Genomic DNA, 72,089 nt, shown 5'->3' with positions numbered 1-72,089 from the left:
ATCCGATGTCCATTTTCATCTGTCTTTTTATCGTTACGCTACTAATAACGAGATCTTCGATTCTTGTTTAGGTTGTGTCGGCTAAAAATCAATCAATCTAAAATTCGAATTCCGGGCTGTACACCGCTAATCCGAAACTTCGAAAAATCATAACTTCTTCATACGAAGTCAGATTTGGGCGTTCTTTTTTATCGATGTTCTTAGTTTAATATATTCTACGACTTTTGTTTAGAGCACTAAGGCTAAATCTCTCTCTATCATAAATTTACTATTTACGCTTCCTCTCTCTATCATAAATTTACTATTTACGCTTCCCGGCGCCGTGCCGGTTCCGACGCGAAACTTCAACGGGTCATAACTTCTTCGTTATAACTCGGATTTCGGTGTTCTTTATATGTACGGAAACCTTGTGACATATTCTACAACTTGGTTAAGATTATTTATTCTAAATAATCTTTTTGTCGAAAACTTGTTTTTGACCCCTATTGCCTTTAAATTGACTAGCCCGGATCTGCGGGCGTTACATTATACATTGATTGGATCCTACTAGTCTTTCTTCTCCACATGAACAAGTTAAATAAGTATTTACAACTTCGACCTCCTATGTCCACCTCCACCTTCATTTTCATTTTGAGAGTTTGATATCCCATTTTCACTACTATAACTTTTTGTTGTGGAGTTGCTTTCATTCCATTTTTTTGATTTTGTTGTTTAACTTCATGGATTGTATTAGAAACCAGCTTAGATGCCACTTTTGCACTTACATACTGTAACAAATAGATGACTTCAATGGCTATCGACAAGGACACACTATTAAGAAAAGCACATGTCATATGTATGTTGATGGATATAGAAAGAACCAAACATCTGAAGAAGCAAACAGATTTGTGTACAAAATGATTTGTGCAGCAAATGATGAAATGAATATCAAGTTATGGCGGTTTACTTGTTTCAAAGAGTGAATATCAGAAAATTACATAACCTCACAACAGATGATCGATGGAACTTAGGCTTAAAAGTTTATATATATATATATATATATATATATATATATATATGTATATATATATATATATATATAGAGAGAGAGAGAGAGAGAGAGCGAGAGAGGTAGGTTCCGATGAGATTAAAAATAAAAGAGATCTTGAGATTCAACCTCAGCCACATATTTCAAGTTTGCCGCTCCAACCCTCTGGTGTAGCGGCGCGGGAGGCCAGTTATAATCATAAATGATTATATAGCGTTTCTCGTTCCTTTCTCCTCTGCCACCATCCCCACCACCACAACCGCCACCTCCACCACCGCTACCACCACCTCTAACACCAGCCGACCCCACCATTGTCACCTCCATCACTTATACCAACGCCAACTCTATCATCACCTCCTTTTTTGTCACCAACTATCATAATCATATATGATTGCTCAGTCTGTGAATATACATATATGTACAATCATTTATGGTTACACATACAATGATGTTGTCGGTACACTAGAGTGTTAGAATGACAAATGAGAAATATATGGCTCAGGTTGAATCTTAAGATCTTTATTTTTTTTTTTTTAATCTCAAGTGAACCGTCCCCAATATATATATATATATATATATATATATATATATATATATATATATATATATATATATATATAGAGAGAGAGAGAGAGCGAGCTAGGTTCAAATGTGGATAGTTTTATTCTGTGAGAATGACAAAGAAAATTTGTTGTTTAATAATGTGAATATGTTCAATTTTACATATGTATTGTCATTATCACGTATTCTCACCAATTAAATCGTCTATAAGGTTACTTTTTTATTATTATTCTCGTTATGTCAGAATTTTGTCAGAATGTTTATTTAGTCGTATTCTGTCAAAATGAAAATGAGTGAAAAATGATGCGTGAAAATAAAAATGAATGATAATTAATGAGAATACAAGGTAATGACAATAATTGTGTGACGCTTAACGTATTCACATTACTAAAGAGCTTACACTTTTAGTAATTCTCATAGAATAGCATTGTCCACACGTCCGCATAATAGTTGTCCATCCACATTATAACCTAGCCCTATATATATATATATATATATATATATATATATATATATATATATATATATATATATATATATATTGTTAGGTTTTATACAAACAATCCTGTGTGTGCATGCAACCCTAGTTTGGATCTATGTTTTCACTATAAGACATACAACTTTATGAACACAAAATAAACCCTAGCATGATTCTATAATTTTCGAAATTTACATAGAAGTGTAGAAAAACATACCTTTGTTGTTATATAGCAATAACAACTAGTTTCCTTGATCTCTTGAACTCTCTAGAACTCTTGAAAGCAAGCACCACAATTGTAGTGCCTCTAATGGCTCACAAATACCTTGAAGCAAGAAGGCAACTAAGAGAGAGAAGGGAATGATGCTAATTTCGGCCCTAGGGTTCCCTTGGAATCAAGTGGCCTTAAATTGAAGCATAGGGTATGTATTTATACTATAGGGTGCTAGGGTTTCAGTCAAAACCCTAATGGACGGCTTAGCCACCAAGCAGCCCAAGAAACCTTATGGAATGAGGCCTTGGACGAAAATATGATGATCCTTCATCATAATTTCGTTCCCCCTTAGTCCATTAGGTTTCCTAGCCCAAAACTCAACTATCACACAATTGACAGTTTATACCCCTTTATTTAATTTGTCTCTTTTAGTCACCAAATTAATTCCTAATTAATTTATGACTAATACTAATCAAATAAATATGATTTCTCCTTTAATATATTATTCTTATAATATATTAATAAATCATAATATCTCCTCTCTCATATCAAATTACCTTGTCAAGTTGCTTTGGTGAAGGCAACCCAAAAGGACCATGCACACTCGGGTCAAGTATATACCAAATATGGTTACTGACTTAGACATTAATCCAACAGTCTCCCACTTGGATAAGTCTAGTAACTATATCTCACGTATTACTTCCGTACCCGATAGCAATCGTAGCTTTCAATAGCCGCTGTCAACTCTGACCAATAACTTGTCCTTTAGATAAGGGATCGTATAATCCTTTGTTCTAGATATCATGCTAACAATACTTATTGTCTAGCATTTTTATTTCTTGATCTCTGATTTGTTCGACATAGAACTCAGTTGAACACATCAACTTCATCTTGACCGGGCCCGGCACATAAGTCAAACCAAATCATCAAGTGGCCGAGATATCGCTTTTATCCTCCTAGAATAAAAGGAACAGAAAAACGTCGACTAATATGCCTTTATCATTTACCAGTTAAACCATACACAATAATGCGTTTTATGACATCAAGTTACTGATGCGTTTTCGCATTATCAATGTATAATCAACTAGCAAACAATAACCATATCTCTAGGTTTAAAGATTATATGATATTATCATCTTGCGATCACTTGTGATGACATTCATGAAGTAATACCAGCAAGTGTGGGTCTGTTCCAATGCTCAATACTAATTTCATAAGCACTCATAAACTTTGTAGCAAACCTTTGCTATGTCTAAAACTTTTCAGACAATCTACAAACAAATTTATGACAATCTTTCTTCATATCTACTTCCAACATATGAGCGATTGTGGACTGTTCGAATAATCTCATTATTCAGGAAGTCAAAACATGCAAAAATCGGAAAAATAGATAAATAATCAACACATGATAGAAACTTTCTTATAAATAACACACTTTTATTTAATCATCAATTGTTGAGTATGACATTATCTATTACAAGTTTCCTACCTATCTAATCTGAACTAATATCGTCCTTCAGCCCTACGCTCCTAGCGTGCTGAAAATGCTTGACCCTACTCAGTCCCTTTGTAAGGGGATCTGCTGGGTTATCTTCTGACGATACCCTCTTCACAACGAGGAGTCCCTCTTCTACCCGATGTCTAATAAAATGGTATTTCCTGTCGATATGTCGAGATCTGCCATGATCCCTTGGTTCCTTGGTTAAGGCAACCGCTCCTTCATTATCACAGAAAATTTCCATGGGCTCCTTTATGGATGGCACAACTCCAAGGTCTCCAATGAAGTTCTTCAACCATATAGCCTCCTTTGACGCTTCGCTCGCCGCAATATACTCTGATTCGCACGTTGAATCAGCTACGGTCTCTTGTTTGGAACTTTTCCAAGTCACTGCTCCTCCATTTAGGGTAAAGACCCAGCCCGACTGCGATCGGAAGTTATCCCGATCCGTCTGAAAACTAGCATCACTGTAACCTCGTACCCTTAAGTCATCACTCCCACCGAGGACTAGAAACCATTCCTTGGTCCTCCGAAGGTACTTAAGAATATTCTTAACTGCAATCCAATGTGCTCTACCAGGATTCCCCTGATATCTGCTGACCATGCTTAAAGCGAAGGCCACATCAGGGCGAGTACAAGTCATAGCATACATGATAGAGCCTACTGCGGAAGCGTAAGGTACTCGGCTCATATCAGCTATCTCTGTCTCTGTACTCGGGCTCTGAGTCTTACTCAGCTTGGTATTGCTTTGGATTGGCAACTCCCCTTTCTTGGAATTTTCCATACTAAAACGCTTTAGCACCTTTTCCAAGTATGTATCCTGACTGAGTCCTATCAGTCTCTTTTCCCTGTTTCTTACTATTCTTATTCCCAGAATATAAGCAGCTTCTCCGAGGTCCTTCATAGCGAAACATTTCCCAAGCCAGGACTTGACCTCCTGCAAGGTTGGGACATCGTTTCCTATGAGTAGTATGTCGTCGACATACAATACGAGAAAGCTTATTATACTCCCACTGGCTTTGACATACACACAAGATTCATCTTCGCTTCGCAGATAGCCAAACTCTTTAACCTTCTCATCAAAACAAAGATTCCATCTGCGAGATGCTTGTTTCAATCCATAAATAGATCTCTCAAGCTTGCATACTCTATTCGGATGCTTCACATCGACAAAACCCTCTGGCTGATTCATGTAGACATCCTCAGCCAAATTTCCGTTAAGGAAAGCGGTCTTTACGTCCATCTGCCATATTTCATAATCATGAAACGCAGCTATGGCAAGCATCACCCTAATAGACTTTATCTTCGCAACTGGTGAGAAGGTCTCATCATAGTCAACTCCGGGAGTTTGAGTAAAGCCCTTCGCAACCAATCGCGCTTTATAAGTATGCACTTTCCCATCCATGTCCGTCTTCTTCTTGAAGATCCACTTGCACCCGACTGTCTTACGACCTGGTACATTATCAACCAAATTCCAAACTTGGTTGTCGTACATGGACTGAATCTCGCTGTCCATAGCCTCTTTCCATTTTGCAGACTCTGGGCCTGCCATGGCTTCCTTATAGTTGCTAGGTTCATCCAAATTTACTAGTGTACTATCACTAATAAACATATCCCCTTCAGTAGTAATATGAAAACCATAAAACTGGGGTGGAACACTAGCCCTAGAGGAACGTCGAAGAGGTAAGGACACGTCAACAGGTTCAACAGGAGTTTCCTCCTCAAGTTGAGTGCCAGTGTCAGAGGTTCCTTCATCGCTTTGATCTTGAATTTCTTCAAGTTCAATTTGCCTCCCACTGTCTTCTTGGCCTATTAATTCCTTTTCTCGGAAAACTCCTCTTCTAGCAAGGAAGACAACATTGTCACTCGGTCTATAGAAAAGGTAGCCAAAAGACTTCTGTGGATAGCCGATGAAATAACACTTCTCACTACGAGGTTCAAGTTTGTCGTGAGTCTCTCGTCGTACGAAAGCCTCACAACCCCAAACCTTAATATGTGCCAACGAGGGAGCCTTCCCTGTCCACATCTCGTGAGGAGTCTTGGAAACCTTCTTAGTGGGAACTAAGTTAAGTATATGGGCGGCAGTCTCTAAGGCATACCCCCAGAAAGCTATTGGTAACGAAGTCCGACTCATCATAGAACGAACCATGTCCAACAAGGTCCGATTACGTCTCTCAGCCACACCGTTCAATTGTGGCGTTCTTGGAGGCGTCAATTGCGAAACGATTCCACATTCTTTTAGATAGTCGTGAAACTCAAGACTTAGGTACTCTCCTCCTCGGTCTGACCGAAGCATCTTGATTTTCCTGCCCAGCTGATTCTCCACTTCACTCTTAAACTCTTTGAACTTTTCAAAGGTTTCCGACTTTTGCTTGATCAAGTAGATATATCCATATCTGCTATAATCATCTGTAAAAGTCACGTAGAAGCGGCAAGCATCCCTTGTGGTGGATCTAAAGGGCCCACACACATCAGTGTGTATGAGATCCAATAAACCCTCACCCCTTTCACAAGTGCCAGTAAAGGGTGACTTGGTCATCTTCCCAAGTAAACAAGATTCACACGTATCATCGTCCCTAAGGTCGAATGACTCCAACACTCCATCCTTTTGGAGTTGGGCTATGCGTTTCTTGTTGACATGGCCAAGGCGACAGTGCCACAAGCATGCTTTGTCTAGACTAGTAGACGAATCAATATTCAAAACATTATTTCCGAAATTATCAACAATCATCACAGATTCATAAATCCCATTACAAGGTAATGCATTGAAATAAAAGACACCATTCAAATAAACATTAATAGAACCATTACTATTATCAAAAGAATATTTGAAACCTTGTCTAAACAACCCGTGAAAAGAAATAATGTTTCTTGCCATATCTGGCGAGTAACAGCAATTCTCTAAATCTATTCCTAACCCATTTCTCAACACTAAAGAATAAACACCGACTTTGGTCACAGGCGATGATCTTCTGTTTCCCATAATCAGGTTCATCTTCCCATGCTCCATTTCCCTACTTCTTTTTAGGCCCTGCAAATCAGAACAAATGTGGTAACCACATCCTGTATCAAGAACCCATGAAGTAGCAAATGATGAGTTATTAGATTTAATAGAATACATACCTGCAAATGTGGGCTTGATCTTCCCATCTTTTATGTCCTGCAGATATTGTGGGCAACTTCGCTTCCAGTGGCCCTTTTGGTGGCAATAGAAGCACTCTGCTTCTTTAGGATCGGAAGAGGGTCTAGCGGGGCCTACTTTGGTCCCACTTGAGGACGAACCATCACGGGGTTTCCCCTTATGGTGGCTCTTACATGGAGCCTTCCTCTTTTTACCCTTTCCTTGACCTATCGCCATCACAGGAGCGGCCACAGCAGGGGACGGTGCAACGGATTTGTCTTTGAGGTTGCTCTCAACAGTCCTCAAGAGTCCTTGGAGCTTGCTCAAGGAGACCTCCTCTTTATTCATATGGTAGGTCATCCTAAACTGATTGTAGCAGGAGGGCAAGGAGTGGAGGATTATGTCGATAGCCAAATCCTCATCAAACTTAACATTAAGTTTGAGAAGACGATCAACATACCTCTGCATTTTCTGCAAATGAGAGGTTAGGGATTCTCCACTCCCCATCTTAGCGGTGATCATGTTAGTAATGATCTCATAGCGCTCTTGCCTCGCGCTCTGGTGATACCTTTCCAGCAAATCCTGATGCATTTCATATGGATACATGTCCTCATAGGACTTTTGGAGTTCGGGATTCATGGTGGCCAGCATGATGCAGTGAACTTTCGTGGCATCACGCTCGTGGGCCTCAAAGGCGGCCAATTCCTCAGGAGTAGCAACATCTGGGATGATCTTCTCAAGCTTTTCATCGAGGACATATTCTTTGTCCTCGTAGCGTGTGATCATGCGGATATACCTCATCCACTCGGTGAAGTTTGAACCATCAAATGTCACTTTCTGACACAAGTTCATCAACGAGAATGACCCAGAAGCGTTGTTGTTGTTGTTGTTTGTTGACATCTGAAAAGGAACAAATTTTGATTAGAAATGAATCCCTAATTAAACACCCAAATGAGTAATTAGGGCTAGGATCCAACAACATTATTTACAACTTAGAAAGGGATGCCGTACTCTAAAAGTAAATAATTTGAAGGTAAGTGAATGACGATTCACTAATTCTCACCATGAAAAACGAAAAAGCAATTTAGGTTTTAAATGTATTGAAAACTCCTAGATCTTTGAGATTCATCGAACTTTTCAATGGCATGTTTAAATCTCGATATGCATTTCAAATTTGCGATTGGTATGCCGAGGATCGCAAACAAATTTGTGAATAACCATGCGAATCAACGCGGTGCACTCAATGTCTTTATCACCTAATCAATGTGCCGGTGAACCACACACGCTCCATTGATCTATGACAAAACTCGAGTCACCCTTCGCTACCAATGTCATCCCCAAATTGATGTGCCGGTTAACCACACGTGCTCCATCAACGTTTGACAAGGGTACGAAGTGTAAATCCATGGATTAGCATCATTTTCACATTTTACCCTAAAGTAACTAAGAGTGGGAATTTGTAAAACAATGTAGTTACTTTAATATTTCCATTATACTTTTAATGAGGAATTAAGTGCCCTATCCTATCCGTTCGGCTAACGACCCTCCACCAGTCAAGCAAGCGGTAGATGTGAGTGTACATCCATTAAGCGCCATTTTATAGGCAGCAACCTTATACCCACCTTATAGACCGGCTTCGTGAATGAGGCCTACTAGCGATAAGACTAGCTTATTCTTATACATATATAATAATTAATCTTATAATATCATAATTGTATAAGGGTGTATTTTAAAACATTTCAAAAATACTAGTATCTTAATGTGTATTTAAAATTTTTCGGAATTAAGGCTATTTAATTTAAAATTTTAAACACCAAAAATCTTTGATTTAATAATTATCAAAATCAAACAATTAATTTGAAATATTAAATCTTTAGGGATTATCATAAAATTAAACTATTAATTTATTTAATCCTTTTTATTTTTAAATTTATGGAAAGGATAATACAAGATCTTCAATTATCTAGTTTAAACAATTAAATTGATAATCACAAAGATAGTATTATCCATATCCCTAAAATCTTGGGATCTTATCTTGGGGACAAGGGATTTTCGAAATCCCTAGGGTTTCATAACCCTAATTTCGAAATTTGGAGGCTAGGCAAAAAGGTTTCAAGAACCCTATCAAAAACCGCCAACTAGGGTTTGGCAACCCTAATTTGCGAAAATCACCAAGCCTTAGGGTTTACTTGCCATAAACCCTAATTTGTCAAGTTCATAATATGCATCAAATCCAATTGAAAACAAAAAACCAATGGCTCTGATACCACTGTTAGGTTTTATACAAACAATCCTGTGTGTGCATGCAACCCTAGTTTGGATCTATGTTTTCACTATAAGACATACAAATTTATGAACACAAAATAAACCCTAGCATGCTTCTATAATTTTCGAAATTTACATAGAAGTGTAGAAAAACATACCTTTGTTGTTATATAGCAATAACAACTAGTTTCCTTGATCTCTTGAACTCTCTAGAACTCTTGAAAGCAAGCACCACAATTGTAGTGCCTCTAATGGCTCACAAACACCTTGAAGCAAGAAGGCAACTAAGAGAGAGAAGGGAATGATGCTAATTTCGGCCCTAGGGTTCCCTTGGAATCAAGTGGCCTTAAATTGAAGCATAGGGTATGTATTTATACTATAAGGTGCTAGGGTTTCAGTCAAAACCCTAATGGACGGCTTAGCCACCAAGCAGCCCAAGAAACCTTATGGAATGAGGCCTTGGACGAAAATATGATGATCCTTCATCATAATTTCGTTCCCCCTTAGTCCATTAGGTTTCCTAGCCCAAAACTCAACTATCACACAATTGACAGTTTATACCCCTTTATTTAATTTGTCTCTTTTAGTTACCAAATTAATTCCTAATTAATTTATGACTAATACTAATCAAATAAATATGATTTCTCCTTTAATATATTATTCTTATAATATATTAATAAATCATAATATCTCCTCTCTCATATCAAATTACCTTGTCAAGTTGCTTTGGTGAAGGCAACCCAAAAGGACCATGCACACTCGGGTCAAGTATATACCAAATATGGTTACTGACTTAGACATTAATCCAACATATATATATATATATATATATATATATATATATATATATATATATATATATATATATATAGAGAGAGAGAGAGAGAGAGAAAGAAAGAGGAAAGCAAGGAATATGTTTGAAGCCATCATAGACAACATATTTGGCAGAGTTCTTAGCAAGTATGGTGGCGAAAAGGCCGATCTGTGCTCTGGTTTCACCATCTAGCAAGTATTGATGCAGCTTCTAAATACCATCCACTCTAACCACCTGATCAACTTTTGTGACGGCTGTAGAAGTGCGATTGTAGGCTGCGATGCCTGCACGTTTCACAGTCGATAGATCCAAACCTAATACTTTAACTTCGTCTCCAGTCTCCATTTTCCTCTCTTTGGTTTTCTGTTTGTAGGAGTAGGAGGAGGGTAAGAAATTTTTCTCTATGCAACAAAAACAAAATATGATTTAATTTAATTTTGTATATATTACAATTAAATCTAATAAATGTAAAAATACTATTATTACTGTTAATAAAGATATTTGATCTGATTTGATATTTTTTGGCTGGTTTAAACGTCCAATCAAGAAAAAAAATTGGATTTATTTGAAACGTTACACCTAACTTATTTTTTCACGTTTTATAATGTAGTTTATAAGATGTCTTTAAAAAATATCTTTTTCTACTAGTTTTTCTGGAGTTTTCGAAAATTTTGCAAATAAGAGTTATATATCCACCGATGTTTTTGATATATCCATATAATTTTTAAGTATATTGACAATTTTGCCCCTACCCCCTTCTCTTTGATTGGTCTTTAGTTTCTCTCACCCCACCAAAAGAACCAACAAAACTCTAACTTACGTTTCCATTTCTTAGTCCAACTCATCGATTTACCCATCCTCTTTTTACCCCTCTTGTCGCTAATCACTACAACATCATTGTCAAAACCCTTGTACCATCAAGAATACACATTAAGTAGACGAAAACACTCTAACCAAGAACCATAAAGTTGCCGAAGGAAAAACAAGTTCTATGAAGAAAGCGATGTTTACCAGAAGAACACATTCACAGCCTCTAATTACCATATACCATGAACAATTGCTAGAGTTTGGTGGTTAGATCTGCAACTCTCATCCTCTATCTTAATCGCCATATCTGGTGGTGGGCTCAACTAAGTTTCAGTGACCATATCAAAGCTATTTTCTGTTTCAAGGCTATTTTCATATGCAAAATAACACCATTACATGTCACATATCGAAAGCAGTTGCAGATGGGTGCAATTAAGCAAAAATGCACAATTACAAAGCACAATCACAAAGCTTTCTGACAATTTCTTTCTCTATGTAAAATTTTGAAGGACGAAGGATCCCTTTGATCAATGCTCGTTCGGGAGAACCCACTTTCATTTTGGCACACACAATGATTTTCTCGCTAGAGTTTTGCTGGCTTCTTTGACTTTCTTGCTGGAATGTGAAGTCTGTGTGTTTCTTGAAGTGGGCTTTGCCAGTTTTGTTAGTATCTTGTTATTAAGGGGGTGTTTGGATACGAAAAAAAAGAGGGTGCTTATTGCTTACTAGGTGTGAGACCCGTATAATATACGCGTTGATTAAAAAAGATTGTATAACAAATTATAAATAATAAATATTTTTCAAAATAAACTTTTGAAATAAGGAATGAAAAACATATTAATTGCAATTTATTATTACATTTAATACTACATATATAAGTATATGTATTATGTGACCCTAATTTTACAAATTAAAAAAATCTAGTGGATATTATTTATTTCAAAAATATTACAAAATGACAAGTTTCAAAACTCATGAGGGATTCACATGTGGCAAAATGGATCTTCATTTTTTTTATAGTTGATTCCCACTACAACAAGCTAAGTTTAAGTGTTTGGATAGAAATCCTTAAAAAGCAGCTTATTGTGGTAGGAATAAGCTAAATAAGCTGATTTTAATAAGCATCTCCCCCTTGTTTATTGCTTATTGTTTATTCCCACCACAAACACTTTTGCAAAAACAACTTATTCCCATCGTAATAAGCTAATAAGCTATAAACTAATTTATCCAAACACCCTCTAAGAGCTCTCTAAAGTGACAAATGAAAATACACATGAAATCGGTTACCTTTTATTGGTTGAAGGAATGACCGATCAAAGAGGAGGGGGAAGGGAGATAAGTAGGTAGGGGTAAAATTTTCAATTTATTTAAAATTTTTGTGGATGTATCAAAAACATCTAGGGATATATCACCTCCCTTTCCAAATGTGTCCCTTCATAGTTTATAAAAAACATACTTCTTTAAATGTTTTTTGATATCATTATATATTTCAGTTAGTTTTACCAAACATTAATTTTTTATCAGGTAAATTTCCAGCTAGCAGCTATCTTTTCATACAACAATTAACTTTTCAGCTATCAACTAGCTTTTCAACTCATACGTCTATGTTTGGCATACTAGTTGAAAAGCTAATTGTTAAATAAAAAGCTAGTTGATAGCTGGAAATCTGGTTAATAAAAAAAATAACATTTGATAAAACTAGCTAAAAAGCTAGATAAAAAATATGAAATGACATAAAATGACATTTAAAAGAATGTGTTTTTATAATTAATTAAAGGGTATATTTAACTTTTTTTTTAAAAAAGCTAGTCTAAGTAGCTTTTTAGAAAGCTAGCTTATAAGCTACTTTTTGGCTTGCCAAACATGACAACTTAAAAAAGCTCAAAAAATAAGCTAGCTTTTTAGCTTGTTGTAGCGCACCAAACACAACCTAAGCTATGTTTGGCGAACTAGTTGAAAAGCTAGCTGAAATATATAAAATAACATAAAAGATATTTAGAAGAATATGTTTTCTATAATTAATTAAAGGATATACTTGAAAGATTTTTAAAAAGCTCATGAAAAGCTAGTCTAAGCAACTTTTTAAAAAACTAGTTTAAAAGTTACTTTTTGGCTTGCCAAACATGTCAATTTAAAAAATCTCGAAAAATAAGCTAATCTATTAACTATATGTGGCGCAACAAACACAACATTACTAGGTTAATAAGGGTAATTCTATACGTACCCCAAACTATTTTGCGTACCTCCCTTGTGACTGGAATAAATAATGTATACCCCATGATTTGGCAATTTATGTGAGTGAGGGGGTACATATAGTAGCACTCGTTAATAAACTTTTTTCTTTGTACACAAAACATCATTATGCATAATTTTTTCCACATATTACCATTCAATATTAAAATTTGATGCAAAAATAACAATTTTTGCACACATTACCATTGTTAGTTTGTTGTTTAAGTGCATTGTACTTTAAATTATTTTCTTATAAAGCATTATACTTTGGCATCCACTGAATTTTAACACTGTACTTTAACTCTTTGTCTTAATTTGTCTTGTACTCATAAAGTTTGTTTTGTCGATAATTCTTCTTTCTTTCTTTCTCTCTCTCTCTCTCTCCCTCTCTCTCTCATACACAAACACAACATGCATGCATCCTTAAATATATTGACTATATAATGTTATGTTATTTATGTGAAAAAAACATGTAATATATATATACTAAAAAAAGGAAAGAAAAATATTTTCACACTTCAAACATATACTAAAAAATTTCTATTACTAGTGAATATAAATTACATTGTATTCATCATTACATCAAAAAAACGATACATGCGTTAACAAATAGGCATTAAATACATAAAGTATATGATTGTGATTGATAACAAAAGCTCTCATGAGTGTTCCTTTGTGAGTGTGTATGTGTAACAGTTTATCTTCTTATGTTTTTGAAACTACATGCGTTTTGAAAATATGTCAACATAAAGTTGGTGAGCTCACAAGTTTTGGTGCAAAGTACCTTTATAACCAAAAAGTAGGTTTCTGAGGTATATAAGTGCTTAACTGACTTATAAAAAGAAAAAGATACTTGTAAACCCTACAAGTATATGTTCATTATGTGTAAGTGTTTACCTAACTTACTGATACTTATAAACCTAACAAGTATGTGTTCACTGTGTATAAGTTCTTACCTGACTTATGTATAATTGTACTTGTAAACCGTACAAGTGTGTAATCATTGTGTATAAGTGTAGACCTAACTTATGGGTAATAGTACTTGTAAACTGCACAAGTCTGTAATAGCTCATTATAAGGCCTATTTCAACTTATTTTGAGTACTTATAGAGTGCAATCATGTTATAATGAGACCTTATAACCGAGCTATATGATGTGTTCCTGTCATTTTTTGGCACCAATGTTGTGTGCCCCACGCTATCATGGTATGCCGTAAAAAGTTAGCATGACGCTTCATCGATGTCGTAACTGGTGGAAAGTTATCACCCGTTGTGACTCGTCCCTCAATGTTGTAGCTTGCAACCACATGTGGGGTGTCAACCCATATAGATCTATACATAACATTCCTCGCTCGCTTATGATTAACGGTTATAGGTCAGAGATCTTTGCTAAAGATTTACCCTTAGTTGTTGAATAAGTATCGTGTAAATTCCCCGAATTTACATAATTCTAAAAGTGTCTATGTGTGTGCGTCTAAAATATTAAACAATAAAATCACTAGACAGAAAGTTCGATTGTGCGTAATAACCATCTAAAGTTTCTAACAACAATTTGGCAGCATAACGGCTGTAAATCAAGTAAATCCAACATTTAACTAATGTAAAACCAAAAATACTATATATATATATATATATATATATATATATATATATATATATATATAACTAGGTTCAAATATTCTAACTAATTATTATGTGGATGTAGAAATCACTGTAAGCCAATCATTTTAAAATCTAAATAAGGTAAATTTTTAATGTTTTCTATTAATTAATTTTAGTAATTAAGTAAATATTTCATTAAACAGTTTAATTTAGGTAAGATAGTTTAAGAATTAATTAAATAAGGTAAAATTTTAATGTCATCTATTAATTAATTTTAGTAATCAAATCTATTTTTTCAATAATTATATATGGAAGAATGTTATTTAGACTATTATTCTGTACAAATATGTATGAATCTATATTTGCATTACAATGTTTGAATATATAAGGATAATGTTATATTTCAACTGAAGGTTCAAGAATATTGTTTTTCTACAAGAAGTTACTTTAATCAAAATATGTACTATAGCAGAATATATTTTGACATTTTCATAGAATATCATTCAATCAGAATTGCATTCCAAAGAATAACACAAGTAAAATTAAAAATTATGTAGAATTAAAAATGAATTAATTTAAAAAAAATCAGAATTCAAAATTAAAAGAATCAATATCCCTTAAAATATGAAATTTTCATTAATTAAATATGTGTTTCCTAATTTAAACATGTGTCTCCTAATTTAAAGATAGGTAAATCATTAGTTAAAATAACTAAAACCACTGGTTTACATTCATCCCTACTTCCACACAATAATTAATGGGAATACAATAACCTAAGCATATATATATATATATATATATATATATATATATATATATATATATATATATATATATAGAGTCTCAAAATAGGTGTCTATCATTTTAAATAACTATTTGTTTAACAAACGGATAAATAAATTTTTTGTAATTATATAAACGATAATCAATTATTTTAAAGTTTATATAAAAATATATAACAAATGTTTTGCAAGTATTCTCTCCCAAAAACATTTAAAAAGTTTAAAAGAGGGGTCATAACACTCTTTTTCGTTGTGTGCTTTAACTAGATCAGGAATCGGATTTATGATTGGAAATGACACGAACAACACTTTGTTTAACAAAATGTTTCAAGTGGGTTGTAGATCGGGTCAAAGCAATTCTAAAAACATAAAAATGTTCGTCGGGAACTGCCCGAAAAACTTTTCAGTCGCCGAAATCTTTGTCGGAATCCTCGTCGGCAGTGGGTTTCCAACGACTTTTGGGTGCGACAAAGGAGATGAGAAGAAGGGGGTCATTTGGTGCTGGAGGTAGTCGAAGGAATGAGCTAGGTGGTTGTACGGAGTATCGGTGGACGGAACACGGTGACGATCAGCGACATAGTGATGGAACCGAGAGAGAGGGACTGATCAGAGAGAGATAAGGGAGAGATGTGTGGAGAGAGGGTAGCCCTCTCTCTACCTATATATAGTAATTTTTGGATCATAACATCTTGAAAAATTTCTCCTATAAATGGTTGACAAGTGTCACTATTCTAATGGTGACATGTGTTGCTTTCTCGATGGACATGCAAATGTCCACGAAAAATGACATCTCACATTTTTGTTCGAAAACACTAGTTTGATGTCCTCATACTTGTAGTTCGTAATATGTGAGCATATTCACTGAACGAATAGTGTAGCAATGTAAAATTTTCTATTGATGTCGTTTTATAGTTTTTTTTCCGGTTGTTGTGATTCGACAGTTTTCGCGAAAGTACTATAACTTTGAGTTACGGAAATTTCAAAAGTGTAATCAAATACTAAAGTATTTTCTGATTTATAAAATGCGATCATTTTTACTGAACGAAATGCATGGCTATGCCAAAAAATCATTTGAAGACTCGTTTACGGGTACAGCTTGTGTTGTATTGTTCGTTTTTCTTTAAATGGTTATATCTTTTGTGTGTCGTCTTCGTTTTTGATGTTCTTTATATCCATGAATCTGTATTTCCGTGTCCTATATGTTTATTGTGTTATTTGTACATAAAAATAATTATACATAAATCTTTTTGTTAATGTACCAAGTCATTACTTATTTATAGTGAACAGTGTTTGTGTGCTAACAATCTATATCCATTGAAGACTTGAGTGGTATTCTGTATACATTTCCAAGTGTAAAAACATCAATTGCATTAAAAGAGTGGAATATATTACTTCAGGTCTATTACAATATGTGTTCATGGTGACTTAGACCGGTGAACCATGACCTAATTATAATAGTTGTTTCATTCTCCCCACATTAAAAGAATTCCATCTCAAAATTCAGCTTGTAGTCGGGGTATTGTTAAATAGTTAGGGGTACTTTTGCTATATTTGGTCCTCATGTTCCCAAGTAAATTATGGTCCTCATAGAGAGTTCCATCATAGCTTCACTATGGTAATGTAAATTTATTTTTGTAACACCCGTATCTGCCTGTATAATTCTTAATGTTTAATTTTTCCATTTATGGATTTTTGGGTGCCCTACACTGAGCATAGGATATCCTCCTTTGTTAGGCATAGGTAAAAGATTCCATGCATGGGTTTAATGCCCTACGTTGAGCATAGATAAATTTACGCTAAGCATAGGTGTGCAACATCAAATCCCTAATTGAGGGGTTGTAAGCCCTATTTTAGTGTGGTTCTTGTATGCATCTTTGAAGGGGGGGGTCCATTCGAGAAGCATTTGTGAGCTCGAAGTTTGTAGATCAAGAATTTTCACGTCATCAAGCATCTCCTCGAGGTATAAGGTTTTCATCTTGAGGTTCCTTTATGCTAGATCTAGTTATCCTTTGAGTTTTTTGCTTTTTGGTCGCATAACGTTGGTATTTATGCGTATGAACTGCTCAGACCTTATTAGTATCATTTCTAGATTATTATGAGCTTGTAATGTTATAAATAGGAACTTGGTCACTCCCATACATTCATGCATGAGCTCTTGAACATTAGAATGTTTTATGGACTTAAGGTTTGGCCTTGTGCTCTTTCTAGCCATGCAAAGGTGTAAAGTCAAATACTTTACCCCATAGGAAGTTCATTTGATCCAATTATGAGGATTGGAGCATTGGTTTTTGTGTATTAAAAGCTTAATAAGAAGTTGGTGAATCGGCGTATTACGTTGAGCGTAATCTTAACTATGCTTAGCGTAACCTGAAAGTTCCTCGTATTTTCATTTGAGGCTCTACAATGAGCGTACATCATGGTGTTACGTTGGGCATAACACTAGAAGGGTGATTTGTGACAAAATGGATTATTGGTCAAGTGGAGTGGGTCTTAGTCTTAGAAGGGTAAAATGGTCTTTTTGTTGGGTTTTGAGCATTCTAACACTCCTAAGTGTACATGCAACCCTAAATACCTTGGATCTATGTTTTCTCTATTATACATGCAAATATGAACTTTCCAAGGTATTCATCCTAACTAACATAATAACATGATTCATATGAATATATCAAGTTAGAATTACATACCTCTTTGATGTAGAAAGTCTTCATGAAGCTTGAGTGCCTAGTGCCCCAAGTGTGACACCTCAAATGGTTCACACAACACCAAATACACATGGAATGACTTGAGAGAAATTGGAACACTTCATAAAATCAGCTAGCCCTTTCTATCTCACACATAGTGGCCGATTTCTTGAGCCATGGGATTCTTTTATATGGTGGCTATTAGGGTTACACCATGTAACTCATAACTTTACCCATTCCTTATGCTCCATGGATTTTAACCTCCATGGAGTATCCATGGGTCATCCCATGGACTTAGTCCAACATAAGGAATCTTGGATCACAAGCTCACATATATAAGAATGGATGATTTACACAATCAACCCATATATTTAATTAGTCTTCTTTTGATCACTTAATTAATCCTAGATTAATTCTTGATCAATACTAATTAAATAATCTTATTACTATATTAGAACTTATAATATATTAACAAATCTTAAGTGTTATTTCTCTCATTATAGTTTATCCAAATGCATGATGCCATGCAACCCAAATGGACCATGTTGGGTCGGGTCAAGTCTCACCAATTATAGTTATAGACTTAGACATTAATCCAACACTTTTACCCCAAGAAGAGTATCTATAAACCAAGACCTTTGAGTATGGATTATTACCTTAATTTCTAATTAGAGTTTTATTGTGTATATGAATAGTGGGAGAAGTTCTAGTATCAGCTGCTCGAGTGCGAGATTTGTCTATCTTCAGATTGAGGTGAGTCTTCTCACTTATATATAAGACCATGCTAGTTGTCTTTGTGATAGTTGCATGGAATACCTCGGGGGTAGCCTATGGAATTTGTATGAAAGACTTTGAGGGTAGCCTGTGGCATTTATATGAAATATCATAGGGGTAGCCCATGACAGTTATATATAATACCATGGGGTAACCATGGCAATGCAAGGAAAGACCATAGAGGTAGCCTATAGAAATGGTATAAAAGACCATGGGGGTAGCCCATGGAAATATGTGTATCGTATGTGGTATTTTGGGGAACTCACTAAGCTTTAGGCTCATGGTGTTGTGGTTTGAACATTTTTAGGTACTTCCAGTTCCAAAGGGAAGGGTCCGGCTTGACTGCAAAAAACATTTCCCCCTGATGATTTTCCGCATCGATGATTATTATGGCACTATGATGATTATGATACATTTTTACTATGACGGGTTATTGAACAATTACCACCTTTTTTAAATTAATAAAAAATGAAAAGAAAATTATATTTGTTTTTGGAATGTTACAGTTTTAGTCGTTTGATCTCTCGATCCATGATTTCCACTGGTTCCTCAACGAAGTGGAGTTTGGTATTAAGTTAGATCTCATCAAGAGGAACAACAAGAGTGTCATCATACAAACACTTCTTGAGGTTAGACACATGAAGGATATCATTTACATTGTTTAGCTCTTAAGGTAGATTGAGTCGATATGCAATAGGACCAATTCTCACCAGAATTTTGAAAGAGCCTATGTATGTCGAGTTGAAATTACCTCGTTTTTTAAATCGTATGATTCCATTCCAAGGGGAGACTGTCAACATTATTTTGTCTTCGACCTGGAATTCGAGAGGCTTACATATCACATCAACATAACTCTGTTGACGGTCACATGCAACCTTAATTCAGTCCATGATTTGCATAATCTTTTATGTGGTCTCATGAATGATTTCTAGACCAGCGAGCAATGCATCTCTTGCATGTTCCCTGTCCAACATATTGGAGAACAAAATTTTCATTCGTAAAATGCCTCAAAGGACGCGGCTTTAATGTTCGTGTGATAATTGTTGTTGTAATTAATGGTAAATGAGTATCCCAAGCACTTCTGAAGTCTATCACATAAGCGTAGAGCATATCTTCAAATGTTTCGATATTCCTTTCACTCTAACCATCTGTTTGAGGATGGTAAGTTGTGCTCATATCCAGGTGTGTTACCAAGGATTTCTACAATGATTTCTGTAACACCATAAAATTCAAAACAAATTTTCACATTTTTAAACACATTTTACCAAACACATTTAACAAAAAAATCCCATTGTATCATAACTTTGGTTCACAAAATATTTCCCAACATCAAAATACATAAAAATCCATGCGTGTGTACGAATCATGCCGATGCCTTCCCGTGATCATCACTGGTACCTGAAACACATAACACATAACACTATAAGCATAAAGCTTAGTGAGTTCCCCAAAATACCATACATAACACATACTAGCCACTCGAGGCTATAACTCTGTGGGCCCGTGGGCCCTAACTCTGTGGACCCTCTGGTCTTAACTCTATGAACCTTTCGGTTCTAACTCTGATATACACATGATATAAACCACATAGAAACAATGCAATACAACACATCACATAATATCATACGATAACTCTAGCACGTAACTCTAATGACCACTCCAGGTAAAGTATAGTGAGAAGACTCACCTCAAATGTCTCGGTAAATCACTGACTCGGTAGAAATACAATCTAGCCTCCGCCTAAACACATAAAGTAATACTCTCATAAATATAACTCTCAGAACTAGACTCCACTCTCTCTAGGCACCCTTAGAAGGGTAAAAGACCATTTTAACCCTCCTTTGGCTCAAAGGCCCTCATTGTTGACCAAACCCTAAAAGTTAACCAAAGTCAACGGTCAACTTTGACCCGACTCGTCGCGTGCACTTGGGCAACCCAGCGAGTCCACTTAACTCTTTAGTCCCATTTAACACGTTGAGTCCCTCCCTTTACTCGACGAGTCCCCAGGTAAGAATCCCGGGGCCACCCCGACTCAACTCGCCGAGTCTCAAGAACAACTCAGCGATTACATGCCATGCACAAACTCCATTGACCTCCTGAGGTCAGATCTGTTCCTCTAATCCATAGATCTGGCCTTCCCAAGCATAATAATCACGTAAAGTGCAGACCTTGACACTCATATATCATCTAGATGGTTTCATTTGGTGATTTAGCCCCAAAAATGACATTCTAAGCTCATGATTCCCAAGATAATTCATAAAGCTCCAAGGGTTAAGGTCTCTAGACCTCTTTGAGTCCAGATCCAAAGCATAAACTCGACAAAGGACCAATTGCTCCACATAATCATCCTCAAAAGGGGTTAGAAAACCCTAACTCTAAGAATCAATACCAAGACTGAAGAAGGTCCAAATAAATACCTCAATTTGAAGTCTCTGGACTCTGAAATCACTAGAATCACACCTCCTTCAGTCCCCTCTTGCTCTTGATCACCTTCTTCTTGATAATCGAAAGATGAAAAGATCAAATATGGCTTCTCTTTCCTCCCAAACGATTTAGCTCACTTAAGGTGCTCTCAAAGGACTGGTAGCCGCAATGGGAGGCTATGAGTGCCCTTAAATACGCTCCAACCCCGAGGGATTTGGGTCTCATTAAACAGCGCGGACTTGCGGATTCCAAACGCGAACCCAAATGATAATCCACGACCCTACTCGGCGAGTCTAAGCATCAACTCGTCTAGTTCCTTCAAAAACTCCAAAAATAAAATATTAGAATAATATACTTGGGAATCCGGATGTTACAATTTCCAAAATCGCAAGGTGAATCTATTATCTCTCTCAGAGATGATAGAAATCGTTATCCCATGCAAATAGATGATTTCCTTGAGATAGGTCGTTGTCAGCTGTTCTATTTTGACGTTGTCTTTAAATGGTAGGAAGTGGGAAGACTTAGTCAATTTGTTGATTACTACCCAAATAGTGTTGTATCAACTAAATGTATTAGGTAGTTTCATTATGAAGACCACTGATATCTATTCCCACTTCTACTCGGGTATTTCTAGTTGTTGCTGCAAAATCGAGGGCTTTTGATATTCCTCTTTAACCTTGGAGTAAGTTATGCATTTTCCCACATAAGTGGCAGTATCACCTTTCATATTAGGCCATCAATATAGTGCCTTCAAATCTATTTACATTTCGTCACATCCCATATGGATAGAATACCTTAATATGTGAGCTTTGTCCAAGACTAAGCTTTTGATGTCATCGAACATGGGTGTCCAGATTCGGCTCTTAAAGTATTATGTTCCATCATTGCTAAGCTTGAATTGTTTATCCATTCTTTGTAAAGCTTCACTTGCGATGTTTTCTTCTTTTAGAGCCTTGATTTCAGCTTCTCAGATCTGGGTGGTAAGGTTGGAATGGATAGTCATCGTTAATGCCCATACTCGGTAGGGTTTTAAGCTTTCCTTCTTGCTTAAGGCATCTGCCACTACATTTTCTTTGCCATGACGATAATGAATTTCAAATTTGTAATCATTCATTAATTCAACCTTCGTTGCCTCATGTTGAGTTCTTTATGGTCGAGGATGTGCTGGACACTCTTGTAATCTGTAAAGATGGTACACTCCATACCGTACATGTAATGTCTCCAAATCTTTAAATCGAAAACTATAGCTCCTAGCTAAAGGTCATGTGTAGCGTACTTGTTCGCGTGTACATTGAGTCACCAGGAGGCATAGGTAATAACCTTGCCCTTTGCGTTAACACTCACCCTTGTCTTTGATGTGACACTTCACAGTACACGATAAAGTCCTTTTTCCTTCTGGAAGGTATAAGATTGGTGTGCTACACAAAATTTGTTTCGACTTATGGAATTCAACATCTTGTTTGTCTTGCCAGTTGAACTTCATGTTTTTTTGTGTTAATTTTGTGAGTGGTTTGGCTATCTTGGAGAAATTTTCAATAAATCTCTAATAGCAGCCAGTAAGACCTAAGAATTGGCACACTTTTATTAACGTCTTTGGTGCTTCCTAATTCTTAAACGCTTCAATAATAGAAGGGTCGACACGTATTCCTTTATTGTCGACCACATTCCCTAGGCAATGTACTTCTCTAATAAAAAATTCACACTTAGAGAATTTGGCATACATCTTTTCTTTTCGTAGAAGTTCCAAGATAACTTGTAAATGTTTATCGCGTTCCTCCTTGGCCTATAAATATATCAATATGTCATCGATAAATATGATCATGAAAGTATGGTTTGCAAACATTGTTTACATGATCCATGTGTTGGATTAGGTATCTAAGCTGATAACTAAATTAATATGATCTTTAATTATTAACAAAGTCCATTTGGGTTGCCATCTAACCTAATAATTGAATAGGGTAACTTTGAGAGAGAGAGAGAGAGAGAGAGAGTGAGAGAGAGAGAGAGAGAAAGAGAAACACCTGTCCTAGGTATCATTTAATTTATTTGATTTTAGGGTTTTGGGCTTGGACTCGGTGAGTTGGGGAGCTGCAACTCGTTAAGTAGAGATTATTTATGAGGATGCGGGATTTAGATCCTACTCGACTAGTAGGCGTTGTAAAGACTAACCCTAATTTTTTGGGGTTGCACCCTATTTAATGGACTTCATCCGCCACTTGTAGCCTCCCTTACCACTTCACTACCCAGAGGAGAAACCATAAGTCATTTTTTGCTGTTTCCTTGTGATTGAGAGGCTAAGAGAGAGTTTTTGGTGCTTTAGTTGAAGGAGTTTGAATATTGAAGAGCTTGGAGCAAGAAGGAGACTGTAGATCCAACACCTACAACGTTTGGGCACCCATTTTAAGGTAATAAGTTGTTACCTTGATCATTCTAGCATTATATCCTCTTCTTCTTGGGTTTTAGATCATTTCTAGTACATTTGTGAAGCATTTGGGGTGTTGAGTAAGATCTGGAGTTGCAACTTCAGATCTAGACTCCTCTAAGTCCTTAGAATTATAAAGTTGCTAAATTTATCAATCTTGGTCCTTTTCTTTGGCTAAAACCCCTCCCTTAGCTTGGTGTTGGCAACTAAGAGCTTGCATGCACATAAAATTTGCAACTTTACGTTGAAACCATGCCTTAGGAGGCTAGATCTATAATATGGTGCTTTGTAGTAGCTTAAAAACGTCTGAACACAAAAAAGGAATGAAGGAACTCGTCGAGTCCCTTAGCCAACTCGACGAGTCGAGTAGGGTTTACCTGTTTTCGAGATTTCGAGTGATTTCTATAAAGGATTGGGTTTTTCGGTCTGCATGGGTTTTTTGGTCTTCTAGACATTGAGGAACTCAAAAAGTTACACAGGTACTCGGCCAGTTGGAGGGTTACTTGGGTAACTCGACGAGTTGCTGGATGCACCCGACGAGTTGAGGTCAACATGGACTGTTGACCTTGACTTTGACCAGGATTTACCATGGTTGACTTTGAGGATATTTATGGTAATTCAGGATTATGAGAAGTTAATCACATGATGATTATAGGTAGTTGAGTTGAAGCAGCATGTAGGATTTATCTTATCTTAGCTTGTCAGTTCAACGTTCACGAGAGGTGAGTTTGTCACAATTAGGAATTTTTGTGCCTTGTAACCAACACTTAAACCAAATTATGAATCAAAAACATAAGAGCATGTATGATGCATACTCCTTGACAGCAGAACTTCAATCAAACACCCCATGCAAGCAATTCAAATAGTCATTAAGCAATTGGAAACCCTAGAAGTTCTTGTTTATGTCCATTTTTGGACTAGGACTTCCTTATTGGGCCCAATGGACCAATAAGCTTCCAATTTGGCTATCTTGGGCTTAGAACTCTTAAATGGGCTCTAATTGGACCCACTTCCATTTAATTAAATATGTTTGGCCATATTGGGCCTATAGGGTAATAGATTAATTATATGAACCATTTTGGACCATAATTAACCTAATCTAGCCTAATAGGTCATAAAAATCACATTTATATTTTTTAGGGCCAAAAAATCATCTAACCTAGCTATAATATGGGCTTAAGGGCAAAAAGCCCAAAAACCTCCTCTCACCCTCCCCATTCTTGGCCCAAGCCCAAATGAAGAGGAGAGTTGACTTTGTGAGTGCCACCTCACAATTGTTCCAGGGACTTCCATGCAAGGAGACTCAAACATCCATGCACTCACATACTTCCATGACTAGCTAACTCTTTCTCTCTCTCTCTCTCTCTCTCTCTCTCTCTCTTGCTCTCAGCCGAGTCCAAGCACACACACACACATTTCACTCTCCTTTCTCTTAAGGAAACTCTCTCATATCTCATCCATATTTCGAGATCTAAGGAGGATTCAAGGGGATTTTTACACAAAAGTCAAAATCTAAGGTAAGAAATCTCTTAGATCCTTAAGCTAGCTACTTCATTTCATCCAACAATCACCTCTTAATTCATTCAAACTCATGATCTAGCACCTAAGAAGCATCCAAGTTCGAAATCTTCCAAGGAAGGTTGCTAAGGCCGAATTTCTTCTCATTTTCTTCCAAAAACCGAAACCACACCCAAAGGTGAGCTTCATACCCCCTTTTTTCGGTTTTTATAAGTTTTTGTGGGGGATGATACAAGCAAATGTGTAGATCTATGAGTATATGTATGCCTTGTGTGATATTTATGCTTATATGTTTGATCTTATGTGATTGTGATGTTTATACTAGTCAAAAGAACTTAAAAATCGAGATCTACAATAAGAAGAATGAAATAAGTATAACTTATACCATTTCACACTAATCAAGTCTAGAAAAATAACCTAGTTGGTTAATATGAACATTTTTCGACTTCAAACCCATTTTGGGCTCAAAATACCAATAATACAAAACTAAGGGGCCCAAAATGACAAAATGTAAATTCTGAAGGTTGAGATGAGTCTAAACAGTTTCTAATATGTATTTTATGAATATCAACACTTTTGAAGGGTTAAAAATGTGAATTTTAAACATAATGGGCCAAAATGGGCTTTTCGGCCCAATGAAGCCCCAAATTGCGAGATTTTTGATTTGGATGGGCTGAAACTGCACATTTCTGTAAAACAGGGGATTACTTGTGTACTAAAACTATTTCAAGGGCCAAAAATTCTTTTCAAATTAAAAAGGTACCAAAGATGCAAAATATTTCCATCTTGGGCCAAAATTGGAAAAGTTGCGAAAACGGAGGTTTCTACCGAGAAAATTTCATTTTTGAAGGACTCAAGCTGTTATCAAGTAAATTTGTGCTAAAAATGTCGTTCCAATAAGTTTTGATACTAAAGTGTCAAGAAAAATAGTTTAAGGACTAAAATGGGAATTCTTTTATACACAAAGGGTTAGAAGTGTAAATTTTATCCAAGAAAGGGCTTAAAAAGATAAACTCTAATTCTTAAAACAACAAACCCCTTAAAATAAAAATACGAGTACTACGTCTACCGGCGATACGTAATAATAATTACACTTTCAACACCAATATCGTTACCAAACGAATTGATTCGGTCTCGAATCAATAATGAATCAAAAATCAATAAACAATGGTACTTCAATACACATGCGGTAATTTATGAGTAGTCAATACACAATATTTGGGCTCGAAAGTTTCAAATTGTGCTTGTTGGGCCTAGCTAGCCCAATGAGATGAGCTTTAGGCCCGAAGGGAACGCGCTTACATGTTATTGGGCCTTATATGACCTAATTTCGTGTAAAAGGACTTTCAATAGCTTTATTGTGCTGTTGGGCCCCAAGGGTCCTTTGGTACTGCTAGCAAAGTCGAGAAGTCAAATGCAAGTTGGGCCAAGTGCCTTTCGCATTCACGATAGCCTTGAACGACCTATGGAAATAACGGGGGCTTCGTACCCTCTTTTCTCCTCGGTTGTAGGGCTATGAGAAGTCAGGGTGGTTGGATTAAGTGAGTAGTACGGACGACGCCTAAGGAATCGTTTGTATTTGTTAGTTGTAAACTAGTCATTTTCATTAATGCATGATTATAACGACTCACAACCCATAATTAATCCAATGTCACCTGGAATTATCGAAAACAACGTCGTATCGGAATAACACAAACTAAGCCACGTAATTTGATGTATTGGGAAAACATCGGGTTTTCCCTGGGGAATTCAACACTCTTAACTATGTGATGTATACAAAGTTTAACAATTATTCACGTTTACAATAATCAACAAGCATACTTACGGATCTTCACACTTTTTTTTTTATATACAACACTTTTTTTAGAAAATATCGGATTTTCTGTGGTTTTCAAAACTATACAAATCATTTCTTTTCAAACCTTACTTATGAACTCACCAACATTTCATATGTTGACGTTTTTCCAAAATACTTGTATTCTCAGGTAACAAGTAAATCGAATAAAAATGTATCCAGTGATGTCATAATGTTTGTTTAATTAGCATCGAACGATTTATGTTTTAGGAATGTAATGTTTTGAACAATGTACTGAATGTAAACATATTGGTTGTAATATTTCAATGCATGGTGACGAATGATGTTATGATTCATGTATACTCATTGTGATGGTAGCCAATTGAGTCACAAGATCCCTCGGACGTTTCCGCCATCTGGTTCGGGGGTGTGACAGAGTTTCCTCACCATACCAATGGGTCTAAGGCACCAAGGCCAACCCATTTTGTGATATGTGGTACACTTGTTGTTGTAGAGATATGTGGTATGGTAGTTAGTTATGCTTAGTGTTATGCTAGCTATATATGTGATACTTTTAGGGAAGACCATAAGGGGAACCCTTGTCACTTCGATGTAAGACCATGTGGGGGAGCGAGCCCATGGTTTTTCAAGTAAAGACCATGGGAGGAGCCCATGACACTTGGATGTAAGACCATGTGGGGGAGCCCTTGGATTTCTAGCTAAGGACCATGGGAGGAGCCCATGGCACTTAGGTGTAAGACCATGTGGGGGAGCCCCATGAAATCCTGGAGTAAGACCTTAGGAGGAGCCCACGACATCCTTATATGTTTGTATGCATGGTTTATTTGGTATATGTAGCTGTTGTAGCTAATATGATATGTGTTTTTGTGGTTTGTCTGTGGGGTATGCTCTGGCGAACTCAATAAGTATTAGCTTACAATTTGTGGATTTGTTTCAGGTACATCTGAGCCCAAGGGCAAGAGCAAGACTTTATGGCATGACATCCACTCTCTCTCAGGCATTTTTATGGGACACTCTGATGATTGGAATAATATTGTTATTATTAAGAATTTGAAAACAAATGTATTGAGATTTTATGGTTTATGGAAAATGTTTGACTATTTAAAAATGAAAATTTTCTTTTGAAAAGTTGGATTGTTATAGAGAGAGAAAAGGAGAGAGAGAAAGAGAGAGAGAGAAAGAGAGAGAGAGAGAGACTGATTTATTGATTCAATATATGATGAATAAATAGCAATAAATGATTTGTTAATATATTATGAGAATAATAATTAATTAGAAATTGTATCTTTTTATTAATAATTAATCATAAATTAATAAGAATTAATTTTTGGGTTAATTGGATTAATTAAAAGTATGAGGACGAAAGGTGACAATGTTCAAAAGTTAAACATTGACCAATTCTCGAACCTCCTATAGAGGGGGGGGGGGGGCAAATTCTAGATGGTTATTGTAGGTATTCTTGGGCTCTAAGGAAGCCTAGATGCCTTAGGGAGGAAGAAAGAGGATTAGGGTTATCTAAAAGGAACCTTCCTTATCCACTACCTTCCTATCACTTTAATTTTCGTCTTTCTATTCAAGTGTCCTTGGTTGCTAGGGTTTGGGTGTAAACCATCAGAGGCATGACACTTGTGGTGCTAGCTTCCTTATCAAAGAAGAAAGGATTCTTGATTATTTACTACAAAAATATAAAGGTATGTAATCCATAACATGTTCATTGATTTTGAAAATAGTTAGGTTTCTTAGGGTTCATGTATTTTAATAGAATGTTACTTCAATAACATTGTGACTAGATGTAATAGGTTGCATGTACCCTTAAGTCTATTAGGATTTATCTATGTTATTGCATGTAAAATCCCATAAGTGGTATAAGAGCGTATGGTTGTCTAACAATTGATAGTACATTGCTTGAACTTGAACAAAACCAGATTGGAGGAAATAAAATCGAAATTTTGTTTTGGCGCCATTATGTGGTGTTCTTCTGCCATGACATGGTGATCTTTGAATCTGCATCTTTTTCCTGTTCCTCCACGACATGGCGATTTTCCGCCACGACGTAGTGAAGCCGTTGTTCAGCAAATTTGTTTGCCTAATTTCAAATTAATTAGGATAATTACTCTAGTTAATATTTTATAATTTTTTAAAACTTGAATATTCAACTTGGTAATTTGATATCTTGTATCTTGTGTTTGAGAATTATCCTTATGATTTATTTAATTAGTTGTTAACTAAAATATAATTAAATAAAACCCTAAATGTTAGGAGATATTCTTTGACTACATAATTATTGATCATGAGATTAATTAAGATTATCCTTTTGCATCTTATTATTAATTTAATTAAATGATTAATTAAAAAAATAATTAACAAATCCATAAATTGGTTTAAATTTAATTAAATTACAAGGATTTAATTTATATAATTAAAAGATTGAACCTTGTATTTTGAAATGTTATAAAATACACCTTATACTACACGTATAACTAAAAGTTATATATATATATATATATATATATATATATATATATATATATATATATATATATATATATATATATAAGGTATAAGAAAAGTCTGTCAAATCACTAGTACGACACATTCACAAAACCATGTTATAAAGAGGATATAAGGAAGCGGCCTATCAAATGGTCGTTGCATGGGTGTCTACTCTCAACCACCGCTCTCGTGTGTGGTGGAGGGTCATTAGCTGAACAGATTTGATTGTAAAAAATCTCAGTAGTAAGTATAATGAAATAAAGTAACTAAACCATTTTAAATCCCATTCTTAGTTACTTTAGGAAAATGTGAAAAGTATGCTAATCCATTAAAACTCGCATCATACTTTATATGTCGTTAGTGGAGTGTGTGTGGTTAACCGAAACACTAATAGGGACTATAAAAGAGATATGATGGGCATATTGTAAATTATCATTGTTGATGGGGCGTGTTTGGTTAAGTAACACATCAATGAGAGGTAATAAATGATATCGAGGTTGTCAAGTGGGTTTGCATGGTTATTCATGTCTCATTTGTGATCTTCGGCATCCCAGTCACAAAATTGAGAGCATAATCTGAGATTAAACGTGTCATTGACAAGAATCAATGAATCTCAAAAGATCTAGGAGTTCCATATGATAGGAATTGGTAAAAGCCTTACCTACCTAAAATAGATTTGAATTTGATTATGGCATCCCTCTTCAAAGTTCGAATTGAAAATATGGATCCTAGCCATAATTTAAATTTATGGTTTAATAATTAAGGAATAAAATCAACTAACTTGAATTCTTTTTTTCTCTTATTTTTAAATATCTTATGAATATATAAATGGTCTTCCTCATTCTTATGTAAATAGTTTTTCCTCAATCTACAATAGATGGTCTTCCAATTTTAAGTCAAGGTGAACTTGTTTTCCCTTCCTTAGGAAATAAAGGAACTAGACATCATCTCTCTTACACATCCTCCTACTATGACTCTCCCAACATCACATTTTCCTCAAGTTGAAAGATACGGGAGTACTCAATCCCTATTGGCATGTAAACTTTGTATGTACTCATGTTCCGAAAAGAAATCGTACATTGACGAGTTGGATAGATTGGGTGTCGTTTTCCCAAGCGAGAAAGCTATTGATTTTTTTCCCTCTTGCTTCCTAAGTCATATGGTTAGTTTGTTAAAATCTTTCATGTGAAGAATCTTGATGTGACCCTAATTGATTTGACCCAAATGTTGATTGTTGCTAAAGCAGAAATGCTTAAGAGCACATCAAAAGCGGAAATGCTTATTAGGAATATCTCCAAGATTTCCATGGATTTTGACAATGGTGACAATAGTGTTCCAGAAAGATTTCTACTACCAATGGAAAGGGGTCATCCAAGATCAAACTATTTGATTGTATGGTAAAAAGAAAGGATAGTTCTGGGATCGTTTCATGTGTTGACCTCAAAGAATCCACTTGTTTCTAGTACCAATTGAAGGGATGTTGGAAATGAAGTTGCCTAAAATACATGAAAGATCTTAAAGATAGTAAAGTCTAGTCGTGTAACTCTACTTCAGGTACATCCATTATCGAACTCCATTATTTATAGCTTCCTCTTGATAGACTCTTAATACATGATGTGATGATCACATTTTGATACTATTAAAGGAGCTAAGAGAAAGAAGGAAGCTACTACTAATGAGTTAAGATAATATAATAGATTGGTGTTACTCTTAGGAGATGTCTAGAAACATAGTTTTTCATTTTATGCGTTGCAAGGACAAGTTCCAATTTTTCGTTTATTTTTAATAAAATTGAAAATTTTGTTTATCTGGTTGCCTCATTTTATATACTTCCTTGCAATGGCATTTATGAAAGTGTTGGTTACATTTCTAATATTAGCAATATTAATTGTGGATTTGATTCTTATGATATTGCTTATGATATTGTCATAATTGACCAAGTGAAAAGAAATCTCATCACTAACTAGACAGATACCTGGTGTTGTACAAGTTGCATTGTATAGTATATGAGAATCTTATTCATTGAAAAATTATGAATAATTCATTGATCACATGTAAATGTGAGTCAAGTAAATGACTAATGGATCTAGTATATTGACCATTCAGATCCACCACAAAGGACGATAACTCTATTCTTCATGATTTACTGATATTTCAATAAATATGCATGTGTTTATAGGATTAAGCATAATTTCGATACATCGAAAAGATTCAGAGAGTAATAGAATGAATAAAAGAATCTATTAGGCATAAAGATAAAAGTTTCTCGAATCTGAAAGGAAAGGAGAATACTTTACTATCATCTTTTATGATCATCTTAGTGATTGTAGACTTATATCACCAAGGATCCTCAAAGAATATCTTAATGCAATTGTATGAATAAAAATAGGAATCATATATTGTTGGAAATAGTTCAATCGACAGATGAGTCGTACTTAATTCGAAATAAAGTTCTAGAGCCATGCTCTAGTAACTATGAGTCATATCTTGAAACTATTTTCAAACTAAGAAGGTTGAAAACACCTCGAAGTATGTGGAGTGAAAAGTTTTTCTTACTCTAGCACATATCGAATTGGAGTTAATCAAGAAACAAAAGATGAATTGAGACCTATTCTATGAAGTGTTTTCTTGTCGAGAATCGACACAAACTTTTAAATATATGTTTTAGCTCATCAAGGAATGTTCCTTGAGAGAAAACCCATATGTCAAGAAGTTAGTGGGAGTCTTTTTGATCTTGAGAGTTTCAAGAGTCAATCAATAATAAACCTTTTAGTTATCTATAGCATGCGACCTGAGGTTGATAACCTATCGTGTTTGGTTGACACATTCTTATTTTTGTGCACTTCTAGTTGAGTTGGCAATGTTTATGAGTTTTGTGTCTTCATTTAACAGAAAAAGCAAACCACATTTGTCATTGAAAGTACATTGATCAATATGGGTAAGCTGCTTAACAACACGGAAGCACTAGTAGCCCCTTGGGCTACTAGAGAGCAAAAAATTTAGAATAAGCGAAGTTTAGTCCATGAAAGGAAAGCTAAATTTCAATTTGGCTTTGTCGTAAACCTTGTCTTATAATTATAGGATGGAAATGATACATTCACATGGATTGGAACATATGCACCATATAATCTAGGTGGCAAAATTTGTGTCTCTAATTCATGAAAATGATTATGAGGAAACACTTGTTGCTAGTAGACTATAAAGATCAGATAAAGATCAATATGGATATTGGTTGTGTTAATTGCATTCTCAAATTCACAATACGATTACGACATCCCTCTTCATATTTCAAATTGTAGGAAATGGCAAGTAATTGTTTAAACTTTCAAAGACTTATAGTTATAAGTTATGAAATGGTTTAAAAACACACATATTCTATCCAATTAAGGTTCATATGCTTAAGAATTCTAGTTGGAGACTTATCGAATCATCACGTAACAGAAATTTGTGCTTTAGTATGAAAGTCAAGAGTATTGATTTCTAGAAGTCAAGTTTACATGGCATGAATGATGTTTAATTCAAGTGGTTAATTGATTACTTGAAACATTATGCAATGAATAAAGTCATAATTATTATGGTGATTAAATAATAGATACTATTTATACTCAATAGGTTTGAGATCGTAGTTAATTAGTTTATTATTGTGTTTCACTTTGCATACTTTACTTTATGAATAATTTGATTATTCAAACTCCATAGTCTCTCATACTTTTGGAAGTATGAAGTGAATTAAGGCTATCATGAATTGAATTGTAGATTGTCTATTGAGATAATACATTGCAATGGTTGCAACGATGTTCGTGAGTACTTAGAAAATGGGGATTTTGAGTATTGTATAAATCCACGCTCAACGAATTACTTCATGGATTTTATCACGAGTAATTCAAAGACGATAATATGTAATATTCTTTTAATGGAGATATATGAGTTCTAATTTACAAGTTAGTTATGCATTGATGTTACGAAAACACATTAGTAACAAGACGTTATAAAACGTAGTATCATGCATGATTTGGTGAGTAAAAGATACAAGCATATGAGTTAAAATTTATTTGTTCCTTTTTTCCTAATGGGAAAAGTGATATATTTGCGCCCCTCAATGATTTGATGTCAACATCTGAAGTGCTTGGACGATGCTGGACTGAATTGACATGTTCAATTAGTAGTGTGTTTTCAATCGTCAGAAATCAGGAAATCGGGAAACAAAATCTTGGACAATGAGATTGATTTCAATCCATGTCTCGTGTCCATATAATATCTTGTTGAATGAAGGAATATTTGATCACTTATCTTAGGACTATTGTCTAATTAAATCAGAGTCTAGAGTTGCTTTGGTAAGCACCCTTTGTTGTTTAATTTAGAAGTTATACATGTAATTTAGTTTTAGACTTATCCAAGTGGGAGACTGTTGGATTAGGTGTCTAAGACAACAACTAAATTAGTATGATACTGAATTATTAGCAAAGTACTTTTATGTTTCCCTCAAACCTAGTAATTGAATAGGATAGCTTTTAGAGAGAGAGAGAGAGAGAGAGAGAGAGAGATTTAGTGATTTAGTGATTTATTATATGATTAATAAAAAGTAATAAATAATTTGTTAATATTTTATGAGAATAATATATTATCTAGAAATGGTATCTTTTAATTGAGAATTAATTAGAAAATAGTTAGAATTAGTTTTGGGATTAATTGGATTCAATAAAAGTACGGGGACTAAAGGTAACAATGTTCAAAAGTTGATCATTGACCAAATCTAGAACCTCTAATAGAGGGGGGAAAATTATAAATGCTTATTGGAGGTATTCTTGGGCTCTAAGGAAGCCTAGATGTCTTAGGGAGGAAGCAAGAAGATTAAGGTTATCTAAAACGAACTTGCCTTATCCACTACCTTCCTATCACCTATATAAACCCTTCTTCGGTTTGAAATCTGAAAATTCTTCTTCTACTACTCTTCTCCGCTTTCTCTTCAAGTCTCCCTGGTTGCTAGGGTTTGGTTGTGAACCATCAGAGGCATGACACTTGTGGTGCTAGCTTCCAAATCAAGGAAGAAAGGATTCTTGATTGTTTACTAAAACAATTGAAAGGTATGTAACCCCTTATGTTTTCAATGATTTAGAAAATATCTAGGGTTCATAGGGTTCTTTTTGTTTAATAGAATGTTACTTCAGTCGTGTTATGACTAGATCAAATAGGTTGCATGTACCCTTAAGTGTATACGAATTTATCTGTGTTGTTTCATGTAAAACCCATCACCATGAATACTGTTGGAGCATTGGTCAATCCAAAATGCATAACTAGGAACTTGTAATGACCATACCAAGTCCTAAATGTTGTGTTTATAACATCTTCTTCTAGCATCCTGAGCTGATGGTATACTGATCGAAGATCTATCTTGAAGTAGTAGCTGGATCCTTGAAGGCGATAGAACATATCATCGATTATTGGGAATGGTAAACAATTCTTGATTGTTAACTTGTTTAGCTCCTAATAATTGAAGTGCAACTGAAAGGATCCATCCTTCTTTTTGACAAAAAAGAATTGGTGCTCCCCAAGTGAGAAGCTTGGTCTGATGAAGCCTTTGTCAAGAAGTTCTTGTAGTTAGTTGGGCAACTCTTGCATCCTTAATGAAGCCAAAAATAAGAGACTTTGCTACTGGTTCTACCCTTGGGATTCATTCAATTTGGAAATTTACTTGTAAAATTGGTGGTATCCTAGGTAGATCTGCAAGAAACACATTAGGAGGTAGTCATACACCTGAGGTATGTACTTGATCTCTTTTGTTTTGCTCTTTTAATCTACAACATGTGCTAAGAAGGCATAGTACTTCTTGTGTAAATACTTCTGATCCTTGGTGCTAGAAATTATTTTGATGTTTTACCCTAATTTGTCTCCATAAATGATTAGGGCTTCTACGTTGTGTAAGGGTAATCGTATGACCTTTTTGTTGGATAAGGTGTCTAAGTCCATAACTATATTTGGGATGTTCTTGATCCGACCCGTCATGGTCCATTTGGGTTTCACTTCACCATAATAATTTGGATAGTGTTTTGAGAATAGTATGGTTATGATTTGTTTATATATTATAAGTTATAATATATTAATATGAAATCATATTATTTAATTAGTATTGATCTTGAATTAATTTGGAATTAATTTAGTGATCAAAAGGTAACTAATTAAATATAGACTCTTATATTTATATAGAGTTGGCCAATGCTTATTTAGAATGGGCTAGGCTTGCATGGAAAGTCCATGGAGCTTTAACCCATGGATCTTATGGAAATAAAAGGTCATGGGTATTAGGGTTTACATGGATGTAACCCTAATCCACCACACTATATAAATGGGTCCTTGGCACATGAAATGACACTAGTATGTGTGACAAGAAGAGTGAGCCAATTTCTAAGTTTGCATACTACTATCTCTAGTTTTTCCAAGTTGTGTGGTGATTTGTGATTCCATTTGAGGCATCCACATTATTGGTGCTAGGATCTCAAACTCCAGTCAATCAGCAACAAGAAAAGGTATGTCATTCTACTAGTTTTAAGTTACAAGTACCCCATGCCATGCTAGTTAGGATGAGAACCTTGGAAAATTCTTATTTGCATGTATTTTAGAGAAAACATAGATCCAAGGTTTCTAGGGTTGCATGTACACCATAGGAGTGTTAGAATGCTCAAAAACCCATCAGTGGTATCATAGGCTAGGCTTATTTTCTTGATACTTGATGCAAATTGTTGAAGAAAATCAAAAAATCTGCAATCTGCTCAGTGGACTCGCCGAGTCCATGGGGGGACTCGACGAGTCCAAGTGTATCTTCATTCTACTCGTCGAGTAGGTTCGTGCACTCGACGAGTAGGAGGCCCAAAGTGCAGTTTTTCGAGTCTTTAAGCTAGAATTGGACTAGAATCATTACACTAAACTGTTTTGGACTTATAAAACCTGTTTTTGATGTGGTATTGATTATGCTAATCCAATTTCAAAGGTTATTATCAAAAGTTCAAGTTTTATGTGTGTTTATAGGATTATTGAAATTGTTGATATGAATGTTCATATACTTTTGAGTTTTGGTAGATCATAAAAATTATTTGCAAATTGTTTCATAGTTTAATTGTTGATCTAAATGGTTTTAATGGAGTCCATAATTTGTCCTCAAGTTATGGATTACCAAAAGTCATTTCTTTTAAAGATCCATTAAAGAACTATATGTTACATAAAATGAAGAGTCTTCATTTTAATAGACCATTAACTCATAAGTTATGAATTTGAAAGGTTAAGAATATTTTCAAAACTTGCCCTCAAGTTTTGGAATTTGTAAAGTCACTTTAGAAAACTTTAACTCCATACCCAGAGTTTTAAAAGTTAAAATTCAACCCGTATACTTTACAATACTATAAGTTTATATATATATATATATATATATATATATATATATATATATATATATATATATATATATATGTATATAGAAGCAAGTCAGTTTTATCGTTAGTAGGTCTCATTCACGAAGTCGGTCTATAAGGGGGTATAAGGTTGTTACCTATAAAATGGCATCTTAATGAGTGTCCACTCTCACCCACCGCTTCCTTGACTGGTGGAGGTTGTTAGCCGAACGAGTAGGACAAGGACTATAATTCTCATTAAAAGTATAATGATAAATATAAAGTAACTAAACTTTTATAAATTCCCAATCTTAGTTACTTTAGGAAAATGTGAAATTGGTGCTATCCCATGAAATTACACTTTGTACCTTACCAAGACGTTAGTAGAGCGTGTGTGGATAATTGGCACACTAGCATGTACTAGTAAGGGTGGAAAAGGGTGAATTAATATTTATCATAGATCGGTGGAGCATGTGTGGGTAACCGGCACATTGATTAGGTGATAAAGATTAAGGGTACCGAGTAAATTTGCATGGTTATTCACGCCTTGTTTGTGATCCTCGGCATTCCAGTCACAAACTTGAGAGGGCAAAATCGAGATTAAAACATGTCATTGAGAAGTTCAATGAGTCTCAAAAGAATCTAGGAGTTTCAATCCAATTAAAAACTAATAATTTATTTCATTTTTCATGGTGGAAATTGGTGAATCGTCATTCACTTACCTTCAAATATTTTATAGCTTGGATTACGTCATCTCTCTTCCAAGTTATAAAGTATTGTGTTGGGTCCTAGCATTATTATTACATTTGTGTGTCTTATTAAGGATCGTATATCTAATCTAAACTTGTGTTTCTTCTTTTTAGAAACAATGCTACTTCTGGCTCAAACCCTATCGGCTCCATCTCTCTCATGAACTTTTATGGGAGAGTCATCTTTCATGGTTTAAAATTTGATGATTGGATCAAGAACATCAGGATATTCACGCATTATGAGGACAAGGAATATGTCCTTGACAAGAAGCTGAAAGAAATTGATGAGTCTACTACTACTCCACAGGAGATCGCTGACCTTAGGGCACATGCGAGAGATGCTACCAAAGTGGCATGTATCATGTTGGCCACAATGACAGTTGAACTCCAGAAGTCCTATGATGACTTTTACCCTTTTGAGATGCACATGGACTTGATGGACGGATACCATCAAAGTGATCGTCAAGAGAGGTATGAAATCATATCTTCCATGATAACAACCCGAATGAAGGATGGTGAATCCGTCACAGGCCACATGCAAAAACTGCAAAGATTTGTGGACCGTTTACTGAAGTTGAATGTGAACTTCCCCGATGATTTGGCTATTGATATCATACTGCACTCCTTACCTAGTTTTTATGATCAGTTCCAGATGACCTATCACATGAACAAGGAGGAGGTAACACTTAGAAAACCTTAAGGACTTTTGAAGACCGCCGAAACTGGTCTCAAGGGTAAATCGATTTATACTAATCCTACTCCTAACATTGTCCTTGTTCTGGCAATCAGGAAAAGTAGAGGGAAGAAGAGGAAGACCCCTTCAAAGGGTACGAAGGGAAAGTCTCTTGATGGCTCCTCTTCAAGTGGAACAAAAGGTGGTTCTATCACTCCTTCTTCCAACCCAAAGGAAGCTGAATGCTTCTATGTTCATGATAAGGGGCACTGGAAATGAAACTGCCCTAAGTAGCTGCAAGATGTTAAGGATGGGAAGGTCAAACCTACCCATGCAGGTATTTACACTATATTGTCTAATAACTCACCGCATAATAATTCTTGGGTCCTTGATAAAGGTTGCAGTATTCATATATGTTCTAATTTGTAGGGCCTAAGAAGAACTGATGATGTGGAGCACGGAAAGATAAACTTGATCATGAGGAATAAGAAAGTTTCCTCTGTCACCAAGATTGGAGTTTATTCTTTGTTGCTAAGTAGTGGGTTAATGTCTGATTTGAATAAGTGTTGTTACTCGTATGAAATAGAGAGAAATATTAATTCCTTTCATGGTTTGTATAAACAATGGTTTACTTTTTCATTTGATAATGAATGTGGAGGTATTAATGCGTTTTATAATAATGTTCTTTATTTTAAAGCATTAACTTGTGATGGTGTATATGAAATTGTGTCAGTTGTAGACAAATTAGGAAATAATGTGTTGTATATCGATTCTTCCACTAGTATGGATAAAGCATCCTTGTGGCATTTTCATCTCGGACATGTTAACAAGAAGCGCATAGGCCAACTCCAAAAGGCTAGAGTCTTGGAGTCATTTGACTTGAAGTCGGATGATATTTGCGAGTCTTGTTTGCTTGGAAAAATGACAAAGTCACCCTTTACTGGTACTTGTGCAACGGGTGAAGGTTTGTTGGACCTCATACACACAGATGTGTGTAGACCGTTTAGAACCGCCATAAGGGATACTAACCGCTTCTATGTGACTTTTACTGATGATTACAATAAATATGGTTATGTCTACTTAATCAAGAATAAGTCAAAAACCTTTGAAAAGTTCAAAGAGTTTAAACAAGAAGTGGAGAATCAGTTGGGCAGGAACATTAATATGCTCCGATCCAATTGAGGAGGAGAGTATCTTAGTACATAGTTCCTTGACTATCTGAAGGAATGTGGAATTGTTTCACAACTGACACCTCTTAGAACACCAAAGCTGAATGGTGTGGCTGAGAGGCGCAATCGAACTTTGTTAGACATGGTTAGTTCCATGATAAGTTGAGCTTCGTTACCAATCTCATTCTTAGGGTATTCCTTAGAGACTGTCGCCCATATCCTTAATCTAGTCCCTACCAAGAAGGTTGCCAAAACACCTCACGAGATGTGGACTGGGATAGTTCCTAATTTAGACCACATCAAGATTTAGGGTTGCAAGGCTTTTGTGAGATGTGAGACTCAGGACAAGCCTGAACCTCAGAGTGAGTGGTGTATTTTCATCGGCTACCCACATAAGTCCTTTACCTCCTCTACAGACCCAGTGAGAATGTGGTATTTATGGCAAGGAGAGGGGTCTTTAGAGAGAGAGAATTTATAAGAAAAGGAAACAGTGGGAGGAAAATTGAACTTGAAGAGCTTCAAGAGTCAAGTGGTGAAGGAACCTCAAACCCTAGCAGTGAACCTAAGGAGGAAACTCATGTTGAACCAACTGATAAGTTTGTACCTCTGAGGCGTTCCACTAGAGTTAGGAATCCACCTGAGCATTACTATGGTTCCCATATTATTGTGGAAGGTGATACATTTATCGGTGATAGTACACTGGTAAATTTGGATGAACCTAATAGTTATAGGGAAACCATGGAAGGCCCTGAGTCTGCTAAATGGAAAGAGGCTATGGAAAGTGAGATTCAGTCCATGTACGACAATAAAGTTTGGAACTTGGTTAACAATGTACCGGGTCGTAAGACGGTCAGGTGCAAATGGATCTTCAAGAAGAAGACCGACATGGATGGAAAAGTGCACACTTATAAGGCACGATTGGTTGCGAAGGGTTTCACTCAAACTCAGGGAGTTGATTATGATGAAAGCTTCTCACCAGTAGTGAAGATTAAGTCTATTAGGTTTATGCTAGCCATTGCTGCATTTCATGATTATGAAATATGGCCAATGGATGTCAAAACCGCTTTCCTTAATGGAAAGTTGGCTGAGGATGTTTACATGAGTCAGCAGAGGGTTTTGTCAGTGCAGAGTACCCTGATAGAGTGTTCAAGCTTGAGAAATCCATTTATGGATTGTAACAAGTATCTCGCAGTTGGAATCTTTGTTTTGAAGAGAAACTCAAAGAGTTTGGCTTTTCAAGAACCAAAGATGAGTCCTTTGTGTATCTCAGGGCTAGTGGGAGTATAGTTAGCTTTTTGGTACTGTATGTGGATGACATACTACTCATGGGAAATGGCATCCCAACTTTGTAGGAGGTTAAGTCCTGTCTTGGGAAATGTTTCGCTATGAAGGACCTTGGAGAAGCTGCCTATATCCTAGGGATAAGGATATTGAGAGAAAAGAGTAAAAGACTAATTGGACTTAGTTAAAGCACCTTGTGGACAAAGTGTTGAAAAGCTTCATCATAATTCCAAACTGAGCAAAGGCTCAGAGCCCGATTACAGAGGATGAGATAGCTGAGATGAGTCGATTACCATATGCTTCTGCAGTTAGCTCGATCATGTATGCTATGAATTGTACTCGCCTTGATGTGGCCTTTGCTTTGAGCATGGTCAACATATATCAGGGGAATCGTGGAAAGGCTCAATGGACTATGAGAAAGAACATTCTCAAGTACCTGCGAAGGACTAAGGATTGTATTCTTACCCTTGGTAAAAGTGATGACTTGAGAGTAGTGAGGTATAGTGACGCTAACTTTCAGAATGATAGGGATAGTCTCTACTCTAATTCGGACTGGGTCTTTACCGTGGATGGATGAGCAATTACTTCTAAAAGTTCCAAACAGGACACAGTAGCTGATTCGACATGTGAGTCAGAGTACATTGCAATGAGTGAAGCGGCGAAAGAGGCGATATGACTGAGGAACTTCATCGGAGACCTTGGAGTTGTACCAGCCATAAAGGAGCCTATGGAGATTTTCTGTGACAACAATAGTGCAGTTGCCTTAGCCAAGGAACCGAGAGATCATGGCAGATCTAGACACATTAACATAAAATATCATTTCATAAAACATAAGATAGATGAAGGACTCCTCGTGACAAAGAGGATATTATCAGAAGAGAACCCAGTAGATCCCCTCACGAAGGGACTGACTAGGGCTAGCCATTTGCATCATATGAGGCGTATCAGGATGAAGGATGATATTAGTTTTACAAATTAGATAGCTATTTATGAAACTTGTAAAATGTAATTGACATTTGATGATTAAATAAAAGTTGTTGTTTATTTATAAGTAAGGTGTTGCTATCTTGTATCAATTGTTTGCTATTGTTTCAATTTTACATGTTTTTGGCTTCCACAATAATTACTTCATTTAAAATCTCCACAGTCAGTCATATGTTGGAAGAAGGTATGAATCAAGACTGTCATGAAGTTGCCTTGTAGATGTTCAAGGTGTTGGACATAACAAGAGTTGCTACAACATTTATGAGTGCTCATAAGTTCTAAGTATTGGATTAAACCCACGCTTACTTGTATCACTTCATGGAATTTATCTCGAGTGATCATGAGATGGTAATATCATATAAGTCTTAAAACCTAGAGATATGAGTTGTTGCATATGAGTTGGTTATGCATTGATTGTACGAAAATGCATCAGTATCTTGATGTCATAAAATGTGCCTTTGTGTATGATTTAACAAGTAGTAGAACAAGAATATGATTCGAAGTTTATTTGTTCCTTTTAGTCCTTAGAGGATTAAAAGCGATATTTGGACCCCTCGATGATTTTTTTTGACCTATGTGCCCGGCCCGGTCAGAACCAAACTGATGTATTCAGTTTAGTTCTATGTCAAACGAATCAGAAATCAGGAAACAAATTGCTGGAAAATAAGTACAACATTGTTCCAAGAATTTATCCGCCTGATATCTAGAGCAGAAGATTATATGACCACTTATCTAAAATGGCACTTCATAGTTCAACATAGTTTTAATAGTTACGATTACTGGTCGGTTCCTGAAGTCAAGCTTGCAACTATAGTTATTAGATTTATCCAAGTGGGATACTGTTGGATAAGGTGTCTAAGTCCATAACTATACTTGGGATGTACTTGACCCAACCCGGCATGGTCCATTTGGGTTACACTTCACCATAATAATTTGGATAGTCTTTTGAGAATAGTATACTTATGATTTGTTAATATATTATAAGTTATAATATATTAATATGAAATCATATGATTTAATTAGTATTGATCTAGAATTAATTTAGAGTTAATTTAGTGATCAAAAGGTAACTAATTAAATATGGACTCTTATATTTATATAGAGTGGGCCATGCTTACTTAGAATGGTCTAGGCTTGCATAGAAAGTCCATGGATAAGTCCATGGAGCTTTAACCCATGGATCTTATGGAAATGAAAGGTCATTGGTATTAGGGTTTACATGGATGTAACCCTAATCCACTACACTATATAAAGGGTTCATTAGGACATGAAATGGCACTAGTGTGTGTGAAAAGAAGAGTGGGCCGATTTCTAAGTGTGCATACTACTCTCTCTAGTTTTTCCAAGTTGTGTGGTGATTTGTGATTCCATTTGAGGCATCCTTATTATTGGTTCTAGGCTCCCAAACTCCAAGCAATCAACCACAAGCAAAAGGCATGTCATTCTACTATATTTATGTGACAAGTACCCCATGCCATGCTAGTTAGGATGAGAACCTTGTAAAATTCTTATTAGCATGTATTTTATAGAAAACACAGATCCAAGGTTTCTAGGATTGCATGTACACCATAGGAGTGTTAGAATGCTCAAAACCCATCAATTTATGTAGCATAAGATTTCGATGTGGTTATGAGATAACTAAACCGTTCCCATTATGACATAAAAGTTTCTGATAGTGATGAGCCTATGGTATATGTGTAAGGTGTGTTTATTTAGAGTTAATAAGAAATTATATAATGTTTATTGAATACTTCCGGACGGACCATTATCCATTTTACTTCATATTCTTTGTTTAGTTTACTAGACTCGTGACTTAGAAATTGCCTAAACGTTGGGGGTTATTAAACTCCTATCGACACTAGAGTCAAAAAGTACTGTAGCATATAAGTTCTTAATGAAAAACATACATGTAACAAAGGATAGGCCCTGGATTTCATCCCTTTCTCCAATCACAAATGCTCTGCCTCGAGGATTACATCCTTAATTCTTCAACTTCGGGCAGTCTCTTTAGAAATGCATAACTTCACCACACTTAAAACAAGTTTTTCCTCCACTAGCACCGATTTATGTGTGTGCTCCTTAGGTTGCTTCAACAAGTGCTTGGCTTCTACAAGGGCGGGCAGTGTGTCCCTTTTTGTTGCACTTGCTACAGGTGAAGTATTCACATGAGTGATGATAGTTGCAATTTTTCATATTGGTTGTTTTCCAACATACTATTGGTGCCATGTGAGTGTTGTTGTTGTAGCGGTAGCTGCATAAGATGTCACTACCTCCTACTTCTTCCCCGAGGATTGCCTTGCATTTCCCCTGTAATCTCTATAAGATTTACACTTATCATTTCCGGACCTTGGAGGGCCAGCTTTCGCAACCATGTTATCTTGCTAAATCTCATTGTTGGTCAAATGGAAGGCTATTCTATATGCATTATAATGGGTTTGTGGGTCTTGGAAATATGGCCATTCCATGAATCTATGGCACTAGAACCCAGATGTATCCTTGAACCTTCTTGTATTCCAGAGTGAAAAATCTCGGACATAGGAGGGCAAGGTCATTAAACTAGTAGTGTAAGAAAAATATTTTGAACCCTTCATGGTTAAGTTCCAAAGTTCCTTTCATCACAAAGACAATATTCCTCAATCAGCATCACCTTCAGTTCCTACCAAGTCATGGCTTTTGCAGTGCTAACGCCCATTATTTTTGTATAGTCATTCCACCATGTCAAGGTTGTATCGGAGAATGTGCAGGAAACAAAATGGACTTTTCAATCATCTAGACATAAGATTATTTGAAAAACAGATTCCATCTTTTCAATCTATCTTCTTAGACCTACTACTCCTTTGTTTTCGTAGAAGCTTTTCTGTATCTATTTCATGAAGTCTTTGTAAGTGGAAGTTCTTAGAGGTTCGTTGATTGGATACAAAGAAGAAAGAACAAGGAACAAAGTTATCACAAAGATATTTTCGCTAAGAAATGGTCCTTACAAAGAGAATCGAAATAAAGAGACGATTAGGGTTTCTAAAGAGAACAACCCGAGTACACAAATATATAGTAAACTAGAAAAAATGAATCTAACCTAAGTAAACAGATTAATCCTCACTACTATAAAAATAGCGTTTTACGATGCGCAAATTACGACGCTCATTAATATATGTTACGCAAACGAGAGTGACATTAAACAAGTGTCATCTCTTCAGAAAATTTAAGGATTTAGGTCACGCATTATTGCGTGCCTTTAAATTAGTGTGAAAAGAAAAAAAATTAAAAACACGGAGGGCGCTGTACCTTAAATGCGCGCCCTCTATATGTGTCGCTTTATAATTTTAATGAACGCGCGTTCCTTAGTTACAAGCGGGAAAAGAAAAGCCAAAAAATTAGAAAAGCCCGCTACCCTCCCTGCCCTAAGCATTTTCACGCATCTTTCATTCTCCTCACACTGTTGTGCAACTTCTCAATCAAAGATCGAAGGTTACGATTTCATCTCCATCTCTCGACTTCATCATCTCAATCAAGAAAAAGGGCTTCTGATTTCCATTCATCTACTTCATCGTTGTTGTAATTTCACCTTCTTCATCTCTCTGATGTTATTGAGAATACTCGCCAATAGTTTTCTTATTCCCCACTCGATGTTGAAATTTTCAGAAAAGCCCTAATTAAGTATTATAATCTCAAGTCTCAATATTAGAATCCAAATATTGATTCTTGTTTGTTTCTTATTCCCCACAAATAAATCGAAAAAGGGGAATTAGAATGACGAAGGTAGCGGGAGTTTTGGTCCGGTGGTCGTGGTTCATCTATCGAGAAAGGAAGATGGGAACGCAAGCAGCCATGGTGCCTCGATGATGGAAATCAATCGAGAAAGGGGAAGCACCTATGGTGCGGGATCGATTTGACAAAAGGAGAAGGAGAAGCAGCGACGCTTCTCTTGTCTGCCACAGCTTGGGGGGGAGGGGAGGTGCTCCGGCGGTCTCCTTGGCTGTTCTTCCTTGTCGCCAGCAGATCACATGTAGGGAGGGGACTCCTTCTCCACCAGGTTTTCTCTTATCTCTATCCTCCACCAGGTCTTCACTCTGAAAAACGCGATCGATCTCCCTACTTCGATTAGAAAACCCAAAAAAGTAGAAAACCCCACCTTGGAGATTTAGGGTTCATTCGCACCCAAAATTCTTTCGCACACCCAAAATTCTCAAACATCAAGATCTTTTTTGTCATCTCCCCTTTCATTCATTTTCCCGCTAACTTTCTCCTGCGAAAACACACCAAAGTAGAGGTTTTGGTGGCAAATAAGGATAAAAAACGGCGCATGAGAGAACTAAAAGGACTCTTATTGGTTGGAAAGACTAGCTGGAAAACACACAAGACTCTATAACCACTCCAGGGTTTAGAAACAGAGAGAAAGTTCTTGTAACTTGCTCACGTCTTACAGGTTACATGTTTTCTGATTTGTTCCCTTTATGCTACTAATTGTATCTAACCCTTTTTATTGTCCAGGGGAAAAACAAAGATTTTTTTATTTGTTCCCTTCGCATCAATTATAGGAATTTGATTATCCCCTCTCTTTGAACTGACGAACTCAACCTGGACCACCAATGCTCAGCCACCCCTGCATCCACCGCTACAAGATGAAGACTTGGACCTGAACCTGAACCCATTAGCATAAATCCTTCGTTTTGGAGATGGGCTAATTCATGTCTTCTATCTGCGTATTTTTTACTTGGTGATGATAAATTCGTACCCATCAATCTTCGTTCGTGGTCACCATCTGCAATGAACTGTTGAAACAAACATACTTGCTGAAATATATTTGCTAAAATCTCATGCTGAAATCTGAATTTGGGATATGATTTGAATATTTTTTTAAATCTATTTTCTTGAAATCTTTGTTCTATGTTAAATGTAAGTACTTGCTGAAATATACTTGTTGAAATATATTTGCTAAAATCTCATCAAGCTCTCTCATGCCAAAAATGCCCCTGTCCCATGCCATATAATTTTCAACTTTTTTTTGAAACATTTTTGTCAGTCTTGTTGCTTACTTGTTTTGTAATCATTTGAAGTATAATAAAAGTTTAGTTATAGTTAAATAATTGTTATAGTTAATGAATTTTTGATTCCATTCAAGAATTCCCCTTCTGATCATGCAGGTTTGAGAAACACGATGGGGTATGTCCTAATTGATGAGGGAATAGTTGATGAAGTTGATTATGTCCTAATTGATGAGGGAAGAAACCCATTGCTGATAAGTGGTGAGGTATGTCTTCTTACTTTGAGTGTTGTACGGATAAATGATGTTTAAAAAATATTTGGGAAAGTAAAAAAAGGAACTAGTTACTTAACAGCTTTGATATTTTGATCTGTATCTCATTCTCAGGCTAGCAAGGATGCTGCACGTTACACAGTTGCAGCTAAAGTAGCTGAGCTTCTCATGCGTGGCCTCGTATTTTACTTTTTTGCCCTTCTTTTTCCTTTTTGATGTCTTGTTATCCATATCCATTGTATGAGTATCTCATTGTTTGTTTCACTACACATCATTACAATATACAGCTTAAGGATAATTCAGTGGAGTTGATAGAAGAAGGAATAGCCCTAGCTGAGATGGCTCTAGAAACAAAAGATCTATGGGACGGGAATGATCCTTGGGCTAGGTAACTTTAATTTTCCATCCACCAGGTTGTAAATTAATGATAACGAGATTGATGAGTAGAACACCCATATCAAACATCCATACTTGACCAACAAAGGTTTGTATCTCAACTTGTATTTCTCTTGGACTTTGTAGGCTGATTCAGTTGTAGTGGCACAAATCACGTACCAATCAATGTTTAAGCTCTATCCAAAGCTTTTCTTTACACCCCTAATTACTTTCCTGAAGTCAAATTGGTGTGTTTGTTACTGTAGCTAATACTGGAAACTATCATTGCTGAAACATCAGTGACAATACCTGGAATTAAGTATGTGATTGATCCTGGATGGGTAAAAGTGAGGAGTTACTCTCCTGATAGTGGCATTGAGTCTCTAACTGTTCTTACAACTTCAAAAGCTCAAGCTCTTCAAAGGAGGTAAGCACATTGATTTCACATCTACATATACAGGGACCAAATATAAAGCCATGTTTACTTCATTAAACTAAGTGTCAAGTCAAACATTGCATTTTATTTTGAGATGGCAGAGAATATAATAAAATAAGATGGAAATGTGATTGAACTTTAATTTTTTTCTAATGATGCAGTGGGCGTGCAAGGCGTGAAGGAGCTGGGAAATACTTCTGTCTTTATCCAGAGAGCAGATTTGAGGGACATGATGATTCCACAATGCCAGAGATCAAAAGAGGCAACCTTTCTAATGTTATTTTGTAGCTTAGTGCTCTTGGTGTTGATGATATACTTGGATTTGACTTCATGGAGAAACCCGATAGGTATGCTATATTTTTTCTATTAAAGTAGGTTCATGAACAAGTGAAAGTACATACTAGTATTGTTTTATTCAGTTAAGTTACCTTTAGCACCAAGCAATATTGTTCCTCTGTTTTGCTTATTTGGTCCCAGAGATCAAAAGAGGCAACCTTATGTAGGAACTGTTGAACCGCATGGGTCAGTTGGGGCAGTGGTCGGGCGGCAGGCAATTGCCCAGGGTAGTCTCGGAATCTTAGCTTTAGAGAAGATAGACGCACCCAGGTAATAACTAGACTTACTTTTTTGTTTTTTCTTCAATTCCTATCCTTCAACCTTAGACATCATGCTTTCAAATTTATTCATATAGATTTGGTCTTAAAAAACTATTTTGCGCCTAATCTTATATTTGGTGTTAATCTGTTGTCATTTATTTATGCTTTAAGTATTAATACCATAAAAGTTGGCCCTACCCTTCCCCTCAAAAGGAAACCACCGTTGTGATTTGTGGGGCAAAATAGTTTTTTTTTTTTTATTTTCAAAACCCAAAACAAAATGAAACAACTGGGACCAAATAAGCAAATATACAACAATAATATTTTTTGGACCAAACCTTTAACAAATGGAAAAGCACAAGGACCAACCTGTAATTTACTCATAAATTTTTTTTTTTTTTTTTTTTTTTTTTTTTTTTTTGCAGCAAATTTACCACGGAGACTATATCCGGTCTGAGTGAAAAATAGAGAAGACAGTTATGGATAGCGAACCAGAGTGCAACTATGATGCTTGTAAAGGTAATGAGTAGTTGTATGCATTTGGAATTTGCTGAAGCTCTCTTTCGATATACTGCTCCAGAAGAAGTACTTTTTTTTGGAGTTATTGTTGGTTTACCTCTCCTACTTGAATATGAAGTTACTTCCATGGCTTGACAAAGTTACATTGTTTGATTAATTTGTATTCAGATTAAAGTAAATTAGGTTTGCTGAGATTGATCCCCTGTTAATTGCACCTTGAAAACTAAATAAAGAACAATATTAGAAATTATGCAAAGGGTATTTTAGGTTATATGATTAGAGAGTACCATGTATTCACAACACATTAAGTGAAGCTCCAAAAGTTACAGCAACTAGGAGGAAAATGATAAATAATGATCTTTTCAATTACTAAGTTGTTAAGAATTATCAATATTATAAATGATAAAGATAACCAAGAAAACATATATTATTGATATGGTTATAATTCATCTTTTTCCTAGTTTATGCAGTAAAGTTGTTTTTGAAAATTTGAAGTTTGTTGTTGCAGCTAAGGAGTATGTGGGACAAAATTTGCAATTTTTCAGACTGAATAAGACTACTACTACATTACATGACCATGACCATGACCATGACCATTTAATAAGTCTAAGGCAGGATATTTATTCAGACTATATTGATATATTTCCAGACTCAAATATGTGAAAAGTTAATAAGTCTAAGACAGGATTTTTGCTTATATTTCAAATCTAATATCTAAATTTGTAATATTATGTTATATACTATATTGATATTAACCAATTATATATATTTAAAAATACTTTTTATGTTTCAGGTTTATGGTCCTGAAGCAGCTATATGGAGTGATGGTGTGATTCTTTACATTCTTCTTTGTGGTGTAACACCGAAAATTTTCAAAACAAAATTTTCAATTTTTATAAAACATAATTCCATTGATATTCATTAAACAACCATTCTAATTATCCAAACAAGACAATACAAAATCCCAAGATCATGATATCAAGCTCCGAATGTGTGTGTGTACGGATCAAGCCGGCGCCTTCCCGCGGTCGTCACTAGTACCTGAAACAATAACATCAACATTGTAAGCACAAGGCTTAGTGAGTTCCCCAAAATACTACATATAACACATATTAGCCACTCGAGGCTATAACTCTGTGGGTCCGTGCACCCAAACTCTGTGAACCCTCGGGTTCTAACTCTGTGAACCTTCCGGTTCTAACTCTGTAAACATGCATAGCATCAAACACATAGAAGTAATGCAGTACAACACATAACATACATAGCATACAAATACTCTATCACATAACTCTGGTTACCTACTCAAGGTAAAGTATAGTGAGAAGACTCACCTCGCGTGTCTCGGTAAATCGTAAACCTGAAATCGCTAATCACTCGACCTGTCGAGCTGTCGTCCCCCTATAGCACAATACACCTCTAATTAACACTTTCCCCACTGGGGTTGACCACACTATAACAAGTCAATCTAGGTCAACACTGGTCAACGGTCAACGGTCAACTTTTGACCGGACTCGGCGAGTACCCAGGCGACTCGGCGAGTCTGGGCGTGTACACCAATTTCCCTGGAATCCTCCCTTGACACGTCGAGCATTCCCTCAACTCGACGAGTTCCACCTGGCACGAGTTGTGGGGCCACCACAACTCAACTCGCCGAGTCTCAAGAACAACTCGGCGAGTCCAGCTAGACTCAGTCCACCTGTCCATTCTGACTCCCCCTTGACTCACTGAGTCCACCTTTCCCAACTCGGCGAAGCCACTCACAGAGTGGTCGGGCAACATTCATGCTACTCGCCGAGTCTTTTCTTCGGACTCGGTGAGTCCATGCCATGCACTGACTCAATCTTGCTCTAAAGGTCAGATCCAGTTCATTAATCCATAGATCCAGTCCCTCCAAGCTCATTTAGCACGTAAAGTTACAATCTTGATGCACATACAACCTTTATATGACCATATATGATGTTTATGACTCAAATACTACAACACAAGGCCAAAGACTCTATTGTCACTCATAAAGCTTGATGAGTGAGGCTCTCTGGACCTCTATGGATCCAGATCATAGCCTCAACTCAAAGAGGGAACCAATGGGCATCAAATCATCCCATAAATGACCACCACAAGCCCTAAATTGCATCATGCTTCACTAAACAGAAAATGGTCCGAGATAATTGTTGGGTTTTAGCCATAAGAACTTTCCTATGTGCGCATGCAAAACCCTATTGCTTGGATCTAGGCTTTCTATCAAACATGCTTTTGAATCCAAGACTTCTAATGGCTAATTAGGTTAAACAATAACATTAATACAGATCTAGAATCATACCTTTGAGTTCCTTGTTGATCTTCTTGTCTTGGAGCTTCTAGAGTCACAATTGTCACTCCTCTAACGGCTTACAAACACCAATAGCAAGCAAGATGATTTAGGAGAGAGGAGAGGGGATGGAATTCGGCCAGAGGTTCCTTGCTTTAGGTTCTGAAAGGTTGTACACGAATTCCACATCCCAAGGGCCTATTTATACCCTTAGACTCCTTAAGGGTTTCACCCTAAACCCTAATTGGATAATCTTCACTTAAGGCTATCCAAATCCATTCCATAGATATCCTTATGGACTATTTTGAGCTATCCTAAAGCTCTTAGAAACCGTCCAAAGTCCATCCTAATGGTTTTATAGTCTAAAGTCTAACTATCAAACAATTGACAGTTTATACCGTCTTATTTAATTAATCTCTTTAAGTCACCAAATTAATACCAATTAATTTATGACTTATATTAATCAAATAGCTAAATATTATTCCTTATAATATTTACACTCTCTTAACAAATCATCCTTCAAGTTGCTATGGTGAAGGCAACCCAAAAGGACCATGCACCACCGAATATAGTTATAGCCTTAGACACTATTCCAACAGTCTCCCACTTGGATAAGTCTAGTAACTATACAAGTATAATACGGTTTGCAATCGTAGCTCTCAAAGACGCTGTCAACTCTGATCTAATCAATCTTGTCCTTTAGATAAGGGATCGTACAGTCCTCTGTTAGATATCATGCTGACAATCCTATGGAATGGTTAGTCTAGCATTTAGAATTCTCGATCTTCGATTTATTTGACATAGAACTTAATCGAACACATCAATTCAGTTCTGACCGGGCCCGGCACATAAGTCAAATCAAATCATCGAGTGGCTAAGATATCTCTTCTACCCTCTTAGGATAAAATTTACAGATAAACTTCGACTTATATGCATTTACTTATTCATTAACCAACTATACACAACAATGCGTTTTATAACATCAAGTTACTGATGCGTTTTCGCATTATCAATGCACAATCAATTAACAAATAATAAACCATATATCTAGGTTTTAAGACCATATGATATTATCGTCTTGCGATCACCTTTTATATCGTATTCCATAAGGTGATTCCAGCAAGCGCGGGTTTATTCCAATGCTCAAAACCAGTTCGTAAGCACTCATGAACGTTGCAGCAACTCTTGCTATGTCTAACACCATTTAGACACTCTACACACCAATTCACGACAATCTTCATTCATATCTACTCCCAACATATGAACGATTGTGGACCATTTGAATAATTCGATTATTCCTAATAAACTCAATTATTCTGGAAGTCAAAACATGCAAAGTGAAACAATAGTTAAACAACTAACATGTGATAGTAACTTTACTCATAAATAAAACTTCTTTATTTAATCATCAAATGTTAAATACATTTATCTATTATACGTTTCTAATATAATCTAATCTATGCTAATATCATCCTTCAGCCCAATACTCCTAGCATGCTGTAAGTGCTTAACCCTACTCAGTCCCTTCGTAAGCGGATCTGCTGGGTTATCTTCTGATGATATCCTCTTCACTACGAGTTGTCCTTCTTCTACACGATGTCTAATGAAGTGATATTTTCTGTCGATATGTCGAGATCTACCATGATCCCTCGGTTCCTTGGTCAAGGCAACCGCAGCTTCGTTATCACAGAAAATCTCCATGGGCTCCTTTATGGCCGGTACAACTCCAAGATCACCGATGAAGTTCTTCAGCCATATTGCCTCCTTCGATGCTTCGCTCGCTGCGATGTACTCTGATTCGCACGTTGAATCAGCTACGGTTTCCTGCTTGGAACTTTTCCATGTCACTGCTCCTCCATTTAGGGTAAAGACCCATCCCGACTGCGAACGGTAGTTGTCCCTGTCGGTCTGAAAGCTGGCGTCACTATACCCTCGCACCTTCAAGTCATCACTCCCTCCAAGGACTAAGAACCATTCTTTCGTCCTCCGAAGGTACTTAAGGATGTTCTTCACCGCAATCCAATGTGCTTTGCCAGGGTTCCCTTGATATCTGCTAACCATGCTCAAAGCGAAGGCTACATCAGGGCGAGTACAAGTCATAGCGTACATGATTGAGCCAACTGTGGAAGCGTATGGTACTCGGCTCATTTCTGCTATCTCGGCTTCGGTACTCGGACTTTGAGTCTTACTCAACTTGGCATTTCCTTGTATCGGTAGTTCTCCCTTCTTTGAGTTTTCCATACTAAAACGTTTTAGTACCTTCTCCAAGTAAGTATTCTGACTAAGTCCAATTAGTCTCTTACTTCTTTCTCTTACTATCCTTATTCCCAAAATATAAGAAGCCTCTCCGAGGTCCTTCATAGCGAAGCACTTCCCGAGCCAGGACTTAACCTCCTGTAGAGTCGGGATGTCGTTTCCTATGAGTAATATGTCATCGACATATAGAACGAGGAAGCTTACTACACTCCCACTGGCTTTGACATATACACAAGATTCATCTTCGCTTCGTACAAATCCAAACTCTTTGACTTTCTCATCGAAGCAAAGATTCCATCTGCGAGACGCTTGCTTAAGTCCATAAATGGACTTCTCAAGCTTACACACTCTATTCGGATGCTTCGGATCCACAAACCCCTCTGGCTGAGCCATGTAAACATCCTCAACCAACTTTCCGTTAAGGAAAGCGGTCTTGACATCCATTTGCCAAATCTCATAATCATGAAATGCGGCAATTGCTAGCATCACTCTAATAGATTTAATCTTCGCAACTGGCGAGAAGGTCTCATCATAGTCAACTCCGGGAGTTTGAGTAAAGCCCTTCGCAACCAATCGCGCTTTGTATGTGTGTACGTTCCCATCCACGTCGGTCTTCTTCTTGAAGATCCACTTGCACCCTACGGTCTTACGTTCGGGCACGTAATCAACCAAATTCCAAACTTGGTTATCGTACATGGATTGGATCTCGCTATCCATCGCCTCTTTCCATTTCGCAGATTCCGGGCCTGCCATGGCTTCCTTATAGCTATTAGGTTCATCAAGATTTACTAGTGTACCATCACTAATATACGTGTCCCCTTCGGTAGTAATATGAAAGCCATAAAACTGGGGTTGAACTCTAACTCTATCGGAACGTCTAAGAGGTAAGGATTTGTCAATCGGTTCAACCGGAGTTTCCTCCTCGGGTTGAACGCCAGCGGTAGAGGTTCCTTCATCTATCGATTCTTGAATCTCTTCAAGTTCGATTTGCCTCCCACTGTCTCCTTGGCTTATGAGTTCTCGCTCTCGGAAAACTCCTCTCCTCGCAACAAAGATAACATTATCTTTCGGTCTATAGAAGAGATATCCAAAGGAAGTTTGCGGGTAGCCGATGAAAATACATCGCTCACTTCGAGGTTCAAGCTTGTCGTGAGTATCTCGTCTTACGAAAGCCTCGCAACCCCAAACCTTGATATGTGCCAACGAGGGAACTTTCCCCGTCCACATCTCGTGAGGTGTTTTGGCAACCTTCTTGGTAGGGACTCGGTTAAGGATATGGGCGGCAGTCTCTAAGGCATACCCCCAAAAGAAGATAGGTAGTGAAGCACGACTCATCATAGAGCGAACCATATCCAATAAGGTTCGATTACGCCTTTCTGCCACACCATTCAATTGCGGTGTCCTAGGAGGCGTCAATTGCGAAACTATTCCACACTCCTTGAGATAATCGTGGAATTCAAGACTTAGGTACTCTCCTCCTCGATCGGATCGAAGCATCTTGATTTTCCTGCCCAATTGATTCTCCACTTCATTTTTGAACTCTTTGAACTTTTCAAAGGTTTCTGACTTTTGCTTGATTAAATAGATATACCCATATCTACTATAATCATCGGTAAAGGTCACATAGAAGCGGTTCCCATCCTTCGTGGTTGATCTAAAAGGTCCACATACATCGGTATGTATTAGGTCTAATAGTCCCTCACCCCTTTCACAAGTACTCGTGAAGGGTGACTTAGTCATCTTTCCAAGTAAACAAGATTCGCATGTGTCATCTTCCCTAAGGTCGAATGACTCCAACACTCCATCCTTTTGGAGTTGGGCTATGCGTTTCTTGTTGACATGTCCAAGACGACAATGCCACAAAGATGCTTTATCCATACTAGTGGAAGAATCAATATTCAAAACATCATTTCCTAAGTTATCAACAATCATAACAGTTTCATATATTCCATTACATGGTATAGCTTCAAAATAAAAGACACCATTTAGATAAGCCAAAATAGAACCATTCTCATTATTAAAAGAAAATCTAAAACCTTGTCTATATAAACCATGAAATGAAATGATGTTTCTAGCCATTTCTGGCGAATAGAAACAATTGTTCAAATTTAAAACTAAACTATTCTTAAGCACCAAAGAATACACTCCAATCTTGGTCACAGGCGACGATCTTCTGTTCCCCATGATTAGATTGATCCTTCCTTGCTCCACATCCCTACTTCCTTTTAGTCCCTGCACATTAGAACAAATGTGATAACCACAACCGGTGTCAAGAACCCAAGAAATAGCATGATTAGAATCGTTAGATTTTATTGCATATATACCTGCGAAAGATGGCTTGATCTTTCCTTCCTTGATGGCTTGCAGGTAATCCGGGCAGCTTCTCTTCCAATGTCCTATCTTGTGGCAGTGGTGGCACTCTGCCTCCTTCGGGTTAGAGCAGGGCTTAGAGGGATCAACTTTTGTCCCACTAGAAGAGGAACCATCTCGGGCTTTCACCTTTCGATAGTTATTTGAAGAAGCTTTCCTCTTCTTTCCCTTCCCTTGACCAATTGCCAAGACAGGAGCAGCAGACGGATTGGGAGTTGGTGCAACAGACTTGTCCTTGAAATTGCTCTCAGCAACCCTCAAGAGACCTTGGAGCTTACTTAGAGTGACCTCCTCTTTGTTCATGTGGTAGGTCATCCTAAATTGATTATACATCGGAGGCAAAGAGTGAAGCACCATGTCGATCGCCAAGTCTTCGTCGAAGTCAACGTTTAACTTGCGAAGGCGGTCGACATACCTTTGCATCTTTTGCAAGTGCACGGTAAGAGATTCTCCATGACCCATCTTAGCGGAAATCATGTTGGTGAAGATCTCGTAACGCTCTTGTCTCGCGTTTTGGTGGTACCTCTCCAACAAGTCTTGATGCATCTCGTATGGATACATGTCCTCGTAGGACTTTTGGAACTCGGAGTTCATGGTGGCGATCATGATGCAATGTACTTTCGTCGCATCTCGCTCATGGGTTTCAAAGGCGGTGATTTCAGCGGGAGTAGCAATTTCGGGGTTGATTTTCTCGAGCTTCTCGTCGAGGACATACTCTTTATCCTCATAGCGAGCAATGGTGCGAATGTATCTTATCCATTCGCCAAAGTTCGTTCCATCGAAGGTGACCTTTTGGCAAAGGCTCATCAACGTGAAAGAACTAGCAGCAGCGTTGTTTGCGTTTGACATCTATAGAAAGGACAAAGATAGATTAGAACAAGAATCTCTAATTATCACCCAATAAGAAAAATTAGGGCTAGGATCCAACAATAACATTTACACACTAGAAAAGGGATGCCGTAATCCAACATGCAAATAAATTGAAGGTAAGTGAATGACGATTCACTAATTCTCCATCACAAAACTTAAACTTTTGGTCCTAAGTGTTTTTGAGAATTCCTAGGTTCGGATGAGATTCATTGAACTATTCAATAGCATGTTTAAATCTCGATATGCCCCTCTCGTTTGTGACTGGGATGCCGAGGATCACAAAGCGGGTGTGAATTACAATGCAAATTTACATGGTGCCTTCATTGTTACGATCACCTATTCGATGTGCCGGTAAACCACACACGCTCCACCGAACTATGATAAACAATGAATCACCCTTCGCCACCTTCGCTTAGAACCAATTAGTGTTCCGGTAAACCACACACGCTCCACTAACATCTTAGCAAGGTGCAAAGTGTAATTTCATGGAATTGCATCAATTCACTTTTCCTAAAGTAACTAAGATTGGGAAATTTAAAAAATTTAGTTACTTCGTATTTCTTATTATACTTTTAATGAGAGGATGAGGTTGCCCTATCCTACCCGTTCGGCTAACGACCCTCCACCAATCAAGCAAGCAGTGGGTGTGAGTGTACACCCATTAAGCGCCATTTTATAGGCCGCAACCTTATACCCACCTTATAGATCGGCTTCGTGAATGAGGCCTACTAGCGGTAAGACTAGCATTTAGTTATACATATATATATTATTCTAATAACATCATATAAGTATAGGGTTGTATTTTAAACTTTTTTCAAAATCTAGGGTTTGAAATTTAGGTTGTCTAAATTAAAGCTTTTAATCACAAATATAAATTTCAAAACTATAGGGTAGGTTTTAAACATTTAAAAAACCATGGAGGATCAAATAACAAACAATTTCAATTAACAATTAATATCTTAATTATCTTTATTTGATTTATCTTTGATTTCTTTGAGGATAATTACCAAAAATAATTAAAACAATTAATTAATTATCATATAAAGAAACTAAATATTTAATTAGTTGATAATTACCTTTAACTAGATCAAGATAACACTTATATTTATCAAAAAAACGGATTCATATTGATCTAATTAGTTTATGGTAAGTTTGGATAAGATAAACACAAAGAAATCCCGAATCTGGCCCTTCCTGACGCTTGGACTCGCCGAGTGCACAAGGGGACTCGCCGAGTCAGGCCTACTCGCCGAGTCCACCATGGAACTCGACGAGTCAGTGACTCAAAACCCAAAAAATCGAATTTTGCAGGTTTGTTTCAGTTATTCAAGCAACAATTTGTAGAAAACCAATCTAGGCTCTGATACCACTGTTGGGTTTTAGCCATAAGAACTTTCCTATGTGCGCATGCAAAACCCTATTGCTTGGATCTAGGCTTTCTATCAAACATGCTTTTGAATCCAAGACTTCTAATGGCTAATTAGGTTAAACAATAACATTAATATAGATCTAGAATCATACCTTTGAGTTCCTTGTTGATCTTCTTGTCTTGGAGCTTCTAGAGTCACAATTGTCACTCCTCTAATGGCTTACAAACACCAATAGCAAGCAAGATGATTTAGGAGAGAGGAGAGGGGATGGAATTCGGCCAGAGGTTCCTTGCTTTAGGTTCTGAAAGGTTGTACACGAATTCCACATCCCAAGGGCCTATTTATACCTTTAGACTCCTTAAGGGTTTCACCCTAAACCCTAATTGGATAATCTTCACTTAAGGCTATCCAAATCCATTCCATAGATATCCTTATGGACTATTTTGAGCTATCCTAAAGCTCTTAGAAACTGTCCAAAGTCCATCCTAATGGATTTATAGTCTAAAGTCTAACTATCAAACAATTGACAGTTTATACCCTCTTATTTAATTAATCTCTTTAAGTCACCAAATTAATACCAATTAATTTATGACTTATATTAATCAAATAGCTAAATATTATTCCTTATAATATTTACTCTCTCTTAACAAATCATCCTTCAAGTTGCTATGGTGAAGGTAACCCAAAAGGACCATGCACCACCGAATATAGTTATAGCCTTAGACACTATTCCAACAATAATACCTCTAGAGTGATGATCTAAGCTCCAAATCCACGAAATAGCAACCTCCTTTGCTTCCTCTTGCCTAGGGTCTCCTTCTTCTTGCTAGATAACACACACAAGATCAAGAATGGCTCCTTTCTCTTCACAAATAGCTCAAGAACACAAGGGTCACTCACTGAGGGTTGGGTGAGCACTAATGACGGCCATAAGGCCCTTTAAATAGGCCTCAAACCCGGAGATTTAGGGTTTCATTACACAGCGCAGACTCGCCGAGTCCAGGCGCGCACCAATGTTCAATTCCGCGTCTCTACTCGGCGAGTCTGAGCTCCAACTCGCCGAGTCCCTCTCACAATATGACAAAATTAGATTTACAAGATACCTGGTAAAATCCGGATGTTACAACTCTCCCCCACTAGAACTAGACTTCGCCCTCGAAGTCTCGCTCTAAAATAGCTCCGGATGCTGCTCCCGCATCATACCCTTCGGCTCCCAGGTCATTTCTGATCCCTTCCGATGTTGCCACTGTACCAATACCAGAGGTACCTCCTTGTTCCTCAAAATCTTGATCTTCCGATCCCTAATAGCCACTGGTCTCTCAACATAATTCAGGCTTGCATCTACCTGAATATCCTCTAATGGAACCACTGCCGACTCGTCGGCTATACATTTCCTCAACTGCGATACATGAAAAGTGTTGTGAATCTGCCCCAACTCTGCTGGTAACTCCAGCCGATAGGCTACCCGTCCTACCCTTTCGATCACACGAAACGGACCTATAAACCGGGGCCCCAATTTGCCCCTCTTCCTGAACCGGATCACTCCTTTCCAAGGAGAGACCTTCAGGAGAACAAAGTCGCCGACCTGAAATTCCAGCTCGGACCGACGTCTATCCGCGTAACTCTTTTGTCGGCTCTGAGCAGTCAATAACCTCTGTCTGACCAGCTGTATCTGCTCTGTCGTCTGATTCACGATTTCCGTACTGCCCATTACCCTTTGCCCAACCTCTCCCCAACATATGGGAGTCCGACACCTCCTACCATACAACAACTCAAAGGGCGGCATACCGATGCTCGAATGATGGCTGTTATTGTAGGAAAACTCCGCCAAAGGCAAATACGTATCCCAACTACCCCCAAAGTCCAATACACATGCCCGAAGCATGTCCTCAAGTGTCTGAATCGTCCGCTCACTCTGGCCGTCGGTCTGGGGGTGGTATGCGGTACTAAAATGTAGCTTAGTACCCAACCCCTCATGAAATTTCTTCCAGAAGCGGGAGGTGAAACGCACATCACGGTCTGAAACGATTGAGATCGGCACCCCATGCCGAGATACAACCTCCCTCACATAAATCTCCGCCAACTTCTCCGCCGAAGAACTCTCACTGATGGCAAGGAAGTGAGCGCTCTTCGTCAACCTATCCACAATCACCCAAATTGCATCGACTCCTCTGGCAGTCCTCGGCAATTTGGTGATGAAATCCATAGTGATCTGTTCCCACTTCCATTCGGGAACCTCCAATGGCTGTAACTTGCCATGCGGTCTCTGGTGTTCGGCCTTTACCCTTCGACAGGTCAAACACCTCTCGACAAACCATGCGACATCCCTCTTCATACAAGGCCACCAATACTCCTTCCTTAGGTCCAAATACATCTTTGTAGCCCCGGGATGGATCGAAAATTTCGATCTATGAGCCTCCTCCATCAATGTAGTACGTGTACCGCCTACAAACGGTACCCAGATCCGACCCTGATAAGTCATAAGGCCTCGACTATCCGATACGAACTCCGAAACCAACCCAACGACCCGCCCTCTCTTCTGCATCTCCGGACGCACAGCCTCGGCCTGTGCCCCACGAATGGCGTCCAGAATTGGAGCTATCACAGTCAGTCGCAAACATACATTTCGCAGTGGAGCACTCTCCGCCCTGCGACTCAATGCGTCGGCTACCACATTAGCCTTGCCCGGGTGGTACAAAATCTCGCAATCATAATCCTTGACCACATCTAACCACCTTCTTTGCCGCATGTTTAGGTTAGGATGATCCATCAGGTACTTCAAGCTCTTATGGTCCGTGTAAATCGTACATCGAACCCCATACAAGTAGTGCCGCCAAATCTTGAGGGCGAACACCACTGCCCCCAACTCCAGATCATGTGTGGGGTACCTCGTCTCGTGAGGCTTCATCTGTCTCGATGCATATGCTATCACATGTCCCTTCTGCATCAGTACCGCTCCCAGTCCTAAAATCGATGCATCACAGAATACCACAAAACCCTCCATCCCTTCCGGAAGAGCTAATACCGGAGCTTCACACAACCTCTGGCGAATCGTCTCAAAGGAGGTCTGCTGCTCGGGACCCCATAGAAATGTAACACCCTTCCGGGTCAATCTGGTGAGTGGAACCGCAATCTTGGAGAAATCCTTAATAAACCTCCGATAATACCCTGCCAACCCAAGGAAACTCCGGATCTCAGAAGGTGACCTTGGCACCTCCCACCTCATCACTGCGTCGACCTTGGCCGGATCGACCAATATCCCCTTCTGGTTAACGAGATGTCCCAGAAACTGGACCTCCCGCAACCAAAAATCGCACTTGGAAAACTTTGCATAAAGTTTCTCCGATCTCAAAACTCCAAGAACCTCCCTCAAATGCTCCTCGTGCTGCTCTCTAGATCTCGAATATACCAGAATATCATCAATGAACACAATCACCGACCGATCCAACATCGGCCGACATACCCTGTTCATGAGGTCCATGAATACAGCCGGGGCATTGGTGAGCCCAAAAGGCATCACCACAAAATCATAATGCCCATAACGCGTCCTGAATGCTGTCTTCTGGACGTCCTCGTCCCGTACTCTCACCTGATGATAGCCCGACCTCAAATCAATCTTGGAGAACCAAGATGCTCCCTGTAACTGATCGAATAAATCGTCGATCCTCGGCAACGGGTAACGGTTCTTGACCGTCAACTTATTCAGTTCCCGATAATCAATACACATGCGATGCGAGCCATCTTTCTTCTTCACAAACAGGATGGGTGCTCCCCACGGCGAGCTACTCGGCCGAATAAACCCCTTCCCTAGCAACTCCTGAAGTTGCGAGGATAACTCTTGCATTTCTGGAGGCGCAAGGCGATACGGCACCTTAGCGATAGGCGCGGCTCCCGGAACCAAATCGATACCAAACTCCACTTGCCTCACGGGAGGCACACCTGGTAATTCTTCGGGAAAGACATCTGGAAACTCACGCACCACCGGAACTTCATCCACCGAACTCGGTCTCTCGGAGATCACTCGCGTATCCATCACATACGCCACAAAACCCTTACAGCCCTGCTGTAAACACTACCTCGCCCTAACAGCTGAACAAAAGGTTGATCCAGAACGTGTACCCTCGCCGTAAACCGAAAGAACTCCCCCACTAGGATCTCGTATAGTCACCAGCTGACGCTCGCAATCGATAACCGCGCCGAATCGGCTCAACCAGTCCATGCCCACTATAACACAGACATCACCCATCGCAATAGGAATCAGGTCGATCGGGAACTCAACCCCAAAAATCTCCAATACACATCCCCGGAGGACCTCCGTGGCACGAATCACTCTGTCGGCGGCTATGGAAACCCGCAGGGGCCGACTCAGTGCCCCACGACTAACACTGATATGCTGACTAAATGCCAAAGATACAAAAGATCGACTCGCACCCGAGTCAAATAACACTAAAGCAGGTACAGAATTCACAAGGAAGGTACCTATGCATAGCATAATATAAGCATAATATCTCGACACCATAAATAAATAATAAAAGAAAGCGTACCAGCCACAACGTCGGGTTCAGCGCGGACCTCTTCCGCAGTCAGCTGAAAGGCTCTCCCCCGAGCCGTCGGTGCCTCGGCCTTCACGGGCCGACTCTCTGTAGCAGTAGCTCTGATGGCAGCGGGAGCAGACCCCTGAGATGCTCCGCGCAGCAGCGGACACTCTGCCTTCCGGTGTCCAGTCTGGTTACAGTGGAAGCACACTGTAAACCCCTTGGGGCAGTCCTTGGCCATATGCCCCTCCTTGCCACATTTGTAGCAAGACCCCGCTCGACAGACTCCATCGTGACCCTTGCCGCAATTTCCACAAGTGCGGCCCTTCTGGCTCCCGGGTCGGGGATCAGCGGGCTTGGCCCGCTTGGCTGCCGGCTGGGACTGTGCCGGCCGCCGATCCCTCCCCAGAGACTCCGCCTCCTCCCTGGCCTGAGTCTCAAGCTCAATCTCCCTCTTCCGAGCATTTGCCTGAAGCTCGGCAAATGTCCGATACGAGGAGTTCGCAGCGAACTCCCGAATATCCCGTCTCAGAATGCTCAGGTAACGGCTCATACGTGCCTGCTCGGTGGACACGTGCTCAGGGCAGAACATCGCCCTCTCATGAAACATCCTCGTAATAGCTGTGACTGACTCGGTACCCTGCTTGAGGGTCAGAAACTCCTGTGTCAGACGTTCCCTCTCCACATGAGGAATGTACTCATCTCGGAACATGGTAGTGAACCTCTCCCAGGTCACTGCCAAAAGCTCAGTCGGTGTGAAGTGTGCCGTCACAAACTTCCACCAGTCCTTCGCTCCCAAGCGAAGCTGGTTCAGCGCGAACCGAACCTTCAAATGCTCAGGGGACGAGCAAGTGAAGAAGCATCCCTCCATATCAGATATCCACCTCATAGCTGCCACCGGATCCTGCGTACCATCAAACTCTGGTGGCTTGGTGTTGCTGAACTCCCAAAACAATGTCGCATCACCTCCCTGGGGTCTTGCCGCAGCAATCACTGCGGTAGCCGCTGCAACCGCAGCCTCAGAAAGAGCGGCATAGCGCTCGTCAAATGTCTCAATCAACGCGGTCTTAATGGACCCGAACATCTCTGGTAACTCAGCTTTGATGACCGCAGCCACCTCCTCATGAATGATCTGTCGAATCTCCTCATCGCTAGTTCCGGCATCCTCCGGCATGCGACGTGTCCTCACCATGATCAACCTCTGAAATACAACATGCGATAATTAGAATTTACTCGAACACTCTTACATTCGACAATCCACCCCTCCTTGATTCTTGGTATCCCAAGATTCTTATTTGGACCGTGTACCGCACCGGTGCTTTCAGTAGTACGGGCCCAATACTACTGTCCGCACCGTCTCAGTACACACCCCAAATCTTCCTCTTCGGATCCCAATCCCCAAGTACTCTATTATACTTAAATCACTCTGTAACAGGTCTCACACAAAGTCCTAGCTGCTACCTAATTACTCTCAGCATCTCATAGCAGCTCACCCTTCCCTAGGCTAAGGCATCACAAAACAGGCCACTCTAGTCCTATTAGCAATACCTAGCCTTCTCTAGCATGCAAATACACCACATTAATAATAATTATCACATAATATAAAGGTATTTTGGGAATTCACCGTTCGGGCGCTGGCTGATCGTACACACGTTTCTTCCTGGAAAATCTTTTACTCTTAGAAAACTTTGGTTTTATTTTGAAATACCTCTTCAATTCCTCAGTTTGAGTTCAAATACCCCCGAATGTGTACCCGAATCCCTCAAACCAAGGCTCTGATACCAATTTGTAACACCGAAAATTTTCAAAACAAAATTTTCAATTTTTATAAAACATAATTCCATTGATATTCATTAAACAACCATTCTAATTATCCAAACAAGACAATACAAAATCCCAAGATCATGATATCAAGCTCCGAATGTGTGTGTGTACGGATCAAGCCGGCGCCTTCCCGCGGTCGTCACTAGTAGCTGAAACAATAACATCAACACTGTAAGCACAAGGCTTAGTGAGTTCCCTAAAATACTACATATAACACATATTAGCCACTCGAGGCTATAACTCTGTGGGTCCGTGCACCCAAACTCTGTGAACCCTCAGGTTCTAACTCTGTGAACCTTCCGGTTCTAACTCTGTAAACATGCACAGCATCAAACACATAGAAGTAATGCAGTACAACACATAACATACATAGCATACAAATACTCTATCACATAACTCTGGTTACCTACTCAAGGTAAAGTATAGTGAGAAGACTCACCTCGCGTGTCTCGGTAAATCGTAAACCTGAAATCGCTAATCACTCGACCTGTCGAGCTGTCGTCCCCCTATAGCACAATACACCTCTAATTAACACTTTCCCCACTGGGGTTGACCACACTATAACAAGTCAATCTAGGTCAACGTTGGTCAACGGTCAACGGTCAACTTTTGACCGGACTCGGCGAGTACCCAGGCGACTCGGCGAGTCTGGGCGTGTACACCAATTTCACTGAGGGTTGGGTGAGCACTAATGACGGCCATAAGGCCCTTTAAATAGGCCTCAAACCCGGAGATTTAGGGTTTCATTACACAGCGCAGACTCGCCGAGTCCAGGCGCGCACCAATGTTCAATTCCGCGTCTCTACTCGGCGAGTCTGAGCTCCAACTCGCCGAGTCCCTCTCACAATATGACAAAATTAGATTTACAAGATACCTGGTAAAATCCGGATGTTACATGTGGGGTCCCACCTTTTTGGGGAGGTAAGTCTAAAGGAATAAAAGACTAATAAGTTAATAACTTATCAAATGCTCTAAACTTTCTTTTTAGTGACTGAAGTTATGTTCTTTTTTTCTTCATGATAGAATCTGAAAATGAGATATTTGAAGAGGTTTTGAGGGGTAAACTCGACTTCCTAAGATCCACGACCTAGTATCTCTGAAAGTGCTAAAGATTTGGTTAGGAAAATGCTTATTAAAGACCCCAAAAGACGAATAACAACTCATGGTGTTCTTTGTAAGTCTTGGTTGTTATAAAATTTTCCTATAAGTATTATTTAGGCTTCTTATTGAACATTATTGGCTCCGGAATCAGCAGCAACACAAATTGAATCAGCTCTGGAATGCAGTCGCGGATTGGCTCCGGAAAATTGTCAAAGTACGGAAACACAAAAATGTCAAATTTGTAATAAAATATTATTCAATGGATATTTTTTTGTATATGATATTTTGTATGACATTAAATTTTATGAAATGGATTATATTTTTTGTATATGATATTTTATTTTAGATTATGAGACATTAAATGCAAAATTAATTTGAAAATTAGTAAATCTATAAAAAAATATGATACGCAAAAATGTGTGTCATCTTCATTTATGACATGGCCTTTCTTGACAGGGACTTTCTTGATACGCATTGCGTGTCATTAACACGCGCATCGTAAGGTTACGACACGCGGATGCGTGTCGTCTTCGTTTATGACAGGGCCTTCCTTGATACGCATTGCGTGTTGTAAACGCGCGTCGTAAATGCGCGTCGTAAATGAGCGTCGTGAATGCGCGTCGTCTGTAGACGACGCGCAAAGGCGCGTCGTCTCTCTTTATGACAGGGCCTTTCTTGACGCGCATTTGCGCGTTGTTTGAGCCTTTTATGACGCGCAATGAGCGTCGTAAAAGGCTGTTTAAGAATCACTGAGATTAAGAATCAGTTAACTGACAACTACGATTACTATAATTAAAATGTAACACACTCGTAGATCCGCGCTAGTCAATTTAGAGGCAATAAATATCGAAAATGAATTTTCGACAAAAGATTATTTAGAATAAATAATTTGAACCAAGTTGTAGTATATGTCACAAGGTTACCGTACATATAAAGAACGCCGAAATCCGAGTTATAACGAAGAAGTTATGACCTGTCGAAGTTTCGCGATGGAACCGACATGGCACTGGGAAGCGTAAATAGTGAATTTACGATAAAGTGAGTTTTATCCTTAGCAATCTAAATTTAATTCATATAATACGTTAAACCGAGAGTGTCCATAAAAAGAACGCTCAAATTTGACTTCGTATGAAGAAGCTATGATTTTTCGAAGTTTCGGCTTAGCGGTGTACAACCCGAAATTCGAATATTAGATCGAGCGGTTTTTAGCCGACACAATCTAAATGAGAATTGAAGATCTCGTTATTTGTAGCATAACGATAAAAATATAGACAAAAACGGACGTCGGATGAAGAAGTTATTAATTTTTAACGGACCAATCCTATCCCGACCTGTTAAAAATATAAAATTTAGAATAAAATTAAAATTAGCCAATGAAGTCTAAACGAAAGTTGTAGAGTACGCTCACGCCTTCGTGTGGATATAAATAATGTCAAAAATGGAGCTCGTATGCGAAAGTTATGATTTTTCTATGTCGGGAGGGTGCTATGCGAGTTTGGGTGACGTGGCGCGATCACAGCCGTTGCTTCCTCCCCAAGGCTAGCCACCAGATGGTGACACGTGGCACATTACACCCAGCGTAATTTTGAGTAGGCTCAGCATAACCATTACGCTTAGCGTAATTTTTTAGTACACTCGGCGTACTTGGCGTTGGCAGCCTATAAATAGAGGCGCAAATCTCCCATTTTCTTCACAACTCTTCACTTCTTTCCTCCCAAATACCCCCAAACCTTCATGGTTTTTCCCTAGCACGTCCAAGGCGTTAGAAGCAAGTCCCAGAGCATCAGGAAGCTCCGAGAGGAGGAGCCTTTCGGCTCGGGAACGCTGCTCCAGCAAAGCCTGGTTTTCGATAAAACCCGCTGCAAGTGAGCTACGGCTACGCTATTTTTAATATAGCTTCTAATTAATTATTGTAATGTTATTAGGTCCTTAAAATAATTATTTGGGCTATTATTATGAGTTATATTGAGTGTTATTTAATGCTTATATAATAGTAATAATAGTCAGATTATTAATTTGTTGAGGTTATCGTTAGACTAAACCCTAGTGGTATTAATACTAGGTTTTATCGAAGGAAAATTGTTTTGAGAGTATCGAAGCTCTGTCCTAGTACTGAGTCACAACCTTTCAGGTGAGTGCATAGTTACTTTTAGCTTACACATATATATGAAGTATTTTATATAAATTACGTGCTATGTGTGCATATTATCTGAATACTTGCTATCTATGTTGAGTGAATGATTTTATACACGTTTTAAATGATTTAAACTGTATATTTATTTTATATCTACGAAAATGTTGGGGTAAGACATGTGTAGATGTAATAGATGAAATATGAGTTGGATGATGAGTTGAGGGGTGAAATAAACCGTGAGGTGAGGGTGAGAGGTGGACGATGTGAGAAGCCTTTTTCCCAAATGATGGCCCTATCATTCAGCAGAGTATGGATGACAACCACAGACTTATCTAGATAGTCTAGTGGAACACTAGCAGGCTCGCAACCTGTAGGTGTTGTGAACGACGTGTTCACCGATGTACTCTAAAAACCCATTGATATGTATTGCGAGTGGACTCTCGCAAACGATATTGTCAATAAACGAGATAAACCTAGCAGCTGTGCTCGAAGGACAATACTGGCAGCTGCGCCTCATATAGAATGTCAGAATTCTGGCAGCTGCGCCTAAGTGATAGAACTAGCAGTTGTGCTTGACAGCTGTGTCATTGAAAACGATGGACTTCGTACCTATTCCTTAGGATAATCCTTAGGAATGAATGAACAAGAAATAGCTGATTCTTTGGGTAGATCCTTAAGAATAAAAAAGATAATGGGGATGGGTAATTGGGTTAAGTATTTGATGATTAAACATAATAATTATATTATTGTGGGTTGAAAACCCTATGTACTCACCAGGTTTCCCAACCTGACCCACTCAGTTTATTTATATCACATGTGTCGATATAAAGTGACATTACACTGAGAGATTAAAGAGATGTAGATCACTAGTGTAAATAAATGTAAGTCCGTTTATGCTTATGTTCCTGTATTGACGATGACATCCCAAACATTTTAAAATGAATAAAATATGTTTCTTCAAAAATGTTTTGATAACGTATTTATCGTATTTTTCTGGGAACAAATTCCGCAGCATTTTTATGAAAAGAAGTACTCTGATTTTTACAAAGCATAGACAAAAAAAAGGTCTTTTCTGGCCGTGAAAAATGGGGATGTCATAGTTGGTATCAGAGTATTAGTTTAAGCGAACTAGGAATTTGTAGGAAATTTCTAGACTTAAACTTAGAATGCTAAGCGATGATTGTGAGCTGTGAGCACTAGCTTATGTAGGAAGTATGCCTAATATGCTTTTATGTGCTAAATGATTTATGATGCTAAATGTATGATCGGATCTATGGTCTGTTGCCTACCGAATCTGGAAACTTTATGTGTTTAGATTTCTAAACGTTTAGTTACGGTATTAGAACTGGCATGTAATTTTTCGGAGAGATAAGGAGAATTACACGTCAATCGCAAATAAAAAACCTTCTCTATCTAAATTCTCGTCACTCTACGCTGGACATCTAAGTTTGATGTATAGATCGACATGATGAACACTCAAAGCGGATTCAGAGATAGTAACCCGCAGCCTAAGCTACAAGTGATTGAGCGTACACCAGAAGTAGCAGTTGTACCCGAGCCAATCACGATGGAAGGAGTACAGGAAATGGTGCGGATGATGTTGGATCAACAAATGAGAGAAACAAGGTGCTTAATTCAACAAAGTAAGGACGAACTTACTGTGCCAGTACGCCAGGCACCCGCTCTTGAGGCAACCATCTGGGTTGCTAAGACCATCAAAGAAAAGATCAATGATAGGATCGCCAACAAGGTTGAAGTTGGAAAGAAGAGGAAATTTGAGGGATCTTGAAGGTCCAACAGGAAAAACTTATTTTGTCCAACAGGAAAAACTTATTTTTATAGTCTAGAGGAGGAAGAGGTAAAGCAAAATGGTGTAACAGGAGATGCCATAAGGAAGTAACCTACTTCAAATGCGGGAAGATTGGTCATAGTTCCCATAAATGCTCAACCAAGGAGCAAGTTTTCCTTATTTGTAGTGGAGAAGGACACTTCAAGCAAGATTGTCCGATGAGAGCAACGATGCCAAATGTACTACTAAAGCACTATGAGGGATACGATGAGAAGGTTACATGCTACAAATGTGGAAGGATAGGGTATTACGCTAGCAGGTGCACGTCTAAGAGTAAGGTATGCTCTATATGTAACAAAGAAGGACATTTATCTAGGGACTGCCCGAAGAAAAATGAAGCAGCATGAGCGAATGCACCTCCAAAGCTAAGGAGCATCCTTTACAAAGCAGCTGGCAATGCAAGGAATCAAGAGTAAGGACGGATGACCGAAGATGAAGTTATGAAGTAGTCATGTAGATAGTACCACGTGGTGTAGCCTATTAGAGGCTTAGTCCAGGATGAACTTGAACACCTATGTAATAGTTTCAAGGAATAATATAAAACCATCGTTTTGTTATCTGGTGTGTTAAACTGTTATGTGATTTTTTTTTTTCTATGGTGCCTTCGAAAAACTGCGGGACAATAATCGGGACTAGTATGAATAGGTGTGAATGGTAGTAGAGGCCTATATTACCGGAAGCACAAGACTCACACTTGCATAAGGGAATGTCACAAGGTTACCAAGAAACTAGTAATTGATTTTGTTTTATTCAAGTGTGTTGTTACCATCGTTTCGGTAATGACAAAGAAGATTGTTGATATTCCGACCTTAGTGGTCATATCGAATTGAGTCCGACTACGCTAAGTATTCTATGTGGTTTAGAAAATCAAGGTCGATGTAGCATCCGACTTAAGACGAAAGAATTAATCAAATCAATCAGTAGAAGTATCACGAAAAGTTATTTGTAGCTAGAAATGCTACCGTTTAAAATGTGATTATATCACATTAGAACATGAAGGAAGGTATAGCTTGTTTTGGAATTTAACTCTAAGAGACCTGAGTCTAAACGTGCATCACACGATGATAGGTCATTAGAATATAAAACATCGTTCCATTGTAGTAATAAAAGAACTTATCTTAAGTTCGTATCAACTGAGGATTGACATTGTGACTTGAAGGTCATAATTTGGAGTCTAACGTGAGATTGAGAGCGGATGCAAGATCGAGCACCGCCTGTAGTCAAGGAGACTAAGAGTTAGATACTCGTTCCAAGAAACATCGAAGTTATGACTTAGGATGAAGAGATAATGTATGGAGTCATCACGTGAGCCATGTTTCGTTGATGATTCCGGGACGTAATCATCCTAAGGGGGAGATAATTGTAACGCCCGTAGATCCGGGCTAGTCAATTTAGAGGCAATAAATGTCGAAAAGGAGTTTTCGACAAAAGATTATTTAAAATAAATAATTTGAACCAAGTTGTAGTATATGTCACATGGTTTCCGTACATATAAAGAACGCCGATATCCGAGTTATAACAAAGATGTTATGACCCGTCGAAGTTTCGCGACGGAACCGACATGGCACTGGGAAGCGTAAATAGTGAATTTACGATAGAGTGAGTTTTATCCTTAGCAATCTAAATGTAAGTCATAGAATACGTTAAACCGAGAGCGTCCATAAAAAGAACGCCCAAATTTGACTTCGTATGAAGAAGTTATGATTTTTCGAAGTTTCGGCTTAGCCGTGTACAAACCCAAAATTCGAATACTAGATCGAGCGGTTTTTAGCCAACACAACCTAAATGAGAATTAAAAATCTCATTATTTTTAGCATAACCATAAAAATACAGACGAAAACGGACGTCGGATGAAGAAGTTATGAATTTTTAACAGACCAATCATGTCCCGGCCTGTTAAAAATATAAAATTTAAAATAAGTTCAAAACTAGCCGACGGAGTCAAAACAAAAGTTGTAGAGTACGTTCCCGCCTTCAAGTGGATATAAAGAACGTCGAAAACGGAGCTCCTATGCGAAAGTTATGATTTTTCTAAGTCGGGAGGGTGCTGTGCGAGTTTGGGTGACGTGGCGCGATCACAGCCGTTGCTTCCTCCCCAAGGCTAGCCACAAGATGGTGACACGTGGCACATTACGCCCAACGTAATTTTGAGTACGCTCAGCGTAACCATTACGCTTAGTGTAATTTTTGAGTACGCTCGGTGTACTCGGTGCTGGCAGCCTATAAATAGAGGCGCAACTCTCCCATTTTCTTCACAACTCTTCACTTCTTTCCTCCCAAATACCCCCAAACCTTCAAGGTTTTTCCCTAGCACCTCCAAGGTGTTAGAAGCAAGTCCCGAAGCACTGGGAAGCTCCGAGAGGAGGAGCCTTTTGGCTCGGGAACGCTGCTCCAGTAAAGCCCGATTTTCGATAAAACCCAATGTAAATGAGCTACGCCGATGCTATTTTTAATATAGTTTTGAATTAATTATTGTAATGTTATTAGGTCCTTAAAATAATTATTTGGGCTATTATTATGAGTTATATT

The 72,089-nt window shown here is 37.9% G+C and overlaps 1 protein-coding gene across 3 annotated transcripts; it reads left to right on the top strand.

Annotated features, from left to right (window-relative positions):
- The first annotated feature begins 45,187 nt into the window (after positions 1–45,187).
- On the top strand, positions 45,188–49,875 carry LOC145017450 (protein translocase subunit SECA2, chloroplastic-like). Of its 3 annotated transcripts, none has more exons than XM_078975480.1 (9): positions 45,188–46,189; positions 46,908–47,014; positions 47,135–47,200; positions 47,308–47,408; positions 47,662–47,822; positions 47,993–48,178; positions 48,309–48,437; positions 48,853–48,946; positions 49,740–49,875. In XM_078975480.1, exons 2-5 carry the CDS (start codon positions 46,922–46,924, stop codon positions 47,663–47,665), a joined length of 264 nt encoding a protein of 87 aa, XP_078831606.1. In that variant the 5' UTR covers positions 45,188–46,189; positions 46,908–46,921; the 3' UTR covers positions 47,666–47,822; positions 47,993–48,178; positions 48,309–48,437; positions 48,853–48,946; positions 49,740–49,875. The 3 variants fall into 3 exon arrangements, with proteins under 3 accessions (XP_078831606.1, XP_078831604.1, XP_078831605.1); XM_078975478.1 differs by having other exon boundaries at positions 47,543–47,822; XM_078975479.1 differs by having other exon boundaries at positions 47,308–47,504.
- The last annotated feature ends 22,214 nt before the right edge of the window (positions 49,876–72,089 follow it).

The sequence above is a fragment of the Lactuca saligna genome, chromosome 9 (assembly GCF_052625555.1).
Source record: "Lactuca saligna cultivar CGN05327 chromosome 9, ASM5262555v1, whole genome shotgun sequence".
Taxonomy (NCBI): domain Eukaryota; kingdom Viridiplantae; phylum Streptophyta; class Magnoliopsida; order Asterales; family Asteraceae; genus Lactuca; species Lactuca saligna.
The sequence above is the reverse complement of the archived record's forward strand: the minus strand, read 5'-3'. Positions and strand labels throughout refer to the sequence as shown.

Bases quoted from the DNA above. Each gene is read 5' to 3' on its own strand.
- LOC145017450 (XM_078975478.1), top strand. From the start codon at position 46,922: ATGGGGTATGTCCTAATTGATGAGGGAATAGTTGATGAAGTTGATTAT. The intron at 47,015-47,134 runs GTATGTCTTCTT...TCTCATTCTCAG, and splicing joins CATTGCTGATAAGTGGTGAG to GCTAGCAAGGATGCTGCACG. The intron at 47,201-47,307 runs GTATTTTACTTT...TACAATATACAG, and splicing joins AGCTTCTCATGCGTGGCCTC to CTTAAGGATAATTCAGTGGA.